Here is a 72089-nt window from a genome sequence, read left to right as displayed (position 1 = left end):
CCTTCCATAAACACTTCCTGTAAAGAGAGCCCTATTTAGACTTTCTTTATTGCAAGTTCTGTTTAATTAAGATTTTCTTATCCCCTGCTATGTTAATAGCTTGCTAGACCCTGCAAGAGCCTCCCGTATGTGATTAAAGTTAAATTTAGAGATTGAGATACAATTATTTAAGGTAAATTACATCTGTTTGAAAGTGAAACCAGTTTTTTTTGCATGCAGGCTCTGTCAATCATAGCCATCTAGCCCCCCTGTGCCCCTCATGCCTCCATAAATATAATAAAAAAGCTTACTGTATTCAAGCCAGAAGCTGTAAATCTGCCTGCTGTTAGACTTCAGAAAAACAAGCAGTATGCGGACATGTGGTAGCCTGATCCAATCACAGTGCTTCCCCATAGGATTGGCTGAGACTGACAAAGAGGCAGCCAAGAGCCAGCATGATTCAAACACTGCCCTGGCCAATCAGCATCTCCTCATAGAGATGAATTGAATCAATTAATCTCTATGAGGAAAGTTCAGTGTCTGCATGCAGAGGGAGGAGATACTGAATCACAGGATTCTGTACACAGTGCTGCCCTGTGCTCTGCTGACAGCAGATCTGAGTGGATAGAGGCATTTTATGCCTCAATCAACTCGGAAGTCCCTCTGGTGGCAGTCTAAGTGACTGCAACTGCAGGTTTTCCTAGCTTTCAATGTAAACACTGTATTTTCTCAGAAAATGAAAGGCTGCAGGGAGCTATAGTTCTCACTTGAACAACCTCATTAAGCTGAAGTTGTTCAGGTGACTATAGTGTCCCTTTAATAAAATCAGCTTGTGGATTAAAAACTTCACCATCACTGCCGTTTCTAAAGATACGAACAAACTGTCCGCTAGGGACATTTCCAAGTACAGGTTTAAAATGACACCTGGTGGTGTCAATAAAACGATTCACATCCACTTTGTTTTAAACAACGTTTTAGTTTTGATAGTAGAATTTAATATATATATATATATATATTAAATATATATTATCAATAAAATCTCAAGGTCTAAAAATTGGACACTACATTTACTAAAATTAGTAGTGAGGACAATATTGTTCTTATTATTTTAAAACTTTTTACAATTAGGGTAGGTCTATCTGATAACTATGCTAAGGGATGGAGAGAGATCGATAAGGAGAAATAATCTGATGGATACCTGCAGCTGTTCAGGAAATCCCTTGCATATATCTGCACCTTAACCACGTCCATACTGTTTCTATTCTAATTAGGCTAGGGGAAATCTATTTACAACAATATAAATGAAAAGTTTTTTAAACAAAGAAAGAAATGAAAATAAATATAAGGGTAAAAATAGACCTCTGTGTGTGAATTGTCCAACAGATCTAATAGCATCAAATTGCAATGGACAAATCTCACCAAGTGTCTCTACCCTATGAATCTAAGATCACACACACAGAGTGTAGTGGACTGGGCCCTGTACCAGAGTCTGCCCCAGTTTCCTGGAGGGGACTGCTTGCTCGCCTCCTGCCCAGTGATTATGGTCCCGGGAAGATGGGACCCTTTAACCCCTTAAGGACACATGACATGTCTGACATGTCATGATTCCCTTTTATTCCAGAGGTTTGGTCCTTAAGGGGTTAAAGAACTGCATTTGGACATATTGTACTTCACGCACACACACACAAGTCTAAACATAGAATATTACCTTTTAAATTTTTTATAATTATATTTATTATTTCTATTTAGATTAAATTTATTTATATCGTAATGTATATGTATTCATCAATGTAATATATGGCTAAATGAGATTATATGTGTGTGTATATATTAGTTTTTTCATTTGATATATATATATTATACATATTACATCAATCTCTACTCTTTTTCCTCTTTTCTTTCAAAAGGTATCTATTATTTCACATTACATCACAAGATGGATTGATTACCCAGCACTATGTACCAAACCTGGTCCTCTGCCACTTCGGTTGCACGTACCCCCCTTGTTCATTTCTCAAATAAATGTTTACCCCCACCCTTTTATATTGGAAGATGCAGCCCACCCCCTGGCTCATTAACTTCAAAGAAGTCAAATAAACTCAAGTGCTCTCTGGCTAGTCACCATTTGTATAACCAAACTCACATGTTCTGTTAAATGGTGGCCATCTTGTCTCCCGAACATAGACAGCAATACTTGGTCATCGAAGGCATGGAACCATTTTCTGAACCTCCACGATATTGTTTTTGTGGAAACTGTTCACCCTTTTTGCCCCTGTTAAGACCTGCAGTGGTTATGGTACTGCAGTCTTCTATTCCTTTCCCAACAGCTGAGCATAAGTGATTATAGCTGCAGCAGGGAGTAGAGGAATAGTGTAGATGAATGCAGTTTCCAAGACGATTCTCCCCAGCAAATAGAATATTCCCCAAACATGAGCCTATACTTCATGAAGGGTGTAACAGGCAGGGCCGGACTGGGGATACAAAGCAGCCCTGGGAAAAAAAATCTATGCCAGCCCCATAAGTCATTGCGCCATATATTGTCGCATGTAATATGTAAGGCTATGTCTTGCCACCCCAGATAATAGAGTTATGTTATATATATATATATATTGCTTTTTCTAATATAATATATTGGTCCTTTCAGAGTAAAACATTTAATTATACAGTAAGCATACTCACATGCAGACACAGACAATCTCACTGACACACACAAGCTCATTGATACACAGCCTCATAGACAAACAATTTCACTAATATACATAAGCTCATTGACATAAAAACACAAGCTCACTCACTAGCAGACACACACACACATGCAAGCAAGCAAACTCACTAGCAGGCGCACACACACACAGCTTAATGTAGTGGTTCTGGTGTCTATAGCCAGTCCCTGCAGGCTTTTGAATGTAAACACTGACTTTTCAGAGAAAAGGCAGTGTTTACATTGCTTTCTAGTGACAGACACTCAGACGGTCACTAGAGGCGCTTCCTGTGTCAGTGCGGATTGGCTGAGATCATCAAGCTTGATGATCTCAGTCATAGAGGCAGAGACCAGCATGACGTTGGAAAAAAAAGTGAGTAAAACACTATTTTTACAAAACACACACAGACACTACGACTGACACACACACACACACCATGACAGACATACACACACCATGATACAGACACACAGTGACACAGAGACACACACACACACCATGACACAGACAGACACACACACACACACAGCATGACACAGACACACACACAGCATGACACACACACACACACACACAGCATGACACAGAAACATACACAGCGTGACACAGACAGACACACACAGCATGACACAGACAGACACACTCCCACTGACATACATACTTGTTGCTACCTGTGTGGGTGGGTGGGCAGACTGATAGGTGCCCCTCCCCTTCTGTGCCCTCTTTTGCCCCCTGTCCTCCTGTGTGCTTTTTAGCCCCTTCCCCTCCTGTGCCCTTATGTAGCACCCTCCCTTCCTGTGCCCTCTTTAGCCCCCTCCCGTGCCCTCTTTAGCCACCTCCCTTCCTGTGCCCTCTTTAGCCCATCCTGTGCCCTCTTTAGCACCCCTTCCGACTTGTACCCCCTTCAGCCCCTTTTGTGCTCATCTTTTGGCCCCTCTCCCCTTCCTGTGACCTCTTAGCCCCCTCCCCTCCTGTGCCCTTTGTTACCCCCCCTCCCCTCCTCTCCTGTGCCCTTTGTTACCCCCCTCCCCTTCCTGTGACCTCTTAGCCCCCTTTTTTTTTTTACCGACCACACTAGAGGCTCCTGCCCAAAACAGTTCCACGAATTCAGCGTGTGAGGTCGGTCAATTCAGAAAAAGTAAAAAACAAATAAAGTACCAAATGGATCCTCCTGGCTCATAGGAACAATGGCTCCCCTTGTCCGTACGCACAAAACTACCGAATGGCGCTCTCCTGGCTGTTCAGCAACTAAAGGAAGCAGGCGTTCGGTAGTTTCAACGGTGGTTCGTGAGGTTGAGTGTCCGATTTTAGTTCCAGACACTCGACGACCAAGTCCCGCTGACTACCCTCGTGCGAACAAGATGGTCGCTGTTTTCTATTCCACATGGCATTCGGCTATACGAACAGCGGCCGCCCAGAGAGCACTTAATAGACAGTTCCTTTGAAGTTAATGAGCCAGGAGGGTGGTCGGTGTTCGGTAGTTTCAAACTACCGAACCAATAGATTCAATATACATGCAATACTTGTAGGAAAAAGCCTGAATAAAGAAGGAAATATTAAACAAAAGTCTATTTTCTTCACAATACTCCCCCTTAGTTCCATGGGTCGGCATACCCGCCTAGACCCTGCCGGGTTGGCTAGGGGATGTCCGGGTAGCATAATTAAACATCCAAGTCGGTTTGGGACTCCGCATTGCCATTCTGCTTGCCCGGGCGGTATTGCCGTTCTGCTTGCCCGGGCGGTATTGCCGTGTAAAATTGGAGGGCTGCAACACTAAACTCCAGCGCAGCAACCGGGGATTGTCTCCAGAGACTCGGTTGAGCCAAATAACTATATTTAAAAGAAGAAAAACTACCACAACAAGAGGACATAATCTTAAATTAGAGGGACAAAGGTTTAAAAATATCAGGAATTATTACTTTACTGAGAGGGTAGTGGATGCATGGAATAGCCTTCCAGCTGAAGTGGTAGAGGTTAACACAGTAAAGGAGTTTAAGCATGCGTGGGATAGGCATAAGGCTATCCTAACTATAAGATAAGTACAGAGATTAATGAAAGTATTTAGAAAATTGGGCAGACTAGATGGGCCGATTGGTTCTTATCTGCCGTCACATTCTATGTTTCTATGTTTCTATGAGGGGATTGTGGTCAGTAAGTAGGGTAAAAGCACGGCCATAAAGGTACGGTTGGAGTTTCTTTAACCCCTTAAGGACCAAACTTCTGGAATAAAAGGGAATCATGACATGTCACACATGTCATGTGTCCTTAAGGGGTTAAGGCCCATACTAGAGCCAGGCATTCTTTTTCCACGGTGGCATAGCTGACCTTCCGAGGTAGTAACTTACGGCTGAGATATGCCACCGGGTGCTCCATGCCATCTTCCTCCACTTGGCTCAGCACAGCTCCCAGCCCAAACATGGAGGCATCTGTATGAACGAGAAATGTTATATTAGGGTCTGGGGCCGCCAATACTGGAGCTTCACTCAAAGCCGTTTTAAGTCTCTGGAACACCGTTGCACACTCCGGGGACCACGCTACCTGCTTGGGGAGGGACTTTTTGGTCAGATCAGTGAGGGGTTTTGCTAGGGTGCTATGCTCAGGGAAGAACTTTCTATAATACCCTGCTGTGCCTAGAAAGGCCAATACCTGCGTCTTGGTGCGGGCCTGGGGCCAATTGGCTATGGCCTCTACTTGGGCTGGTTCGGGGCGCTGTTTCCCAGACCCTACTCTGTGCCCTAAGTATTGAACCTCTGCCATACCCACATGGCATTTCTCGGGTTTCAGGGTGAGGCTGGCTTCTTGTAACTTCCCAAATACCGTAGCCAAGTGTGACAGGTGTGCCTCCCATGTGCCGCTATAGATGGCAATATCATCTAGATTGGCACATGCGAAGTCCTGAATTCCCTCCAGAAGTCGGTCCGCCATCCTTTGAAAAGTAGCTGGGGCATTCTTCATCCCAAACGGCATAACCCGAAATTGGTATAGCCTGAATGGGGTGACGAATGCCAACTTAGGGATGGCGGCCGGGTCTAGCGGAATTTGCCAATAGCCTTTGCACAGGTCCAGGGTAGTTAGGTGGTGCAGATGTTTCTGGAGCTGGTTAGGTGTGCTTAAAAGCATGCCTGCTCACCCCCTGTTCTCGCCTCCTGTTGTCCTGGTGCTCATCTGCTAGTCTGGCGGTTTCCTCCACAGTTTTAGGCTTTCTGTCTTTTACCCAGTATTTGAAAAACTGCTCTAACAGTATGAGCTGTAAGGCATCCTCCAGGGTAGTTGCTTGGCAGCCCTGCATCCAATTCCGGGCTGCCCTGTGTAGCTGGAAAGCCCATTCAGTATGGGAATCTCTCCCTGTTTTCCGAAGTCTCTAAACTTCTTCCTGTATGCCTCTGGGGTTACAGCATATCTGGCCAACAAAATGTATTTTACCGTGTCATAATTATGTATGTCCCCATCAGGTACTGCTCGCAATGCCTCTGCTGCTCTTCCTGACAACTTGCTGCTAAATACTGCAGCCCATTTTGTGGAGTCTAATCCCTCCAGTGCACATTGACGTTCAAAGTCTTGCAAATAACAAATAATTTCCATGTCATTGCCATTAAAAGTTTTAAACGCTGCATAGTTTACCTTCATTGGTAGGTCATTTGTACTTCCCGGGGAGTGTAGCAAATCCCCCTGTAAAGATCTGTCTCGGTCCTCTCGCTCTTTTTGTGATTGCCTGGCTTGTGCCATGACCTGCAGAACCGCCTCTGTTGATGGATTGGGTCCCAATACACTGAGCATCCATCTGATATCTTTCTGCATTGCGGTTTCTTCCTCATGTTCCATCTCTGTATTACTGGTTCCGTCGCTCTGTATTAAATCAGCAATTAACGTGGCTTTTGTCTTGTTACTTGCTACTATGCCTCGAGCTTCCAGTAAATCTTTTAGCGTGGATCTTTTAAGTAGCTGGTATTGCTGAGCCATTCATTCCCTTGCTTGGTTCAGGACGTCCATTCGGGATTTGAATCCCTCCACTTGCCACCAGTTGTAAGGAAACCAAGTATATTTAAACCTCCTTCGGTAGTTGTGACGAGACCAATCTCGACACTGTGCATTGGAGGAGCCTGGTTGCCTGCCTGCTGCCTTTTGACTATGAACCGGCATTTAAATACTTTATTTTCCTATGCAGAAAGGTCCATTCATGTATTTCTGCTCTGGCGTTCGGTAGATTCTTGGATTTACTGAATGAACTAATTTAACCCAGATAGCTATGCCATGGAGCCTATTCGTGTAATAAAATACATTGGCTCAATGGCAATAGAACTGTATGTGTGTGGTCTGAGAGCCATTCAGTAATAATGTGTGCTCAGACCTAAGCTATCTGGGGATATGTTGCATGTCTGTATTTTATGTAATAAATGTAACCTTGTGTATTTTATTGTATTTTACTGTCTTTTTACTGCCATGTTCTTAATGGAGTTTTGCCTCTGTCCTTGGAGATAATTGGATAACTCCCCAATTATCTTCAGGATAGAAGACTCTGTGGAACTGGTTTTGGGCAGAAAAGCCATGCTTCATTTGGTCACAAAGGACTTCAATCTATCTTTTGAACCAATGGACCAATATGGATGATTTTGTATTTGGAGTATGCTGATTCTGAAAATGTAAGTTTTATGTGAATGTGATGCATACTTTTAAAGTTATGAATAATGTGGAAAAACTGTATTTCTCTGCTTGTGATAATTACATTACCCATTGTGTAAGGTAATTGTATCACAGGCAGAGGGGAGGATTTTGTGTGGGAGTGTATTGTAAGTGTTTATTGGTAGAGATGTCCCGAACTGTTCGCCGGGAATTATTCGCCAGCGAACATAGCTTGTTCGCCACCGCGGGCGAACATATGCAATGTTCGGTCCGCCCCCTATTCGTCATCATTGAGTAAACTTTGACCCTGTACCTCACAGTCAGCAGACACATTCTGGGAGGGAGGGTCTGCTGCTGATTGGCTGGAATGTGTCTGCTGACTGTGAGGTACAGGGTCAAAGTTTACTCAATGATGACGAATAGGGGGCGGACCGAACATTGCATATGTTCACCCGCCACGGCAAACGCGAACAAGCTATGAAGCTTCTTCACTACACCGCCGACCCGGTTTTTCACCTGGTCCTCCATGATTGCAATCGGGACTAAAAACTTCTTCACTACACCGCCGACCCGGTTTTTCACCTGGTCCTCCATTTACGGTCCTCCATTTACGGTCCGGTATTGATTTTTGGCTGCTGGCCTGGCGGGAACGGCATCGTCTGCACCTCCCATCGTTTGGATTTGGCGTGCTCCCTCTACCTTATCCGAAGGTTGGACGAACAGGCTAAGTTGCTACGGTTGACCCCCAGATTGTTTAATATCTTGCACATATTGCTTTACTCTTGGGGATATCCCGATTGCAACCCCCTTAGTCCCGACCCGGTATTTTGGTTGGTTTACGAGCTCCCTCCACCTGAGACGGTGCATACATCTGGGTATTATTTACAACATTACTTTCTCTGAAATTTTTTTTATATTTGAATCTACTATTTTCATATTTTTTATGTGCACATCCCCAGTTCCAGACATCATCTTATCTGTGTAAAGGGGCCCCACACCATCTACTTTACAGATATTTGATCTGGGCATTTGAGGTGTTTTCTGATATGATCTATTTTACTGTATCAATTATGGATTCTTTTTATATATAATAAATGATGTTTTGTATATACGTTGTATATGTTTATAATATATCTATTGAGGTGGATTAACCCAGTATTTATGCCAGTTCCTATGCTGATTCCTAACTTGGCGGTTATTGAGGTGTTAATGCTATAGTGGTCACTATTTTACCACTATTTGTTTATTATTAATTGGAGCGCTCACATACCAGATATATGATACAAATACAGTATATTACTTTAAAATATACAGTAGGCAGTGGCGTACATACCAGGGTCGCAGGGGTCGCGGCTGCGACCGGGCCCGGCCCACCAGGGGGCCCGGCCGCCCCTGCGACCCGGTATGTACCCACAGGGCCAGCCTCTTCTGCTGGGGGGGCCCAGGAGCCGGCCACCTCCGGGCCCCCCGAGGCTGGCCCTGCTGTCACCCGGCTGGCGGGCGCGCGAGGGAGCACTGTCCCCTGGGTGCTCCCTCTTCAGCTCCCTCGCGCACCGCACTGAAACCGGAGCCGGAAGATGACGTCATCTTCCGGCTCCGGCATCAGTACGCGGCGCGCGAGGGTGCTGAAGAGGGAGCACCCAGGGGACAGTGCTCCCTCGCGCGCCCGCCAGCCGGGTGACCAGCAACACCACTGGACCCCAGGGAATCCCCCCAGCTCTCACACAGGTAAGGAGGCTGGGGGGATTAAATAAAAAAAAAAAAAAACAGAAAAAACGTGTGTGTGTGTTTAGTGAGTGTGTTAGTGTGTTAGTGTTAGTGAGTGTGTTAGTGTTAGTGAGTGTGTTAGTGAGTGAGTGTGTTAGTGTTAGTGAGTGTGTTAGTGAGTGTGTGTGTTAGTGAGTGAGTGTGTTAGTGTCAGGGTACCTGAGGTCTCTACCTCTAAAAGAGGTAGAGACTTAGTAGTTTATCCGTCCAAACGAGCTGTTTCCTTCGTTCCTCGCGGTTCATCCAGTCACTTAAACACCGACCGCGAGGAATCCACATCCTTTTCTAGCGGGACGCTCAATACGTGACGTCATGACGCTATCACGAGCGACCTGTCACTCAAGTGTCCGATATCCAATCGGTACTTGTCAGAGGCGTGATTACCATCCAGAGCCAGGGTATTTAAGCTTACTTCTCACTTCAGCTCATTGCCCTGTCGTGGTTCTAGCTTGTCTAGTCACTCAGTGCTCTGGTATTCTAGTTTGCTCTATTGGTTTTGACTCGGCTTGTTGTACTACCCTGCTTATCTCTGTTATCCCTTGACCCGGCTTGTCTCTCGCTTATCTGTCTTCTCGTTCCCTCGACCTCGGCTTGTCTCTGACTATTCTCTATTACTCTCGGTACGTTAGTCCGGCCATTCTAAGGCCCGGTATACGTACCTTTCCACTCTTTGTACTCTGCGTGTTGGATCCCTGTCCCGATCCTGACAGTTAGTGAGTGTGTTAGTGAGTGTGTTAGTGAGTGTGTTAGTGAGTGTGTTAGTGAGTGTGTTAGTGAGTGTGTTAGTGAGTGTGTTAGTGAGTGTGTTAGTGAGTGTGTTAGTTAGTGAGTGTGTTAGTGTGTGTTAGTGAGAGAGTGTGTTAGTGTGAGTGTTAGTGGTAGTGCGTTAGTGTTAGTGTGAGTGTGTTAGTGTGAGTGTGTTTGTGTGAGTGATTGTGTGAGTGAGTGTGTTAGTGAGTGTGTTAGTGAGTGTGTTAGTGAGTGTGTTAGTGTGTGTTAGTGAGTGTGTTAGTGTGTGTTAGTGTTACTTTGTGTTAGTGAGTGAGTGTGAGTGAGTGTGTGTTAGTGAGTGTGTGTTAGTGAGTGTGTTAGTGTGAGTGATTGTGTTAGTGAGTGTGTTAGTTTTAGAGTGTGTTAGTGTTAGTGTGTGTTAGTGTTAGTGTGTGTGTCTGTTACTGAGTATGTTTGTGTGCGTCTGTCACTGAGTGTGTGTCTGTCAGTAAATGTGTGCGTCTGTTCATGAGAGTGTGTGTGTGTGTGTGTGTCTAAAGCACTTACCTTTCTCCAGCGCCGGGCTCCCTTGGCGCTGGGGATCTCTCCGTCCCGATCCGCCTCTCAGCTCCGAATGCACATGCGTGGCAAGAGCCACGCGCGCATTCAAACCGCCCATATAGGAAAGCATTACTCAATGCTTTCCTATGGACGTTCAGCGTCTTCTCACTGTGATTTTCACAGTGAGAATCGCAGAAAATCCTCTAGCGGCTGTCAATGAGACAGCCACTAGAGGTGGATTAACCCTCAGTGAAACATAGCAGTTTCTCTGAAACTGCTGTTTTCAGCTGCAGGGTTAAAACTAGAGAGACCTGGCACCCAGACCACTTCATTGAGCTGATTTGATCTGGGTGTCTGTAGTGGTCCTTTAAGTGTATGTGTTTATGCATGCACTGGCGTACATACCGCGGTCGCACGGGTCGCAGCCCTGCGACCAGGTGCCCGCCCGCCATGTTTTGCGGCCCCAGCCCGCGCAGAGTAAGCGGGGGGGGGGCCACAGATCAGTTTTCGCACCGGGGCCCCATGGGTTGTGTGTACGCCACTGACAGTAGGATGAATGGCACAGAAAATACACACATGTAACATATCCTCAGATAGCTCAGGTCTGAGTGCACATTATTAGGTGAATGGCACTCAGACCACACGAATACAGTTTAATTGCCATGGAGCTAAAGTCTTTAATTATACGAACAGGCTCCATGGCTGTGCTATCTGGGTTAAAGCATTCACATAAAACAAACTACCAAATTTCCATGCATTCGCCCAATCCATACGAATAGAACCAGGGGTTGGAAGTTCAGCGGTGCCTGCACGCAAAAGTGTCCGGGTTTGGTGCATGAAAGCCAGGCAGACAAGCGCTGGCTGCCCGGGGAGCTCCAGAACACCGCCATCGTGTGGCGGCTGAATGTAACCGCGACCACCCAGTCACAATCAATTAGGCTGCGGTTAACCGCAGCTACTGGGTGGTCAATTGCCGGCACACGCTTATTAAGCTGCGGTTAACCGCGGCTTCAGGGAGGTCAATAGGAGACACACTCCAGCTTCTGGGTGGCCCATTAACAACACCGGCCGGCTTCCCACGGCTCTGGGGAGGTTGGTAAACGGCTGTTTGTTAGATAGATGGAATCTACCGAACTGCTGTGCAGAAAGGGAGAAATAAATCCTTCTGCCCAGCAAAATTAACCCTTTAGCTGACGGTCCATAATCTAAAGGCAGCAGGCGAGCAACCAGCCTTCTCCAGTTCACAGTGGCAAAGTTGGTTTCGCCACAGCTTCTATCTTAGCCGGCTCCGGTCGCTGTTTCCCACATCCCACTCTGTGACCCAGGTACTGTACCTCAGCCATCCCAAAGTGGCATTTTTCTGGCTTCAGAGTCAGGCCGGCGGCCCGAATCTGATCCATAACCATTCCTACATGAGCTAAGTGTGCCTCCCAGGACTCACTGTGAATCGCTATGTCATCCAGGTATGCGCAAGCAAAACTCTGGAATCCATCCAGGAGCCTATCCACCAAGCGCTGGAATGTGGCTGGGGCATTCTTCATACCAAACGGCATTACCTTAAAATGGTATAAACCGAACGGGGTGACGAATGCTGACTTGGGGATAGCCTCCTGGGCCAGGGGGATCTGCCAGTAACCCTTGCAGAGGTCAATGGTGGTTAAATAATTTCCCCTGGCTATTCAATCAAGTAGCTCATCTACCCTGGGCATAGGGTAAGCGTCCGTCACGGTCTTTTCATTGAGCCTCCGATAGTCCACACAAAACCGGGTAGTCCCATCTTTCTTGGGTACCAGGACCACTGGGGAAGCCCATGGGATATCGGAGGGCTCAATGACCCTGAGTTGGAGCATCTCATCGATCTCCTTCTTCATTTCTGTCCAAACTGCCTCTGGGATTCGGTAGGGGGCCTGTCGTAGGGGTGCTTGCCCCGGAGTATCCACCTGGTGGGGTTAGGGTAGTGTACCCCAGCTTCTGGGAAAAAGTGGGGCTTTTGGACTGCAGAAGCTTGTTAAGCTGCTCCCTTTCAGTATGGCTAAGTCGGTCCCCTATCTTGACCTGAGTTATTATGTCTGAGTGGGTACTCTTTGCTAACAAATCTGGGATGGGTAGGCTGTCTGGGTCCTCTTGGGGGGGACAGCATATTGATGTCACATTCTCCGGTCGCTCAAAGTATTCTTTGAGCATATTTACATGGAACGTTTTTCTAATATTGTTGTCATGGCAGCTAGCTATCACGTAAGTGGTGTCTCCTCTCTTCTCCACTACTTGGTAAGGGCCCTGCCAGGATGCTTGTAGTTTGTCGGTCTTAACTGGCTTAAGTACTAACACTTTTTGACCTATGGTAAAAATTCTCTTCCGTGCCCCCCGATCGTACCATACCTTCTGTCTTCTCTGGGCTGACTGGAGGTTAGCCTGTACGGATTTGGCTAATTGCTCCATTCAGTCCCGGAGCTCCAGCACATATGGCACAATGGGGACCCCATCAGTCTCCATCTCTCCCTCCCAGTGCTCTCGGATCAGGTTTAGAGGTCCCCGTACCTTGCGTCCATAGAGCAACCCTTTCGTTTCCTGAGGCACCTCCCGATATGCAAATAGGAGGTGTGGTAGAAAACATTCCCAGTCTCTGTACTCCTGGGTGAACGTTTTGAGCATTTGTTTAAGGGTCCCGTTGAACCTCTCACAAAGCACATTCGTCTGTGGGTGATAGGGAGAGCTCAGGAGGGACTTAATCTTGCAGACTTGCCAGAGCTGCTGGGTCTATTTGGCTGTAAACTGGGTGCCTCGGTCGGATCGGATTTCTTTTGGAAATCCTACCCGAGAGAACACCTAAACCAGCGCATTGGCTACCGTGTCCGCTTGGATGTTAGATAGGGCTACGGCTTCTGGGTACCTGGTAGCGTAGTCCACTACGGTAAGCATGTAGCGCTTACCGGATGGACTAGGGGTAGCCAGTGGCCCTACTAAGTCTATGGCAACCCTGCTGAATGGCTCCTCTACAATGGGCATTCACCAGGTGTGCCTTAGGGTGGTCGCCTCTCCTCCCTACTCGCTGACACACATCGCATGTATTACAATAGGTTCGTACATCAGTGTGTACCCCTGACCAAAAGAACGTGTGGGTGATGCGGTGTAGTGTGCGGGTCACAGCTAGGTGACCTGCTAACGGGATGTCGTGCCCTACCTTTAGTATTTATTGGCGGTATTTGTGGGGCACTACCAGCTGTCGTCTATGCTGCCCCCTTTTTTCCGTCAAGCGATAGTTTCCCTTTTTCCCATAAGAAGGTTTCATTATCTAGCCCACCCGCTCCGGTCTCTGCCCGTTCCCGGTATTTTTGTAAGGTCAGGTCGGTCTTAGACTCTGTCTCAAAAGTAGCTGGGGTGTCCCAGGGTATGGGACCTAAAGGGTCAGTCCAGGTCGGGGTACATCTTACCTGTGTCTCCCACACTGGTGAGGGTTCTCTCTGCATCTGGGCTTGTGCTCGAGTTGTCACTGGATTCACTTCGGGGTTGGATGCTGGAGCATAGGCAGAAGTCATGGGGCCCAAATCGCTGCCCAGTACTTCTGCAGGCAAATTATCCATTATGCCTACGTTCACGGCCCCTTTACCGCTCCCCAATCAAGATGTACTTTAGCGGTAGGAATTTTATACACATCCCCCCCGCCACTCTAACGGCCACAGTCTGTCCTGATAACTTGTGGTCCGGCACTAAATGACTCTGGACCAGCACCAGTAGCACCAGTGTACCTTAGTCCCTCGGTAGAGCAACCCTCGAGCCATACCTTCTGCCGGTGGTGTTGGCGGTTATCCGAAGCGGCATATACAGGATCCGCTTCGTGTAGTGGTCCAAAATATTCCTCCATATGGGCCTCTTGATTGACACAGAGTGCCCTGGCAGGACGAGGTGGCCTGTAAGGATAATTATAATTTCGAGGGGTCTGATGGGTGTTAAGAGGGCAGCTTGCTATGAGATGCCCTAGCTGTTTGCATTTAAAGCCGGTTGGTCGGGGACGGTCAGAGGGGTTGCTACTGGTTGGTCCTGAGTACCGTGCGGGCACAGTGGGTACCGGAGCTCGGAAATCGGTGCGGGTAGCCGTACGGTAATTGTCCTTGTGTTCGACTCGCGCCGGGGTTCGGTAGTTTGCAGGTTCGTGTAGACGGGAGTCATAATGTTCGTCGGCCAATTTGGCTGCTTCCTCTAATGTAGCAGGTCTTCTGTCTCGCAGCCATTCCTTTCCCTGCTGCTCTATGCCATTATAAAAATGTTCTAGCAGGAATAATTGCAAAATTTCCTCAGCAGTCACGGCTTTACTCCCATTTATCCAGTGGTTTGCCGCCCTTCGCATTCTGTGCTCCCACTCCATATGGGTATCTGTTACGGTTGCCTCCAGGCTGGCTGGAAGTTGGACCATAGAAAGGATGCTCCTAGCACTCACCAAAGGACCATCAGCACCGTAGACACCATAACTACTGCATAGACACCATAAGTACTGCAGACTCCACGAACTGCCGCTGCTGGGCTGGCATCTCGACGTCTGCTCTGCGCCCTGGACCTACGACCAGGCTCCAGGTTCATTACATATTTGAACTCATACTTTAAACATAAACACTCTAAAAAATCAGACAATTCCCTCCAGTGGTTTAAAAGTTAGGTCGAAATCCTTTGTGGCCAACTGAAGCATGGCTTTCCAGCCCAAACCAGTTCCACAGAGTCCTCTATCCTGGAGATAATTGGCTTAACTGTGTGTGGTAATCCAGCTATCTCCAGGTACAGAAAATATCCCCATTCACTCCATATCCAAACAGCGCTCAGAACCCACAAATACAGCCAAATCGCCATACACACTAGGTCCATAGTCATGGGGCAGAAGGCTGGCAATTAGGCTTCTCCATAACACAGGGAAGCAAGGCAATTTTTCAAATAAAATAACAGTTACAAATGGTATCATTGGGCTTCTTTTTCGTGCCACGAAATTGTCGGCGATACGTGTCAGGAGTTACAGCATATCGCCGCAACAGCGTGTCCTTGACCAGCGTATACTGGGTTACTTCCTCAGTACTCAGAGTCCGAAACAGGTAACTTGTTTTTTTCTTTGGTTTTTACTATATATTGGGGCTGATGTGTACTGTAGTCATTGCAGCCGCCCAGTAGTGATGGGAGTGAGCGCAGGACTTTTCTTTCTGCATTTGTATTCATTTTTTGTATTACTCAGCCTTGTTACAATGCAGCCGCCCATCCCATGTGTTCCCTATTAAGGGTTAATAATGTATAGGGGTGTATATAAAAAATGCCCCTGTCTGTCTCATTAGAGATGTTTGCAAGAGGCTCAAGGAAGCAAGGTGAATGGTTAGAGTTAGGATCCACCTAGGGGGGTCTGCCTTGACGTTGGCAGGTGGGTGTAGCGGAGTAGAGGTATGATCCAAGGTATCTCCGCTGGTAGACAGGAACAGCAATCCAAGACAGGTACAAGACAGGTAGCGTAGTTTGCAATCCCTTCCCTCCAAGAACTAGACGACACATAGCTTGGAGGTCAACTGACTTTTATTCACACAAATGCAGTATTTATGGGAATTCCCATGCAAGGGGTTTCCCTACAGACAATCCAGGGGTGAAGGAACAGGGGACTACGTGGGGGACTGGAACAGAGAGACATTTCCCCCATAATACACTGCTGCACGAGAGGGACCCTCCCACCTGAATATACCACTAAGTGCATTATCCCCTCTGTTGGGGTCAATTCAGCTATACACGAAACTCTCTTAGTTAGATGGATATTTTGCTAGAGCCACACCCTCTGTGATAGACAGGATCCCGGGAATCAGTCAAGAAGACAAGAGATGTGTTCTATAACCAATTCAAAGTTTATTATACAGTCATATGCATTTATACCCCATTTTCATGTCGGTGGGGGCCTTGAGCATTAGTGACATCATTTGTTTTTCACAAGTTATAAACAGCTGTTTCTAGTTATAATCTTTCGCAATATAACGCAATACATATTTGATTAAAACCAGATATTTACAAAATACCGATATCTTGGACAATTAACAAGAACATTTCAAAATCAGTATTTTTCCAGCAAAAAGGATTTTATACAAATCCTTTTTCCGAGAAATAAAGATGAAATGCCAAATTCATTCTTTGTTCAAATTAACTCTTATATGGACAGCTAGGATAGATATCAAAATGGATATTTGCATCTACAGTTCCCCTCTTAGATCATATCATGATCTATCTTACGGTAAATATCCATGGGAGGCCTGCGGCAGAGAAACAAGAGGAGGTATTGTGGCAAACCTAGCCACTTCTGAACTATATTCATTACAGGTTGTCCGTAGGCTGACTGCATAATGTGTACCGTTAAATGTATATGTGTTGTATTATGGCCGTTCGCATGCTGGCAGCCGTACGCTGCCAGCATACAAAGCATTAGTACGACGAAACACGGCTATCCTGGCCGTTCGCCGTACGAATGCGGGCTCCCCAGGTCGACCACACATTCACAGGTCGTGTGGCACCAATTAACCGGTTGCAACATTGTTGCAATCGGTAATTAAGGGCTCTCCTAGGTGGCCGTCGTTCGGCTACCGACCATGCGGCGGTCGGCCATCTTGGATCCTTTGTCTCTGCAGCGGTGTTCGGTCGTCGAGAGCCTGGAACTGAAAACGGCTACTCAATGATCCGAACACCGCTGGACTTCCAGAGCGCTCGGGAGTTCCGCGTTCGGTACATTATGTTCCCCATACTTATTCGGTACTTTTAAACTATCTTCAATGTTTAAATGTATTCTGTGCGGCGTTCGGTTAATTCAGCTGGGATCAGAGCGGTATTCTCACGAAGTATGCGCTTCGACCCCAGCTACCTACCGAACGTTCGGTTATTCCAAAGTACCGAATATTGTGTGAAAAATGTATTTTAAAGTAAATTGTCGGTTTTGCTGCACGAGGGGATAATCCACTTAATCGTCCATTTTAGTGGGAGTATCCTTCTCGTGCAGCAATGCCTGCTGGGAAAGTCACATTGCATGATGGGAGAAATCCCCTGGATTTACTGTATGGAAACCCCTTGCATGGGGAACTGTATAAATATGCCAGCTGTGAATAAAGCCAGTTAGTTGACTCCCAAACTGTGTTTCGTCCGGTTATTGGGAGGATTGGGGATATTGCCGTGCTTTCTACTCTGACTGTGGATTTCCTGAAGATACCAACGGATATCGTGTACTATTATACTGCATTCCGTTACAATTGGTGGCAAGCGACGGGATCCGAACCTTACAGCCGAAAAGCAGCGTTCGTGTAAACTGGAACTACCGAACAAGGAAAGCAAGGGCAATTCGTATGGAGATTGATTATACCATACTGAAACGACAGACTTTAAAAGAGCTACTGGAAGCCAGGGGTAAGATAGCCAGCAACAAATCTAAGGCTGTGCTGATCGCTGAACTGATGGAGGGAGACGGAGCCCGCAGCGCTACACCTCCACCAGCCATGGAAGAGACCCCATTCCAGAAAGAGCTACGAACCAGGTTGGCGTTTCTGCCGCAACCAGTACCTTTGGAAATATTGACCGTGCTGGTATCAGATGTACATGATTATGTGATGACGACCCGCACCCCAGAGACACCGCCTAGGGCAGAGTCTGTTACTGCCTCCACCTACGGACAGGTAAAGCCCAAAGTCCCACATCACGCATTTAAAGCGTTTTGTGAAGAAAAGGACGAAATCGATGGGTATTTACAGGATTTTGAGCGGCTGTGCGATTTGCACGATTTGGAACCCGCAGTATGGGTGCCGCTGCTGGCAGGCAAATTATCGGGTAGGGCAGCTGAAGCCTACCGTGCTGTGCCTCGAGAGGACAGCAAGGATTACCCTAAAGTAAAGAGGGCGATCTTGGAGAGGTATGCTATTACCCCAGAGGCGTACCGGCGCAAGTTCAGGGGCTTGCGCAAACCTGAGAAAGATTCTCACGCAGAGTGGGCGCACAAGCTGGATCAAGCATCGCAAGGCTGGATACAGGCCAGCAACGCTACTAACATGGAAGAGTTGCGACAGTTAATGCTGCTGGAACAGTTCTTTAATGGTTTGTCCCCAGAAGCACAAGAATGGGTGAGAGACCGTAAACCACTCACCCTACCCGAAGCCGCTAGATTGGCGGCTCAGCATTTTGATGCCAGGAGGCATCACGGACCCCAGAATAAGACTCTCCCTCGGATTACCGGGCCACCCAATACTTTTACTCCTACCGGCCCCACCGTACCCCTGCACAGGCCAGCACTGAATACTCCACCACCCCCCTCCCGATACAACGGCCGGGCTAACATTCAGTGTCACACCTGCAAGCAGTGGGGACACATTTCTCGGGAGTGCACCCAAAACCGGAGCCGACAAGCGTCGAATCAGGTGCGACAAAATTTAGCACCAAGGGCTGCTGCGCACCACTACCAGGTAGCACCCGCCACCCAGGAATTGCTGAGCGCTCAAATCGAGGAGCCTCTAGGGGTGCTCCACGAAGTAATTTCGGTCCGAGCCACCGACAACCGGCAACATCACCGACAGCTAGTAACCCTGGAGGGGAAGGAGGTACAAGGGCTCCGGGATTCGGGAGCCACTCTAACTTTGGTTGCACCACATTTGGTACCAGGCGCAACCCACACTGGCGGCTCAGTGGCAGTACGGGTGGCCGGGGGAGCAGTATACCGGCTACCCACCGCCAGGGTACATTTGGATTGGGGTGTGGGAGAGGGCACTGTGGAAGTAGGGCTTATGCAGAATTTACCTGCAGATGTTGTGCTGGGGAATGACTTGGGCCAGATGACTTCCGCTTTTATCCCCCAGGCTCCATACCAAGAGGCCCACCCCGTAACCACCCGGCAGCAGGCTCGAACCACGGCTACACCGATACACTCTGAGGCTCAGGTAAGAGACCATGACCCCCAACCGACCCCCATGTCCTGGGATACCCCGACTACCTTTGCGACCGAAGTCCAGACAGACCCCACCCTCCAAATATATAGGGACCGGGCACAAGCGGACCAAGCAGGGCTAGAGGGGGAGCGGTACACGTGGGAAAAAGAGTTATTATACCGGGTCACGGCTAAAGATGTGGGGGGATCTGTCACCCTGACTAACAAACAGCTAGTGGTACCGCAGAAGTATAGGCAGGAGCTGCTTAGAATCGCTCATGATATCCCCTTGTCAGGACACCTAGGGATGACCCGTACCCGATACCGATTAACGCATGCCTTTTTCTGGCCCGGGATCTCTCAGGATGTGCGCCAGTATTGCACCTCCTGCGACGTCTGCCAGCGAGTAGGTAAACGAGGGGATCGCCACAAGGCCAAGCTATGTCCCCTACCCATTATCGCAGAACCCTTCAGCAGGGTAGCGGTGGATATCATAGGGCCCCTGCCAAAACCCAGTCCATCTGGCAAAAGGTACATTTTAACTGTGGTGGACTACGCCACCAGGTACCCCAAAGCTGTGGCCCTCACTAATATCCATGCGGAGACCGTAGCTGAAGCTTTAATGAAAGTGTTTTCCCGGGTAGGGTTCCCCCAAGAGATAATATCGGACCGAGGCACCCAATTTACGGCCGAAGTTACCCAACATATGTGGAAGGTATGTGGCATTAAGCCAATAGTTAATTCCGCCTACCACCCCCAGTCCAATGGACTATGTGAGAGGTTCAACGGGACGCTGAAGCAGATGCTTCGGACGTTCGGGGAGACCCACAAAGACTGGGAGAGGTTCCTACCGCACCTACTCTTTGCGTATAGAGAGGTACCCCAGGAGTCGACAGTGTTCTCACCGTTTCAGTTACTATTTGGGAGGAGGGTGCGGGGACCCTTAAACTTGATTAGGGAACACTGGGAGGGAGAGAGTACTACTAACGAAACCCCTATCGTATCATACGTACTGGAGTTCAGGGACCGTCTGGAGGCGCTAACTCAGGCTGTGCACACCAACCTCCAGGCGGCCCAGAAACGCCAGCGACGCTGGTACGATAGGGGAGCCCGAGACCGCAGCTTTCAGGTGGGACAGAAGGTTTTAATTTTAAAACCCGTCCGCACAGATAAGCTGCAGGCCGTCTGGCAAGGCCCATACCAGGTAGTGGAGCAGCGATGCGACACTACCTATGTGATTGGCCCCTGCTCAGGGGTAGGGAAGAGACGCATGCTCCACGTGAACATGCTCAAACCCTACCATGAGAGGATCGAGGATGTGACGGCAATCTGTGCCTCCTCCTTAGAGGATCAGGAGAACCTACCCTTACCTGACCTACTAGAACCAGAGGAACCGATAGAGCTCTCCCGGGGAGTTCAGCTGGGGGAGCGGCTAAGCCCCCAAGAGCATGCCCAAGTACAAGTGCTGATTGTAGCCAAAGGGGCTACCTTCTCCAATTTACCTGGGTACACTCCGCTAGCCACCCACCGAGTGGAAACCCCGGGGACAGCTACCTATGCGGCAGGCTCCATATAGGGTTCCGGAATCAGTCCGTACCCATATGAAAGCCGAACTAGATGAAATGTTACAGCTAGGGGTTATCGAACCCTCCGATAGCCCCTGGGCATCGCCGGTAGTCCTGGTACCTAAAAAGGATGGCACCACCCGATTCTGTGTCGACTACCGGAGGCTAAATGACAAAACGGTGTCTGATGCCTACCCGATGCCCCGGATAGACGAGCTGTTAGATAAGATGGCACGGGGCCAGTATCTCACTACCATTGACTTGTGTAAGGGATACTGGCAAATTCCTCTAGCCGATGACGCCATCCCCAAGTCGGCGTTTGTCACTCCGTTTGGCCTGTACCAGTTCAAGGTCATGCCTTTCGGAATGAAAAACGCTCCGGCTACCTTTCAGCGGATGGTAGATCGGCTACTGGACGGTTTTCAGGAATATGCCTGTGCCTATCTAGATGACATAGCCATCTTTAGCCAGACCTGGGAAGACCACCTACACCATATAGGGGCGATCCTAGATCGTATTGGGGAGGCTGGGTTAACGTTAAAGCCTAGCAAGTGTCACATAGGTATGGCCGAGGTGCAGTATCTGGGACACCGAGTAGGGTGTGGGCAGCAGAGACCCGAGCCAGCCAAGATTGAGGCCGTAGCAAAGTGGCCTACCCCCAGGACTAAGACTCAAGTGCTGGCGTTCTTAGGGACGGCCGGCTATTACAGGAAGTTTGTTTCCGACTATAGCACACTGGCCAAACCCCTAACGGACCTGACTAAAAAGAACCTTCCCCGACTGGTTGTCTGGGCCCCAGAGTGTGAGCAGGCATTCCAACAACTCAAGACAGCTCTAACTAATGCTCCTGTGTTAACTGCTCCTGATCCAACTAAAAGATTTCTTGTTCACACAGACGCTTCAATGTTTGGATTGGGGGCAGTACTGAGCCAAGTGGGAGCCGATGGCGGAGAACACCCCGTAGCTTACTTAAGCCGCAAGTTGCTGCCTCGTGAAGTGAGCTACGCCGCCATTGAGAAAGAATGCCTGGCCGTGGTGTGGGCCCTTAAAAAGTTACAGCCATATTTGTACGGACAACCTTTTTCCTTACTCACAGATCATAACCCGTTGGTGTGGATAAACCGTGTATCTGGAGACAATGCCAGGCTGCTGCGCTGGAGTTTGGCGCTGCAGCCCTTTGACTTTACCATCCATTATCGGCCAGGAAAACAAAACGGTAACGCTGACGGGTTATCCAGACAGACTGAACTCGAGAAATGATCTGTGAGTACTCTCCCGGACATCCCCAAGCCGATCCGTTGGGATCAGACTGTGTATGCCGGCTTGGTTCTGGGGGAGCATTGTGGCAAACCTAGCCACTTCTGAACTATATTCATTACAGGTTGTCCGTAGGCTGACTGCATAATGTGTACCGTTAAATGTATATGTGTTGTATTATGGCCGTTCGCATGCTGGCAGCCGTACGCTGCCAGCATACAAAGCATTAGTACGACGAAACACGGCTATCCTGGCCGTTCGCCGTACGAATGCGGGCTCCCCAGGTCGACCACACATTCACAGGTCGTGTGGCACCAATTAACCGGTTGCAACATTGTTGCAATCGGTAATTAAGGGCTCTCCTAGGTGGCCGTCGTTCGGCTACCGACCATGCGGCGGTCGGCCATCTTGGATCCTTTGTCTCTGCAGCGGTGTTCGGTCGTCGAGAGCCTGGAACTGAAAACAGCTACTCAATGATCTGAACACCGCTGGACTTCCAGAGCGCTCGGGAGTTCCGCGTTCGGTACATTATGTTCCCCATACTTATTCGGTACTTTTAAACTATCTTCAATGTTTAAATGTATTCTGTGCGGCGTTCGGTTAATTCAGCTGGGATCAGAGCGGTATTCTCACGAAGTATGCGCTTCGACCCCAGCTACCTACCGAACGTTCGGTTATTCCAAAGTACCGAATATTGTGTGAAAAATGTATTTTAAAGTAAATTGTCGGTTTTGCTGCACGAGGGGATAATCCACTTAATCGTCCATTTTAGTGGGAGTATCCTTCTCGTGCAGCAATGCCTGCTGGGAAAGTCACATTGCATGATGGGAGAAATCCCCTGGATTTACTGTATGGAAACCCCTTGCATGGGGAACTGTATAAATATGCCAGCTGTGAATAAAGCCAGTTAGTTGACTCCCAAACTGTGTTTCGTCCGGTTATTGGGAGGATTGGGGATATTGCCGTGCTTTCTACTCTGACTGTGGATTTCCTGAAGATACCAACGGATATCGTGTACTATTATACTGCATTCCGTTACAGGTATATTCAGACGTGCTAATCATGTCTGCGGGACTTTTATTATTTCTTCACCTCGATTTCCCCCATTTGCTCTGTGCCATAGGTTTTCCCTTAAAGAGGAGTTCGAGCTGTTGATTTCAGCTTTTTCAATTATCTGTTGAACACATCTTTTAAGTACATCATGTTATCTGTATCTTGAGTCTTGGGTCAATATAGGCAAAGTGTATTTGTGAAGGCAAAGTGTTATTCCCAACAACGGGAATATTATTATTATTATTATTACAATTCAAAATGTAAGCTCGTATAGTCAAAACGGGAATAAGATCCATCCCCTCTTTGGACCAGGGTCTTGGATTACCATTCCACCCGGTGATCTGGGGCCAGGTCAAAAAAACCCAGTGGCAAAAACTCATATTTGAGGAAAAAAGCACATCTGGGGAAACTCTGAGTGAGGGCCATCCCCTCACGTTGACAGCATTAGTGACTTATAAAACCCTGCATTTGTAAGTAAATAGCTGGGTATCGGGATTGGGAAACATTTCTTGATTAGTTTCAAAAGGCCCATTTACATATTAAATCATGAGATAACTTATAATCAGCTTGTAATTCTAACAATAATCCCAATCATGACCTTGCATCCTATGTCTCCTAATTACATCCCTATTTCGATGGTCCAGTCATATCCACACTTAATAAATGGGAATCCATCCTTGGTACACTCAACATACATCAATGACACACATAATACATCCATGCCTGAGTAAGTTAACACTTCCTCTCTCTCCGGCTAACTCTACAAAAATAAAAATAACAAAATAGTTCAATAGTCCAGCATAGTCCAGCATAGTCCTAAAAAATAGAATAAGTCTTTCAAGGAGAATAAAGAATGTTAGACACCATAAACTTTGTTCCATAATCTTAGACACCATAACATAGCTAAGGGTAGCAATATGGCTGACAACAAGACAATGTCAGCTTCCACATAGTTCTTAATTCTTCCGTTTGCTGGATGTTCACCACAATGCTCTGTGCAACACCCCAATTGTCGAAAGGGTAATACAGACATAGCGGCATTAGACAGCACTGCACCTTCAGGACTTTCCAAGTTAGTTTATGTACTCATAAGTAAGCATCTTAGTTTCTTCGGCCAGCATGGATTTTGACCAAACAGATTTAATTGCAAAAAAGGTAGGTAGGTAGGCAGGTAGGTCAGCCAGAGAGATTGGTGTGTAGTCCCAAGTATCAGGCGGCACAAATACTCCAGTACGGTCTCTATAATCATACAAACACAAGGATCAGTACGACATCAATAAATTCATTATCTAGGCTAAACTCAAATTAGAGACTAAAGTTAAACCCTTAACTTGCGTAACATGTACTTCTCTCAGTGTTGCTTATATTTCATTGCATCCTTTATACAATTTTAATACATAATTTCCCTTTAGAATGCCTTTGCATGGATGAGAGAAGCACTCATTCTATATAAATGCTTGTTGAGTACTAAAACACTAACATATACATATTGGATTCCTAATAATTCCTAATAAAATACTGTTCTTAACCCCTTAACGCCGTTACGGCGTTCTATGCCGTCGCGGCTTTAAAGGGCTTTAAAGCCGTTGCGGCGGCATAGAACGCCGTAACGGCTTGCAGCCCCAGGAGCAGAGGTGTACTCACCTCCGCCGCGATCCTCTTCTGGGGGGCTGTCTGAGAGCCCAGGCAGCCCCCCTCCGGCAAATGAGGCCCCCGGGGGCCATGTGATCGCTCTCAAAGAGCGATCACATGGCCTCCTATAGCTGGCTATGGATCTGCCAGCAGGGGGACTGTTTAAAATATTAGACAGTCCCCCTGCTGGTAGGTAGTGTAAAAAAATAAATATTAAAATGTTATAAAATAAATTAAATGCCTTTTTATATATATATAATATGTATATATATTATATATATAATATATATACATATTATATATATGTAACGTCATACGTAATGTATTTTAATATTAATATTAGTATATATATTAATATTAAAATACACTTAGAATGACGTTACATATATATAATATGTATATATATTATATATATAATAGATCTACATATATATATTATATATATATATATACGCATAATTACAATAATAAATAAATAAAATAATTAAATAAATAAATAAAATATTGAAACAAAATATAAAATAAATTATATATTCATATGTAATTTCATTCTAACTGTATTTTGTTATTAATATATATATATTGGAAACAGAATACACTTAGAATGACATTCTATATATATCTATCTATATATAAAATACAAATAACCGCAAATATATATAGAGAGATAAATACATATAATTACATAAAAGATTACATTAGTATACACGTAGAATTTATATACCTATAAATGCATATATATTAAAATTCTACGTGTATATTTAAGTAATTTTTTAACATAATTATGTCATTTGATTAATTAAAATTTGATTGACATGCCTGACAACACAGGGAGAAAGTGCAGAGAATTTAATTCGCAAGCACTATATTAGACCCTGTAACTCTCCAAGACACCATAAAACCTGTACATAGGGGGTACTGTTTTACTCGGGAGACTTCGCTGAACTCAAATATTAGTGTTTAAAACTGGTAAATTGTATTACAACGATGATATTTTAAGTAAAAGTGACGTTTTTTGCATTTTTTACAAACAAATGGCACTTTTATGGACTATATTATTGTTGTAATATGTTTTACTGTTTTAAAACACTAATATTTGTGTTTAGTGAAATCTCCCGAGAATAACAGTACCCCACATGTACAGGTTTTATGGTGTTTTGGAAAGTTAGAGAGTCACATATAAGGCTTGCATTTCATTTTTTTGACATTGAAATTTGCCAGATTAGTTATGTTGCCTTTGAGACCGTATGGTAGCCCAGGAATAAGAATTACCCCCATGATGGCATACCATTTGCAAAAGTAGACAACCCAAGGTATTGCAAATGGGGTATGTCCAGTAATTTTTAGTAGCCACTTAGTCACAAACACTGGCCAAATATTAGTTTTTTGCTTTTTTCACACAAAAACAAATATGAACGCTAACTTTGGCCAGTGTTTGTGACTAAGTGGCTACTAAAAAAAACTAAACATACCCCACGTTCAATACCTTGGGTTGTCTACTTTTTCAAATGGTATGCCATTATGGGGGTAATTCTCATTCCTGGGCTACCACGCCGTCTCAAAGGTAACATTACTAATCTGGCAAATTTCAATTTGAAAATGGAACGTTCTATATTTGACCCTGTAACTTTCCAAAACACCATAAAACCTGTTAATGGGGGGTACTGTTGTACTCGTGAGACATCGCTGATTACAAATATGTGCATTTTGTTGCCGTAAAACCTAACAGTATTATGACATTTACAGCTAAAATGTGAGGCGGAACTACAAATTTAAAAAAAAAATTCAAATTTCTCAGTTTTTTTAATTTTATTCATAATAAATTGTTTCAAATACAAATATTTTATATGAAATGAAAGCCCTGTTTCTCCTGAACAAAATGATATATAATAAGTGTGGGTGCATTTAATATGAAAGAGGGGAACTACGGGTGAACAGACATATAGCGCAAATTCCAGTTTTTGTTTACGTTTTGTTTTGATCAGAACGTGTACTATTGACTCCGTCCTGAAGGGGTTAAACTTAAACCGTAATTTGATAATCCCAATTAATTACTTTAATAGAATTGGAATGCTGAATTCTGTCAAAAATGTTGTGGACCCAGGTAACATTTCTTTAAACCAAAACCTTTTATAGATCCCGATGTCCAAAAAGCCACCAGTTCTGTATGTGTGTGATCATGTTTAATACATGGTGGAACCTCCATACAGTTATCCCACTTAAACAATATTTTTTTTCAGAACAACTAGGAATGAAATAGGAGAAACAAAATGAATTACTGTTGTTGCAAAGTGCTTTGTTTAAGACAGAGTTGTCTTGCTTTGCTAAAATTGCAAGTGGCCTCTGATAAGGAAGGGGCAGCAAACTGTAGACATATGTTATATTAAACTCACTTATTTCATTGCAGATGCCTCTATAATACCACGTTACAAATTGACTAAGCATACTTATTATTATCTTATTTTATTTTAGTTATTTCACATTGTGCAGCCTATGCAAACAATGTCTACATCTCAACTTCAGCTTGTACATCCTCTAAGAGCCAGCATTAATACTGTTTTATCTATATATAAAACATTAAGAACATGAACCATCTGTGTATTAGGCTGAAGTTATTGGGTGTGGGTATAGGTTGGAAGCTGTGGTTGGTATTGAGGAACCTGCCAGGGTGGGTCCAGGAGCACCACAGGCACCAGGGAAGCCAGGGGCACCAGCAATACCAGGAGTACCAGTGGGGCCAGCTTGACCGGGTTCGCCACGAGCACCTTGGGGTGAACCCCTGCTCTCCACAATTAAAACAATTAAAACAGTGCTGAAGTTGCCACCTCTACAAAAGTTAGACCCTTTGATCAAATTCTCTACCTCTGTCTCTAAAACTTGTCTGATTCAATCTCCTATCACCTCACAAATGTCCTTGTCTCCCCTGCTTAAAATCACAATCCTTTGTGACCGATACAACATACTTTTCCCTCTTTCTTTATATCAAAACAACCTGCTGTATCTTTCTCATGAAGCATATTCCATATGCAGGTCGAGATTACCTAACTCACACCCCCTCTTTGTGTACACTTCTTAGTGTACCACACAGATATAATATTAATAAGCTTTTGAAGAATTCGTACATAAACAGTGAAAGCAGAGTCTTCCTACAGGGTTTGCAATACTGACAGTCTGGGTCATAGGTGTAATGCAGTTAGTTACTTTTCCATTGTCAGAATACATTGAAAACACAAATATATTGCAAATATTAAAATCATATTGCAGCCGTTTCCTACACCTATAAAATATGGTTGTAATACTTCAATTGAGTTCAAATTGAGTATCAAAAGTCTAACCACAAAAACTAAACGTTATATACTTATCAAAAATGAGTTTAACCCCTTAGCGAGTTAATAGGGTGACCTCTTCCCATAGTATGGTTCCTTTTAGAATTATTATATTATTTATTCTCTTCTGGGTCTGCAAAATGCTTTCAATATACCAATACAAATATAATACAGTAGTTTAGAATTGCCTCAAAATAAATTGTCTGATCTCTATTAAAAATACCATTTCATCATTTTGCTATAATCAATGAAGCATATTAGATTAATCTTAATCTGGGAAAAAACTTATCCTATATATCCATTAATTTTTTTTTCTTGTTAAGTAACCATATAACATAACAATTGTTTATGTTAAAGATAACGCTAAATACTCCCCTAATAATATGAAGAATGAGAGATCCACGATTTTGAGAAGCAGATTTTTTTCCAGGGGCCCCTTTTTCGTGAGCTGATCAGCATTTAATCTGTTGTAAAAAGACACTAAAAGCTTGCGTTAATGACATGCAAATATTCTTTAAATAGTCTTCATATTCATTGTAATATCACACATGTCCTCTTATAACACAGAACACAACGAATGTAACAGATATCCAGCAGACATGCCAATACAAAAACCCATTAATGGACATGCAATTAACTCAATCCAAAATAAATTATCAAATGTCACACCCAAAAGAAACACATAATGTAGGTTTCCCTTGTTTGTGCATTATGCATTTCTGCGAACTATACAAGCAGTACTGCTTTAAGATTAGACCAGAAAACCTGGCAGCTGGACAGGAAAGTCGAATTTTGGCAAGAAGTCCATTATTACAACAGAATTTTGGAAAACGGCTAAAACTTAGCGTGTTTTTTTCTTTTGCTTTAAGGATTACAACTCATATTGCTCTTGGACTAGTATTCAATAATAAATCAGTTATTTAATAGATTATTACGCTGCCATTTCCATCTGTGTCAATACTGAGACAAACGTATTTAAATATAATTTAAAATAGCACAGCAAAATACCCATTAACATACATGACAATCAAACTGCATACTTTAAAATGAGTAACCAAAACACATTTATCACAATCACCATTTACACAGAATAAACTTTTAACAGCTGTATTCAGAACATATTATTGTATATTTTCTTTATTTTTATTTGATTTTATTATTTAGGAGTTCTGGTACCAATGGTTTTCTTATTAAAGAAGGGATCCCGTACGGCCATATAACGCGTTTGACTTAAACATTTGTATAACACTTGCATTAACCAGTTGCAACATATGTACCCTGTCAATAGAATTTCTCTCCTATACGCTTATAGAACATTTGGACCAGATTACACAGACATGGTATCACCTGCATTTGTCAGAACTCTCAAAAACTCAAAATATTTATACTACTCCATGTTAAAAGCATGGCAAAATTTTGACCGGTCAATTTGAGTTCCCAAAAGTCATAAAAACACAGGTGGTAACCTTTGTCCATGGTTTCTGATCCTACATTCTATGACCAAAATTTCAAACCCACTTCTGCACAGGGGGTCCACCATTTGGGTCACAATCAATAAAATCTCTGCATCCCCAGACAACAATTTACAGATTTTCACAATTCTACAGAATACATACAATTTAAAGCATTTACAACATGTCAGGTACCTGTAGCAAGCAAGTTAGTTTACAGCACGAAATGAAGCATGTGCTGAAAATATAAATTTCATATTAATTTATAATCATCTACATTTACAACATGAATTTGTAGCTCCCCTTAATTAACCTCTATTTTTTCTTTTATTTATCATCACCTTCTCATGTACCTTTGACATTCCTTCAATTACTTTATTAATACACGAAACTCTCTTAGTTAGATGGACATTTTGCTAGAGCCGCACCCTCTGTGATAGACAGACAGGATCCCGGGAATCAGTCAAGAAGACAAGAGATGTGTTCTATAACCAATTCAAATTTTATTATACAGTCATATGCATTTATACCCCATTTCCATGTTGGTGGGGGTCATGAGCGTTTATTACATAATATGTTGGTCACAAGTTATAAACAGCTGTTTCTAATTATAATCTTTCGTCATATAACGCAATACATATTTGATTAAAACCAGATATTTACAAAATACCGATATATTGGACAATTAACAAGAACATTTCGAAATCAGTATTTTTCCAGCAAAAAGGATTTTATACAAATCCTTTTTCCGAGAAATAAAGATGAAATGCCAAATTCATTCTTTGTTCAAATTAACTCTTATATGGACAGCTAGGATAGATATCAAAATGGATATTTGCATCTACACCCTCGTGCAGCAGAAACATACTTTTACATTAAAATACATATTGGGAGTATGGTTCAACAGATTTCGGCGAACAGGCGTTCGGCTGATAGCTGGGGTCGGGGCGCACATTCCCTGAAAGTGCCGCTCCGATCCCAGCTTAAATGACCGAACGCCGCACATATTATATTTATTTCCAAAGTTCTCCCCAAACTACCGAAGGATCCCACAGACCCTGATACCGAAAGGCCGGGGCTCCCGAACGGCTTGGAAGTCCAGCGGTATTCGTGCCGCCGAGCATCCGATTTTAGTTCCAGACACTCGACGACCGAATACCGCTGGGCTAACAAAGGATCCAAGATGGCCGACCGCCGCGTGGTCGGTAGCCGAACGACGGACACCCGGAATCCTCTTCATTTACCGTTTGCAACAATGTTGCAACCTTTAATGAGAGCCACACGACCGTCTGAGGGTGGTCTCCATTCGGCAGTTTGTTTGTTTCACGAACAGGGTTGGAAATCTCTGTTCGTGGAACAATTACCTGCATGCCGACGGGTTTTATACCGCCGACATGCGAACACGTTAAACACATATTACATTACTCTTGCGTACCCTTGGTTCTTAAAGGGATACGTACAGGCTTTAATAAAAAATACAGGTTAAATAAGGCTGCTGCCACCACAGTGGGCTCATCCTCTCATGGCCATTGGAGTTAACTAAAAAAACCTCCATTTGTTTAAAAATACATAGGGATAAAAGAGAGAGCGCAGGTAACTTGTTTTTGTACTGTAGACATTGCAGCCGCCCAGTAGGGATGGGAGTGAGCACAGGACTTTTCTTTCTGCATTTTATCCGTTTTTTGTATTATTCAGCCTTGTTACGATGCAGCCGCCCATCCCATGTGTTCCCTATTAAGGGTTAATAATGTATAGGGGTGTATATAAAAAATACCCCTTTCTGTCTCATTAGAGATTTTTGCCAGAGGCTCAAGGAAGCAAGGTGAATGGTTAGAGTTAGGACCCACCTAGGGGGGTCTGTCTTGATGTTGGCAGGTGGGCTCATCCTCTCATGGCCATTGGAGGTAACTAAAAAACCTCCATATGTTTAAAAATACATAGGGATAAAGGAGAGAGCGCAGGTAACTTGATTTTCTGTGTATTGTATGGCAGTCTCTGTATTGTACCCAGCTCTGTGTATTGTATGGCAGTCTCTGTAATGTACCCAGCTCTGTGTATTGTATGGCAGTCTCTGTAATGTACCCAGCTCTGTGTATTGTATGGCAGTCTCTGTAATGTATCCAGCTCTGTGTATTGTATGGCAGTCTCTGTATTGTACCCAGCTCGGTGTATTGTATGGCAGTCTCTGTATTGTACCCAGCTCTGTGTATTGTATGGCAGTCTCTGTATTGTATCCAGCTCTGTGTATTGTATGACAGTCTCTGTATTGTATCCAGCTCTGTGTATTGTATGGCACTCTATGTATTGTATCCAGCTCTGTGTATTGTACCCAGCTCTGTGTATTGTACCCAGCTCTGTGTATTGTATGGCACTCTCTGTATTGTATCCAGCTCTGTGTATTGTATGGCACTCTCTGTATTGTATCCAGCTCTGTATATTGTATGGCAGTCTCTGTATTGTACCCAGCTCGGTGTATTGTATGGCAGTCTCTGTATTGTACCCAGCTCTGTGTATTGTATGGCAGTGTCTGTATTGCACCCAGCTCTGTGTATTGTATGGCACTCTCTGTATTGTACCCAGCTCTGTGTATTGTATGGCACTCTCTGTATTGTACCCAGATCTGTGTATTGTATGGCAGTCTCTGTATTGTACCCAGCTCTGTGTATTGTATGGCAGTCTCTGTATTGTACCCAGCTCTGTGTATTGTATGACAGTCTCTGTATTGTACCCAGCCCTGTGATAGTGGTGATTGGCTGTGACAGCGATCACATGGTCATAGAGTCAGCCAGGTACGTCATTAACCCCATGATTGCTGTTATGTGTCTTTAAGGGTAGGTCTTCCATAATGGAGAATGTAATTTAATGAAGGGGTTAATAGACTGCATGTTATTGTCAGTCAGTGTATTATAACGGATCATTTTATAGATTCACAGCATTCTACTGATCTTCACTTCCTGCCTCAACCCCCTCCGCCCCCCCCATCCAGCTCTTTTTGTGAAATTCCCTCCTGCAGTTTCAAGACCCCCTCCCCCTCCTTTTTCTAGTGCGTGTCTCTTCCCTAATCTAATACTCCTCCAGCTGTGGTTCTATAGGAGAGTGCCGAGTATCTGTATACGGTGTGCGGGGGGAATCTCAGCCATATATCATCAAACATAACAGGTACTCGTTATCATTATACGGAGCTACATGTTTATTATCAGCAGGGCCGTTTGAAGGAATTTGGGGGCCCCAAGCAAAATAGACATGGAGGGCCCCCCCCCCCTCCACGCCCTCCCCACCTTACGCACGCAAAGCCTACAGGAACCACAATAATTAACATACACCACCCCATAATTAATACACCCCCATAATATACACCCCCCATAATTAATCCACCCCCCATAATTAATCCACCCCCCATAATTAATCCACTCCCCCATAATTAATCCACTCCCCCATAATATACACCCCCCCATAATTAATACACTTCCCCATAATTAATACACTCCCCCATAATTAATCCACCCCCCCGTAATTAATATACACCACCCCATTATTAATACACCCCCCATAATTAATACACCCCCCCATAATTAATATACACCCCCATAATTAATACACCCCCTAATTAATACACCCCCCATAATTAATCCACACCATAATTAATCCACCCCCCATAATTAACATACACCACCCCATAATTAATACACCCCTATAATTAATATACACCCCCCATAATGAATCCACCCCCATAATTAATCCACCCCCCATAATTAATCCACCCCCCATAATTAATATACGCCACCCCATTATTAATACACCCCCATAATTAATATACACCCCCCATACTTAATACACCCCCCATAATTAATATACACCCCCATAATTAATATACCCCCCATAATTAATATACGCCCCCATAATTAATATACAACCCCCCATAATTAATACACCCCCCCATAATTAATATACACCCCCATAATGAATCCACCCCATAATTAATACACCCCCATAATTAATCCACCCCCCATAATTAACATACACCACCCCATAATTAATACATCAACATAATTAATATACACCCCCCATAATTAATCTACCCCCCATAATTAATCCACCCCCATAATTAATATACACCCCCCATAATTAATACACCCCCCCATAATTAATATACACCCCCCCATAATTAATATACACCCCCCCATAATTAATACACCCGATTAATTAATTAAATAACATTACATAAATTACAAAAACACATAAATTACTACTCACGTTTTGATGATGCCTTCCCTCCGAGACCGACCACTGGATCCTTGCGCTGAAGATCCATGAAGGCGGATTGACGGCGGCGCTGCCTACGGCGTCATCACGCCGCGTCCCACAGACTCCTCCCCCTTCTCAAAGGTGCGGCTGAGCGCAGCGTGATCATTGGGGCCGGGGGGGCGACACATGACACGTGAAGTCATGGCACCCCCCTGGACAGTGGCATCCAGGGCGGGCCGCCCCGCCTGCCCCCCCCGTCCTCCTTAGTACGCCACTGACGAGAAAGGAGTGCTGCAGCCGCCTGAGGCTCTCTATAGAGCACTCAGGCGGCTGCAGCCTTATAGGAAGCACCGGCTCTGCTTGGGGCCCCAGGCCAGCTCGGGGCCCCAAGCAGTTGCTTGGTTTGCCTGTCGGGTAGCGACGGGCCTGATTATCAGCGTATAGATACTCGATATCATTATACAGAGCGACATGTTTATTATTAATGTATAGATACACGTTATCATTATACAGAGCTACATGTTTATTATCAGCGTATAGATACTCAGTATTATTATACAGAGCGACATGTTTATTATCAGCGTATAGATACTCAGGATTATTATACAGAGCGACATGTTTATTATCAGCGTATAGATACTCAGTATTATACAGAGCGACATGTTTATTATCAGCGTATAGATACTTAGTATTATTATACAGAGCAACATGTTTATTATCAGCGTATAGATACTCAGTATTATTATACAGAGCGACATGTTTATTATCAGCGTATAGATACTCAGGATTATTATACAGAGCGACATGTTTATTATCAGTGTATATATACTCAGCATTATTATACAGAGCGACATGTTTATTATCAGCGTATAGATACTCAGTATTATTATACAGAGTGACATGTTTATTATCAGCGTATAGATACTCAGTATTATTATACAGAGCTACATGTTTATTATCAGCGTATAGATACTCAGTTTTATTATACAGAGCGACATGCTTATTATCAGCGTATAGATACTCAGTATTATTATACAGAGCGACATGTTTATTATCAGCGTATAGATACTCGGTATCATTATACAGAGCGACATGTTTATTATCAGTGTATAGATACTCAGTATTATTATACAGAGCGACATGTTTATTATCAGAGTATAGATACTCAGTATTATTATACAGAGCGACATGTTTATTATCAGTGTATAGATACTCAGTATTATTATACAGAGCGACATGTTTATTATCAGCGTATAGATACTCAGTATTATACAGAGCGACATGTTTATTATCAGCGTATAGATACTTAGTATTATTATACAGAGCAACATGTTTATTATCAGCGTATAGATACTCAGTATTATTATACAGAGCAACATGTTTATTATCAGCGTATAGATACTCAGTATTATTATACAGAGCGACATGTTTATTATCAGCGTATAGATACTCAGTATTATTATACAGCGACATGTTTATTATCAGTGTATAGATACTCAGTATTATTATACAGAGCGACATGTTTATTATCAGTGTATAGATACTCAGTATTATTATACAGAGCGACATGTTTATTATCAGCGTATAGATACTCAGTATTATTATACAGAGCGACATGTTTATTATCAGTGTATAGATACTGCTTTTAAATCTGTTTCTTTCATATCTTGGCTTTATACAAAGTAGAAGAGAATATGTAACCGTTTTAACGCAAACTTGGGCCGAACGAGTTCAGCAGGATGTTCGTTCCCACAATATCATTCATTGTTTGTTTTTTGCCAGTGATTATTTCAAGTAGTACTGTATGCTGGCAGTACCAACGAGTAAATACTAAACAAAAAAAATTAAAAAACCTCCGGAGAGCAAGGCCATGTTATTGCTGGACCGCTCTTTCCAATAATATTAAGACCTGATAACGTGTAAAACCTCTCTTGTGCCCCCACCTATGCTGCCGATGGGGAGCATCCTGTACCCCCCAAGTAAAGTAATAGGGTGACCTGGTCCTCCCATACCACAATCTATCGCAGAATAGTGAGGATATAATCAAACTGAAAAGTAAATCAAATATCTTTATTTATTTTATTTGTTTTTGTTTTTGTTTTTTAGAAAACCTTTTCCCTAAAAAGCAGACTCTTAAAAGCCGCTTTCAATCTCTATTTGGTAAGTTGAATAACTTTTTCATTTTGTTTATATGTGTGTGTATATTTTAAGGAAAAACTTTTATGGGGGGGGCTGGGGGGGTTAAGTGAGCCGATATGACCAAATCCTCCTGTATGTGGGGTAACTTCTTAGATGACGGAGGATGAAGGTTGGCATTGTGACGGTATGTATATCTATCATCGTCTTGCATACCCTTTTCCGATAAAATAATACGCCAATAATCCACAATATCGCTTGTCGCATAATAACCCACACATGTGCCAAAGCTTAATGCTGGGACAAGACTGGTTAAATGGGAACACAGGCATTCAATTTATACAGGGCATAACTCCTCGTCTGAGCCAGCGAGATAATTGAGTTTAAAGAACCTACTAAACGCAATATATCTTCTGGTCAGAAAAAGTTAAATTTCTCACAATTTCTGGAAATTCCCCCAAATCACATAAAAGCCCCACAAAAATCACATCCCTGGGTAGTTTGTCTCTGTGGGAGCAACATATTCAAAATTCAGCCAAATCTGTTTGGCAGTTATCATACGGCACCGCAGAGAGTGTTGACCGGTCTGCCACGAGGTTAAAGCCGGAAAACCATTCCAGAAGAAAGGTAGCAAGATCTGGCCTCTATTCGTGAGGTTTTATACGAAAACCGCAATAGGTAAAATATATCTGGTTCATGAAGAATGCTCCTTGTGTTCGGTAGTTTGAAACTCCCGAACGCCATTCGTCTGAGTTGCTGGGAAAGAGAATGTGGCAGAGTTCCATAGAGACCGGGGTCTGTGCGAGTGCGTTGCTGAAAACCGTTCCAGGCACTCGACGACCAGGTCCCGCAGGCAGCATTTGGGAGACAAGATGGCCGCCACCCATTGTTCTCACCACGTGTATTCGTACGAACGAAATTGTGGCCACCTAGGAGCATTTGTCGCTTTTTCGTGAGGTCAGCGGAGCTGCCGATATTTAATGGGCCTCTGGAAGGTGAGGCTGTCTTATATGTTGACAAGTGTAGGAACCTTATTTGGGTGTGCTTAACTCGTGGGTTGGCAAAACAATAGTTATGTACATGCAAGAGAATTACTAAAGGACAAAAGAACAAGAAAAAAAGAAATAAGAGTCAACGTTATTCTAGGCATCGCTGTCCTTCTACAAGATCCACGTGGACTTTTGGTAGGTTCTCTTGCGCGGTGGCCAGTCAGGTGACTCGGTTTACTGGTTCCTTTGATCGCGGAGTAAACGGTATTATGGTGTCTGGGTCCCATGTCTGTGTAGGGGCTCGTGCAGTGTGGCCACTGTCTGGCAGTCCCAACTTGGCGAGCACAGCAGGAGCTTCTTTGTCCGAGGAGATCTTGTGAGTAGTCCCGTTGTGGGTGATCAGGAGGACTCTGGGTGTGCCCCATCTGTACTGCACCTCAGCGGTGCGCAATTGGCTTGTGAGGTGGTTCAATGTACGGCGCCACTGGAGCGTGGCTCTAGTTAGGTCCTGAAAAAATAGTAATTGTGCACTTTCAAAGTCCAGGGGAATTTTACCCCGTATTGCCGACATGATGTTGATTTTGTCCCGTGAGGTGGCACAGCGCAGGATGACGTCTCTGGAGTTTATGTTGGACATATTGGGTGAAGGTGGGAGCCTGTACATCCCATCAAGGGTGGTTTTCCTGGCTGTTGCGGGCGGTAGGATGGTGGAGGCAAGTCGTCAGGTGTGACGTCGGCGAGTATCCCGCGTATTTTTATATGATTGTGACGGGCACGGTCCTCATGAGTCGACATTTGTAGGGAGAGACCCTGTTGGTTAATCTGCATTTGTTGAAGCTCTTTTTTCATTTGCGTCATGTCTGTTAGCAGGTTTGTGATGGTCTCTTCCGTCCCCCTTACTTGTTCTGTCACAGTTTGTAAGTCCCCTTTAAGTATGCCCACATCCGTGGCCAGCGTTTGTTTTATGTCTTGTACCCAGTTGTGTAGGTCCTGTTTAGTGGCCAGGGTGTTATCTGGTGGCGCTTGGGTTGGTGCCCAGGTGTGCTCTTCCTCCCCCTCTGCATGTGCAGGTGTTTGGGGTTGAGAGCGGGATGGTGTCGGGGCCCGTGAGGCCTCCGCGGCCATTTTGGATTGCGCCTGCCACTGCAGCAGAGTTCCGATGTCGGCTTGCTCCGCCGGCGGACCCTGCTGCGGTTTTTGAGTGCGCCTCCCCATGTTCGTTGGGGCAGTGTTGGGGGTCGGCTGGAGGCTGTCTGCTGGGTCAGGCTCACCTCGGGTGAAGATCCAGTTGAGGAAATACTCCAGTCCGGTGATATTGGGCGTGGGATAGGCCTTAAGCCTTCGTTTCACCTTGCCAGATCGTGGGGTTTGAAAAAAAGGCATGAAAGTGGGCGTAAGGACAGAAACCAGCTTTTATTGCCCTGATTGCCCCTCTCAGCCTGGCCTTTGTATTGGCAACTGTTTTAAAGTTTTTCACACCCAGGGAGAATATATATAGAAGGCTTGGCCTGTAATTGTGGGAGGCACTTAAATTCCCTATTTAAACCCAGTGAGCCCCTGCTTACCTGTCTTCGACGATCTCGGAAGTGCTTCAGTGTACTTCCGGCTTACAGATCCGTGACGTCAGTTTCCCGCCCGCCGGCAGCCCGGTTCAAACGCTCTGCGGCTGTATTCGTGAGTATAACGCTTTTTGCCTTACACGGACGGCATCGAAATCGTAAGTTTAGCCCTGTCGCTCACGGGCTCGGCTTCACTCCGCTCCTGCAATCTCGGTCAGTGTAACACGTTCAGTTACACTTACACCTCGTAGTCTCGTTTAGCCGGACCGGGTTGCCATACGTTTTTCATTCAGTTTGGTGCAATACCTTCATTCTGTTTCGTTTTCTGGATATTGTTCACATTTTTAGCAATAAATTTAGTAGTTACGTTTACAAGAGGGGTTTAGGCGGTTGTTGTGTTGCCCAGTATTCTAAACTTCTGTATTTAAAGTGGTTTATATGGTCCCCTTAAAGTCATAAATAGCAAAGTAGAATAATAGGGGGTATGTTGTTTCCATTGATTTAATGGCTGTTCATGTCCTATTTTCTGTTGTAGTCCTTACTAGTACTGACACTTCTCGCAAGTGGCCCTTCGCGGGTATACGTGTTCGCAGCTGTGTTAAAGAGGTAGGCCTCTGTGTCACCCAGTTCATTTGTGTGTATATTGTAATTAAATAGTACGTTTCATAAATAGGTCACCTTTCTTTCCCTTTAGTTCCGTTGGTTCCCTTCAGGATAATAGTCCATTATTAGGTCAAGTAAAGTATTCCTTCCTCTGCAGGTATGTTATTGGTGTGTCCCGGGGGGGGGGGGGGATTTTGAGGACTAGTTGTAATTCTCCCGCCAACTTAGGTATGTTCCCATAGGCCTCTTTGCCTATAAGTTTAGAGGTCCCGCAAGGCATAAGGTCAGCCCTTACGTTCGGAGGTTCAGGCCAATCGTCCCAACGCATAGCTATAGCCTTGCTTCAAAACTTAGTTAGGGCCTCACCAGTCACGGCCAAACGTTTTACTTCTTTTACGTGTCACCGAGAGGCCAACACCCCGCCACCCACCTCAGTGGCACCAAGGCCCCACGAGCCAAATCATAGATAGTGCCTCTCATAGCCACTTGGCAAGTAGTTAGGGCCTCATCTGCCACCAACCGAAGCTAAGTTAATACAATTTCGCCCATGGGCACTAACCTAGTAAGCGGGGTCCCTCCAGCTGTTTACATTTCAGTACTAAACTCACCCTCTCTGCCCCCCTTAGAATGTCCAACGCTTCGGTATTAGAAGACAATCTGTCGGTTACCAGCACCCCTCTCAGGTCGGGCACACAGAGAAGGCAACCAACCCCTCCAAGTCCAGCTTCCAGCTATCGCTCCTGGACTATCCCTAAGATTACCGCTGAACTAAAAAAGAGGAATATCCCTTATCCGGCTTCAGCCAGGAAGAATGAACTTTTTCGTTTATTGAACTCTACTGAGGATAACGAAAGGCCTGGCCCTAGTTCACAGGTTAATGTACTTAATAGCCTGGCTGAGTTACACGCCATGATGGCCTCCCTAGTGTCCTCAGTTGCCACTATCAATAATAGATTGGATAACCTGGAAGCTAATAATGTTCCTACAGTCCCCGAGATTCCCGGGCCGGTTGCCCAACCCACGCCCGCCCTAGGAGGTAATAGTAACCCTCTACCGGCTAGGAAAGTTACTAACGTTATTAATCCTATTCACCTAATACCGCAGTCTCTCAGACGTGACATCATAGAGGGAAAGGATGTTAACTTGGCCTCGCTACTGATAGCGGCTCAAGACGTGGTAGAAAACAGGGCGTACACGTTTGAGGATCTATCAGTAGTAATGAGGGCCAGAGACCCTAGGTTGAATAGGAAACTTAACATTCCCGAGTTTGTCTTGGCATTTGGCCTATACAGAGACGTTATCTGTACTGCTTTTCCCCTCCGCAGAGAGGAGCTAGACTTATACCTACACAAGGTGATAGAGCTAGCTTATAAGTACGGGGGCTTTGCCTTTTACGACTATCATAAGTCATTCTCCTCTAGGTCAGCCGCTTCATTGTCTCAGTATAATACAGTCACGGACTGGGGTCAGCTGGACACGGAGTTGTTTCTTATGCATTTTGCAGGTCTCAAAACCCCTTCCTGTGCCATATGCTCGTCTGCAGCTCACTCGATTAATTTCTGTCCTGAAAATGTAGCTATCCCCTCTACCAGTAACGCCAACTCCGATTTTCAGTCAACTTCCAACCTGGTGTCCCGTCCATGTATTGGATAAGCTAGTAGCAGCCCAAGCTAATTCCGTTCCTGATAGCCCACTTCTAGCTATACTAGGGAAACCCCTGACCACAAAAATCTTCATGCTTTACATACGCACCCTTTTACTCCGCTTGGGACAAAACCCACGTTCATTCTCGGGCCATTCTTTTCGTATTGGAGCAGCCACAGCTGCCTCAGGTAATCATGTACCGACACACATAATTAAAAATATGGGGAGGTGGAAATCATCCGCATACAACAGATACATTCCCAATCCAGAGAAGGAGATAAGGCTGGCTTTCTGTGATATGACTAAATGATGTACCGCTTAATAAACGCATTTTGTTTCAATGGTTATTATTTTTGCCCTCTTTTACAGGCCTAACCTTACGTCAGTTTCGGCACACCTCAACTGACTTGCTATTAAGGAACTACTTATTTTTAACCCTGTTTTCCTTACGTCCTCGGAATGTGCCGTACACAAATATATATATATATGAACATTTTCTTTTCCTGGCCATATGCCATGGCAGCACAACATTGGGTAGCTCCTCCCTATCCCCATTGGACAGGAATAATAATCAAGCCGTATAAGTACCACCTCCTTCCCCAGTCTTTTTTTTTTTTTCCTGTCCTATCCCTAGGACATGTTGGTCTTAGGACCATTGAAATTTTCTTTTATGGCTTACCTGAGGATTAGTTCCTCTAGCCCCTGGGGTGTTCACCCTCTCTCCCTTGGGAAGTCTCCAGTATATGGCCCTGCGCAAAGGTGTCCCCCTGGAGAAAACCCCTTTAGTGACCGGGGGTTTTCCCTTCCTATTATCTTGCAATGACCCCATGGGTAGCAAGTAAAGGATCATTGATGTTGGGATCAAGCTGGTTATATGATGAAATCTTCCCACCAGTTGGCATGACGTCACTCGCTCTTTTTTAAAGCGCCAAAACCTCATTTTAGTAAAGGCTGTATTTTCAACCTAAAAAAGAAATCCTCAGTGCTGGAAAGCATTTCTGTTCCATAGCTTCCACCGAATTGTCAGTCCTTTTCTGGACAAAAGTACGTTTATTCTTTATTATTTCTTTTTCTTAATTTTATCTTCTTGGTTTAAGTTCGCTGTTCCATCAATTGTTTCCAGATGGACTCTCGTTCTAGATCCAGAGAATCGGATTCTTCTCACCATAATAGGTCACAATCTAAGCAATATAGGTAAGCCATCCTTTTTAAATGTTGAAAATAATGAAATAAATAAAAGAGTGGGAATGTACTAATAAGCACGTTTGGTGTATTGTAGTGCCAAAAGTACAAAGACTTCAGGATCGTCCAAAGGGAAGTCGCCCAAAAGGACGCTATGCATATCCTGTGACAACAGAGCCATAGAAGGGAAACGTCTCTGTTCAGATTGTCTCTCAGTGGCTGCAGGACCTTCTCATCCAACACCGGACATTATGCAAATTATTAAGCAGGCAGTTGCCCAGGGCATCAGAGAGCTTGGTAAGACCCACAAGCGACCTAGATATTCTGAGCCCTCAGATTTTTCTCCTGGAAACTCTGAAGATGAGTTTATGGATTCAGCCTCGCTGAGAGACCCAGATTTTTCCTCGGAGGAGGATGCTATACCTGATCCTGACTTCCTGGTGCCGGTGGAAGTGGATCGTTTAATTGCACGGGTTAGAGAAACTCTCACCTTAAAGGAACCCTCGGAGGAGGAACCCTCTACATCTAACCGCTATTTCTTTGATCTTAGAAGAAAAAGAGCAGTTTTTCCAGTGCATAGCACGATCAGTGATCTTATTAAGGAAGAATGGTCCAGATCTGATAGATCATCTGCCAAAGGAAAATTCTCAAGGTTATACCCGTTTGATCCAAAAGATGCTGAAGCATGGGATCTTGCACCCAAGGTTGATGCTGCAGTTGTCAGATTAGCCAAACATACTACCCTGCCTGTGGACGATGCAGGTTCCTTCAGGGATCCAATGGATCGTAAGATGGAATACTACCTTTCCAAATCCTATATAGCATCAGGTACGAGTCTACACCCTGCTGTTGCTCTCACGTCAGTTACTAGAGCTATGAAGGAACTGGAGGAGGACATCAGGAGTGGCAGAAGCCATTCCTCCATTATAGATAGTTTACGAGATATGCGTCTAGCCATTGAATTTTCATCTGAAGCAGCAGTGGATCTAGTGAGAAATCTGGCTAGAAATATGTCTTTTTCTATTTCCTCCAGACGTGCGCTTTGGCTCAGATCTTGGGCGGCCGATGCTTCATCCAAAACTAGTTTGTGCTCCTTAACATTTCACGGAAATATGCTTTTTGGTAAGAACTTAGATGAATGCATAAAAAGGGCAGCTGAAGGTAATAAAGCCTTTCTACCACAGGAGAGGAAGCATAAAGGATCCTTTTGTAGCCGGAAAGAATACCATTCCTTTCGAGATAGCAGGTCATACAGGCCCGGTAGAGAGTATTCCAGATTTCAATCTGGTAGAGGAGCCCAATCTGGAGGAAGGGTAAACAAGTCACGTGGTGCCTCTTCTTCCAAGAACCCTAGGAATGTATGACTATATAATTCCCAAATTCGAAGGGGTAGGGGCCTGTCTTCTTCAATATCTACCAATCTGGAGCAAATCCACAAACGACAGTTGGGTGCTGTACATTATTCGGAGAGGTTACCTTCTAGAATTCTACATGCATCCTCCCAGCAAGTCCTTTCATCTCACGAAGTGGCCAAAAGACAGGGAAAAGCGCATGGCTCTACGAAACTTCGTTCTATCCTTGCAGAAAGAGAAGGTCATATTAAAGGTACCAGCAGACGAAAGAACACAAGGTTTTTACTCCCACATTTTCTTAACGAAGAAATCCTCAGGGGGATGGAGGCCCATTTTGGACCTACACAGGTTAAACAAACATCTGCACATTCGCAGATTCAAGATGGAATCCCTGCAGTCTATAATAAAGGTAGTGTCGCCCAACCAATGGATGTTGTCTATAAATCTGTTGGACGCCTATTTCCACTTACCTATTGCCCAAAACCAACAAAGATTTCTGAGGTTTGCTGTGGAGGGAGGTCATTTTCAGTTCAGAGCCCTCCCGTTTGGACTGAGCACAGTTTCAAGGACATTCACGAAAGTATTGATTGTTCTAATTGCAGAACTAAGAAAGCAGGACATCGCCATTTACCATTATTTGGACGACATCTTGATCATGCGAAACAACAAGGATTCACTCACATCCCATGCAATTATGAGCATTCAGTTCCTACAAGCCCACGGATGGAAGATCAACACCAAGAAGAGCCACCTCCACCCAACACAATCTATGATTTATTTAGGTGCTCACTTCGACACTGTGATGGGTACTGTCCAGCTTTCACCGACAAGGAGATTGAAGCTCATGAAACAATTAAGAAGCATGTTGAAGTCCAGTGTTGTTCCCGCAAAGACGGTTATGAGCCTTCTCGGATCTATGTCCTCCACAATAGGGCTGACCAGGTGGGCACAGTGGAGAATGAGACCGTTCCAAGCCAATTTTCTGATACAATTCTCCTCAGGGAATCGGTTCCAACCCATCAAGTTACCGTTGGCGGTACGCCATTCTCTAGTCTGGTGGCTAAATAAGAAACACCTATCCAGGGGGTTTCCACTAGGAGACATCGCATGGATAGCAGTGACAACAGATGCCAGCCAATGGGGTTGGGGCGCCCATTGTCTCCACGACTTTGCACAGGAAGAATGGAATTTCATGGCAAGCAAGGTGCATTCCAATTTACTAGAGCTTCTAGCTGTCCTCAAAGCTTTAAAATACTTCTCAGTCCATCTCAAAGGTCAATGGCTGAAGATAAGAACAGACAACACCACCATGGTGTCCTATATCAATCACCAAGGAGGTACCAGGAGCGGCAAGATGATGGAAGTCATGAAACGACTTATGTGGTGGGTTCAGAGGAACCTGGCAGGGCTTACAGCCATCCATCTACCAGGGAAACGGAATCAACTGGCAGATTTCCTCAACAGATCCAGAGTAGATCCAGGGGAATGGTGCCTATCGGACAGAGTATTCCATACAATTGTGGACAAGTGGGGTCTCCCCCAGGTGGACCTTTTAGCTACTCAAGCCAACAGAAAAGTGGACCACTTCTTCGCGATAAAGGAAGACCATCTGGCAATGGGAAGGGATGCCTTAAGTCCCTGGAGATTCAAGACAGGGTATGCATTTCCCCCATTTCCACTGATTCTCCCACTCCTGAGGAGGATGAGAACAGAACGAATAACTCTCATCCTGATAGCGCCTTATTGGCCTCGAAGACCTTGGTTTCCCTTGCTTCAAAGTCTTTCTGTGGAGCCTCCTCTTCCACTCCCCAGAACACCCGATCTACTGTTCCAGGGTCCAGTGTTGCATCCAGATCCTGCCTCACTCAATCTCATGGCATGGAGACTGAAAGGAACAGGCTTATGAACAAGGGATTCTCTCAGGCCGTAATAGACACTATGCTGAAGGCACGTAAGCATTCCACTTCAGCCACCTATTATAGAGTATGGGAAGTTTTTTCCGCCTGGGCTCTTCCCAAAAACATTGATTTACAAAATACCTCTTCCACAGATATTTTGGAGTTCCTGCAATCTGGACTTGCTAAGGGTCTGAGTTATAATACCCTTAAGGTACACATCTCGGCCTTATCCGCTCTAACCAATCATAGATGGGCATTGGACTCTGATGTCATCAGATTCATTAAAGGAGTCCATAAAATTAAGCCTCCAATTAGGCATTTTGTTCCCTCCTGGAATCTCCCTCTGGTTCTGAATGCCTTAAAATTGGAACCCTTTGAACCCTTTGACTCCATTCCTCTACACAGCCTCTCCATTAAGACTGCTTTGCTGATCGCCCTGGCTTCTGGCAGGAGAGTTTCAGAGCTCCACGCTCTATCCATTAAGGAACCCTTTACGGTCTTTCACAAAGACAGTTATCCTCCGTACGGTTCCCGAATTTAGACCTAAAGTCACCTCTTCCTTTCACATCAACGAAGATATTGTTCTTCCATCTCTGAAACCTGATTCACAAGGAATTGATGATTCAACTGGCCTGTCTTCTCTAGACCTAGTGAGATGCCTCCGTATATATATTGAGAGGACTACGGCTTGGTGCACCTCTCCAAGTCTCTTAGTTCTTCATAGTGGTTGTAAAAAAGGCTCACAAGCACCTAAGTCCACTATTAGCAGGTGGATAGTAGCAGCTATTATTCAGGCCTATCAATCTACTGGATCTCCGGTCCCTGTGGGTCTTAAAGCCCATTCCACTAGGGCTCTCTCATCTTCCTGGGCAGCTGCAGCTAATGTTTCTCCTGAACTCATTTGTAAAGCGGCCACATGGTCTTCTACCAACACTTTCATTAAGAGCTACCAAATTGATGTCAGGGCAGGTCTATCTGATCAATTTGCTAAATCTGTTCTGTCTGTATCCAATGCATGATTCTTTGTTTATCACTTGTTAGGGTGTCAATACACTTTGCATTCAAAACTTTGGTGTTTGTGTCTTCTTCCCTCCCTGGTTTATTTCTTGGGTATTATCCAATGTTGTGCTGCCATGGATATGGCCAGGGAAATGGAAAATGTATTCATACTTACCGTAATTTTCTTTTCCTGGCCATATGCCTTGGCAGCACAATGGTCCCACCCGGGGCTATTGCTGAAAACTAGACTGGGGAAGGAGGGGTAGGAGGTGGTACTTATACGGCTTGATTATTATTCCTGTCCAATGGGGATAGGGAGCAGCTACCCAATGTTGTGCTGCCATGGCATATGGCCAGGAAAAGAAAATGTTCATATATATATATATATTCTCCCTGGGTGTGAAAAACTTTAAAACAGTTGCAAATACAAAGGCCAGGCTGAGAGGGGCAATCAGGGCAATAAAAGCTGGTTTCTGTCCTTACGCCCCTCTGGTAGCACAACCTGCACCTTTTCTGGGGTGTCTTCTTTTTGGGGGTTGGTGGTATCTGGAAACCGAAGTGACCTGTCTCAACCCTTCTGCTGCTAGGCCCAGCTGATGGTTCCCCCACTGTGGCACTCAGTGAGCAGCCCAGACATAAGCTGAAACTGGAAATCCAGAAATGTGGATTTAAGGTCAGCATTTGTCTTTTTGTACGGAATAAAGGCATTGTGAGTCGCCATTTACATAAGGTAAATGCCAAGCTTTTTGTACCATGCCCTGGTCTTCCTCAGTATTAAATAGGGTTGCAGCAGTTGGTCGCACAGGTCAACTCCCCCCATATGCTTGTTATACTTCCTAATGCAGACTGGCACCCGTCTAATTTCTTGTCTGCCACAAACTGCGACTCTTCGAGTGTGCTCCTTTATGCATAGATGTTAGCATGAACACCTCCTTCTTATCTTTGAATTTGAGAGCCAGCAGTTCGTCCTGGCAGAGAGCAGCCGTTTCCCCCCCTCTTGATATTTTTTTTGTGCCAGGGCTTTTGGGAAAGCGACACGTGTCTTTCGGATAGTGCCGCAGGCCACAGTTTCAAAGCAATAAAGCATCCTAAGAAGAGGGGTGCTATTATAGTAATTGTCTATAAATAAATGATACCCCTTATTTAGCAATGGGTTAATTAGATCCCATAGGATTTTTCCACTCGTCCCAATGATATCCGGGCAACCTGGGGGATCCAAGTGGCTGTCTTTACCTTCGTAAACACGGAAGGTGTAAACATAACCACTGGCACTTTCACAAAGTTTATACAACTTTATCCCATACCGGGATCTTTTGGCCGGGATATATTGTTTAGACCCCGGGTGGAGCGCTGAATGGCCATTGGACATACTGCAGTTACGGAGGCAGGTATGAAAGCCTGCTTTTATGCCGCGTGAGGTCACCGGCTAAGCAAGGAGGCGGTCCTTTAGGGCAGCGAATCCCTGTCCGTCTGTCAGGGTACCTGAGGTCTCTACCTCTGAGAGAGGTAGAGACTTAGAAGTTTATCCGTCTGGACGGCATCTCTCCTCGGCCCCTCGCGGTTCACTCGGTCTTGCTAACGCCGGCCGCGAGGGAGTCACTTCCTTTTATAACAGGAGGACCGGAGGTAGACGTCATGACGCCAACCCGGAACGTCCTGTCACTCAAATCTCTGGAGACGAATCAGGACTCGCCGGAGGCGTGTCTTCTCTCCCTAGCCAGGATACTTAACAGTGGCTCTCTCATTCACTCATTGCCCTGTCGTGGTTCTAGTCCGCCTAGTCACACAGTGCTTTGTTATTCTCTTGTCTTTTGGTTCCGACCCGGCTTTGGTATTTACTCTCCTGTCTTTCTGTTATCCTTGACCCGCCTTGTCTCTCTCTTACCTGTCTTCTCGTTCCCTCGACCTCGGCTTGTCTCTGACCATTCTATCGTAGTTATACGTTAAGTCCGGCCATTCTAAGGACCAGTATACGTATCAGCTACTCTTTGTACTCTGCGTGTTGGATCCCTGACCCGATCCTGACATTACGACAGGGCCATGGATCCTGCAGGTACAAATTGTCAGCTTGGTTCTCCTGATCCTAGGTTTGACGCCATGGATCATAGGATGGATCAGATGGCTCTAGCACTACAGGCGCTGCTGTCTCGTCCTATTAATCCACCTGAGGAGATGCGTAATATGTCTGCTTCTTCTGTGGGTTCAGGGCTAGAGGTAGCTACTGTAGGTGCTTCTTCCCGAGTTACCCCACCTGTACGTTATGCTGGTTCTCCTGAGAGGTGTTGTGGCTTTTTGAAGCAGATCAGTATTCATTTCGAGTTACAGCCTCGTTCATACCCTACGGATAGGGCAAAAGTGGGATTTATTATTACCTTACTCATTGAGAAAGCTCTGAGATGGGCTAATCCGTTGTGGGAGAATGATAATCCATTAGTCTATAACTATAATGCCTTTGTAGCTGCTTTTAAAAGAACTTTTGATCCTCCTGGCAGGAGAGTCAATGCAGCCAGATTACTGTTGCGCCTTAGACAAGACAACCAAACACTTGTGGATTACGCACTAGAGTTCAGGTCTTTGGCGGCAGAGATAAAATGGAATGAACAGGCCTATATAGACGTATTATTAAATGGATTATCTGATGTAATACTTGATGAGGTAGCAACAAGAGAGCTTCCCGAGAATCTGGAGGACTTAATTTCCTTTATCTCTCGTATTGACGAACGTCTAAGGGAGAGACAGAATACTCGAGATAGAACCGGTAAATCTTCCTTTAGACTAGCACCATCATTTCAAATTTCTGAAACCAAAAATCCACAGGTTTCAGAACCTATGCAGTTAGGCCTTACTCGTCTCTCAGAGGAGGAGAGACAGTACAGGAGAAGGGAGGGACTGTGTATGTATTGTGGGGCCAGAGGTCATGTACGTTTGAGCTGTCCCAGTCGTCCGGGAAACGCTCGCACCTAAGTTTCTCTAGAGGACAGACCTTGGGTGTTTCGATTTTGTCCTCTACTCATAACTACAAGGAACATAGACTCCTATTACCGGTCTCTTTAACTTGGGAGAAGGGAACTTTAGAGACTATGGCATTGATAGACTCCGGCGCTGCTGAGAGTTTTATCGACCAAAAGTTTCTCACCAAACACACTATCCCATCCCAGTTAAGGAAGACACCCTTGGCTGTTGAAGCCATTGATGGTAGACCTTTAGTTGAGCCTGTGATTTTCCGGGAGACCACACCTCTTTACTTAACTACTGGTATTCTACACAAGGAGGAAATATCCCTACTACTCATTTCATCTCCTTCTGTTCCCATAGTCCTGGGATACTCCTGGCTTAAGAGACACAACCCCGTTATAGATTGGAAATCAGGGGAAATAGTTTCGTGGGGTCAGGATTGTCAAGAGAATTGTTTAAAGAAAGTGTCACCTCTTTGTAGTGTCAACTCACTTAATAACGCTACCGACTCTACCAAAGTACAGATACCGTCTTTGTATCAAGATTTAAAGGCAGTATTTGACAAAGGAAAGGCTGATACCTTGCCACCACATAGGCCTTTTGATTGCAAAATTAATTTACTTTCTGGTACCATGCCCCCCAGGGGTCATGTATACCCTTTGTCTACGAATGAAAACTTAGTTCTAGAGGAGTACATTCGTGAAAACCTAGACAAGGGGTTCATTAGAAGATCCTCCTCGCCTGCTGGGGCTGGATTTTTTTTTGTTAAAAAGAAGGATGGTTCTTTAAGACCCTGCATTGACTACCGAGGTCTTAACAAGATAACCATCAGAAATGTATATCCGATCCCCTTGATCACCGAGCTTTTTGATCGATTAAAAAGTTCTAAAATTTTCACTAAGTTAGACCTTAGAGGTGCTTATAATTTGGTGAGAATCCACGACGGTGACGAGTGGAAAACTGCATTCAATACTCGTTATGGGCACTATGAGTATACTGTAATGCCTTTTGGTCTCTGCAATGCCCCGGCGGTATTTCAGGACCTTATTAATGAGGTTCTTAGGGAGTTTCAAGATGACTGTGTGATTGTATACCTTGATGATATACTTATACATTCCAGGGATATTGAAACTCACCACGGACAAGTCAGAAGGGTTTTACACAAACTTCTTCAGCATGGCTTATACTGCAAACTAGAGAAATGCAGCTTTGACCAATCCCAAACTACCTTTCTTGGTTATGTGATTTCTGGGGAGGGGTTTGAAATGGATCCAGAGAAGCTCCAATCCATATTAGATTGGCCTTTACCTAAGGGTCTCAAGGCTATCCAGAGATTTATTGGTTTCTCCAATTACTACAGACGTTTCATTAAGGGTTACTCCTCTATCATTGCTCCCATCACCAATATGACCAAACAAGGGGCTGATACTAAGAATTGGTCTACTGAAGCACTTCTGGCTTTTAGGACACTCAAGGAGCTGTTTGCTTCCGCACCAATTTTAGTTCACCCTGATACTACACTACCTTTCCTACTCGAAGTTGACGCTTCTGAGACTGGTATAGGTGCTGTTCTGTCCCAAAGGTTGGGTGTAGATAAGCCTTTACATCCTTGTGGATACTTTTCCAAAAAATTGTCAGGTACTGAAAGCAGATATGGCATTGGTGACAGGGAACTACTAGCGGTTATAATGGCCTTGAAGGAGTGGAGACATTTATTGGAGGGTACTTTGCATCCTGTTACTATTTTGACAGATCATAAAAACTTATCCTATATTGGAGAGGCTAAACATCTATCATCTAGACAGGCTCGTTGGTCCATATTTCTCACTCACTTCAACTACGTACTCACATATAGGCCAGGTTCTAAGAATTCTAAAGCCGATGCCTTATCTCGCCAATATGAACCAGCTGCCGTATCTGAGCCGGTTTTGTCCGCTATAGTACCCAAGTGTAACATTATCGCTAACACTACTCTCAAAGTCCATTCTCCGCTACTTGATCAGATAAGGAGCTTGCAGCATCTGGCACCCAGACTGACTCCAGCTTCCAGACTTTTCGTTCCTCCTGAACTCCAATTGGAGCTCTTACAGTGTCTTCACGAGAGTAAGGTGGCTGGTCATCCGGGTGTTCGCAAGACGTATTCTTTGATTTCCAAGGATTTCTGGTGGCCTTCGTTACGGAGGGATATTAAGGATTTTATCGGAGTTTGTGTGGTCTGTACTAAAACTAAACTACCGCATTCACTTCCGTGTGGCCTTCTACAACCTCTGGAAATTCCTGACAAACCTTGGTCCTGTGTGGCAATGGACTTTATTGTGGATTTGCCTGTTTCGAAAAAGCACACGGTTATCCTAACCGTAGTCGATAGATTTACCAAGATGGCACATTTCGTACCTTTGCCTAAACTCCCGACTTCTCCTGAATTGGCGGAAATCTTTGCTAAAGAGATTTTTCGTTTGCATGGGATTCCCTCGGAGATCACTTCTGAAAGGGGCTCCCAATTTGTTTCACGTTTTTGGAGGTCGTTCTGTTCTCAATTAGGCATCAAATTGAATTTTTCGTCCGCCTATCATCCTCAGTCTAACGGAGCTGCCGAACGAACCAACCAGAAGATTGAGCAATACTTACGTTGTTTCCGAACACCAGGACGATTGGGTCGGTTTGATTCCTTGGGCGGAGTTTGCGCACAACAATCTCGTTTGTGACTCTACGCATTCAAGCCCCTTCTTCATGAACTATGGCTTTCATCCATCTATTCTTCCCTCGGTTTCTCCTTCCCAAGGAGTGCCGTCGGTTGATGTCCATGTGGCCAATTTGAGGAGGTTGTGGGATCAGACTCGACAGATTCTTCTACACAATTCTGTACTGGTTAAGAAACATGCTGACAAACGTAGAAGGGCGGCTCCGAATTTTGTTCCAGGCGATAGAGTTTGGTTGAGTACTAGGAATATTCGTCTTAAAGTTCCTTCCATGAAATTCGCCCCTCGTTATATTGGTCCCTACAGGATCTTGACTCGAATTAACCCAGTGGCGTATCGTCTAGCTCTCCCAGCTACTTTACGCATCCCGAACTCCTTTCACGTGTCATTGCTGAAACCTCTAATCTGTAACAGATTCTCCTCCACAATCGCCCCTCCGCGCCCTGTTCAGGTGGAGGGTCAGGAGGAGTATGAGGTTAACTCCATTATTGATTCTCGTGTCTCCCGGGGGAGAGTACAATATTTAGTTGACTGGAAGGGATATGGTCCTGAGGAGAGGAGTTGGGTACCACAAGAGGATGTTCATGCTCCTCGCCTTCGCAGGGCATTTCACTCCCGCTTTCCATCTCGCCCCGGCTCCTTCCGCCCGGTGGGCGTATCTGAGAGGGGGGGTACTGTCAGGGTACCTGAGGTCTCTACCTCTGAGAGAGGTAGAGACTTAGAAGTTTATCCGTCCGGACGGCATCTCTCCTCGGCCCCTCGCGGTTCACTCGGTCTTGCTAACGCCGGCCGCGAGGGAGTCACTTCCTTTTATAACAGGAGGACCGGAGGTAGACGTCATGACGCCAACCCGGAACGTCCTGTCACTCAAATCTCGGGAGACGAATCAGGACTCGCCGGAGGCGTGTCTTCTCTCCCTAGCCAGGATACTTAACAGTGGCTCTCTCATTCACTCATTGCCCTGTCGTGGTTCTAGTCCGCCTAGTCACACAGTGCTTTGTTATTCTCTTGTCTTTTGGTTCCGACCCGGCTTTGGTATTTACTCTCCTGTCTTTCTGTTATCCTTGACCCGGCTTGTCTCTCGCTTACCTGTCTTCTCGTTCCCTCGACCTCGGCTTGTCTCTGACCATTCTATCGTAGTTATACGTTAAGTCCGGCCATTCTAAGGACCGGTATACGTATCAGCTACTCTTTGTACTCTGCGTGTTGGATCCCTGACCCGATCCTGACACCGTCGGAGGAGCATGCGCACAGCGGTGGAACGCACACCCGGGTGGTTTTGCGTTCCACCGGAGTTCCAACCGCGCTATCCCGCCTGCGCGGTCTGAACTCCCAAAAAATGGCGCCAAATTTGAAATGATCTGCCTATAATGCTGTGCAGATCTGTCTGTCAACATGAATCCTTGGCATTGAAGATCTCCCGTGTCACCAGCCCCCCCCCCCCCCCCCCACACGGGTCAGAGGTTTTAGAGGTAGGATCCTGATGGTTTCTATTCTATAAAACTCTCTAGATATTTTTATTAAATTCAAATATTATTTAAATTTTGTGTATTACAGATATGTCTAGCCCTGTTTCTACTGACAATATGGATAAAGACAAGGTTCCTACTCCTGTTTCTAAAAAAGCCAGTTCCACGTCTAAACATCTCTGTTGTAGTGAATGCTCCACTCCTTTGCCAGATGGGTTCAAGAGGAAAATCTGTAATAATTGCTCCTCATTATCGCTAGAAAAATCCAAGCAACAAGAAATGAAGTCTTTTTTGTCTTGGTTTCAGGATAATCTAGCCCAGACCTTTGAGTCTTTTTTAAAGAAACCGCTCAGACTTCTCCAGTTAAAACTAATAAGCAGAGAGCTAAAAGGAAGAGTACACCATCTGGTTCAGAACTCTCTTCTGGGGAATGTTCCTTTTCAGATTCAGAATCCTCTAGAGAATCTTCTGATAATGAAGTGGGGTTTCCTTGTGACTAGCTGAGGAAATTTATTAAAGAGGTTACTATGGTCCTTGCTGATGAGACAGCAGATAAAACCAGGAGTAATTTTTTTTCCAATCCAACAAAAGATGCTGGATTTAATTTTCAGGGAATGGAAGAACCCAGAGAAAAGGGCCTTTTATCTCCAGTCATTTTAAAAGTATTGTTAAAATACAGGAGGAAGATAAATGGGAGGATTTACTGGTAGTTGATGTACAAGTTGCGCAATTGTCTAAAAAAACTACTTTGCCTATTGGGGAGATTTCGGGTCTGAAAGACCCTATGGATAAGCGAGCTGAAACTTCCAGCAGACGGGCTTATCAGGCAGCAGGTTTTCAGGCCAAAGCTGCATTAGCTGGGGCTTCAGTGGCAAGAGCTCAGAATCTTTGGTTGAATACCTTGGAAGAAGACCTGGGTGATACCCAGGACAAAGGCCTGTCAAAAAGGTTGTCAAATGAGTATCTTATGGATATTGTTGCATAGGCGATTAAAATATCCGCTCGTATCATGGGTTTGTCATCTGTAACCCGAAGGGCACTGTGGCTTAAGGCCTGGGCAGCAGACACTGCTTCAAAAGCTGCATTATGTGAACTTCCCTTGGAGAAGAAAAAGTTATTTGGGTCTCCCCTAGAAGAATTAGTCCGACAGATGTCAGAAACTAAAAAAGCCTTGCCCCAAGACAGAAAGTATTCCTGGAAGCCCAGGTACAGAAAGTTCCAATTCAGGCACCGGAGGGGTTTTCAAGATAAACCCAGGGGTTTTCGTCAACAAAGGAGATATCAGAAGTTTGACACACAAAGACAAAACTGACAGAAACAAACGTTTCTGACGCCATCAGAGTAGGAGGAAGGTTAGAGTTTTGTTCACAAATGGAGAGAAACAACTACAAATCCATGGGTTTTGAATCTAATCCAAAATGGTTACCGAATAGATTTCTTGGATTCTCCAAGGTCGAATTTCCTTGTCTCCTCCTACCGGTCAAAATTCAAAAACCAAGCCCTTTTTACCGCCACTGTTTCCCTTTTAAGAAAAGGTGTTATAGAAAGGGTTCCAAATTCTCAAGTTTATCAAGGGGTATACTCCCGCTTGTTCCTTGTTCCAAAACCAGACCTGTATTTTCGCCCAATCTTAGATCTAAAATCCCTAAACAAACTCGTTTCTTATCAACATTTCCGAATGGAAACAATAGTCTGTCACTCATATCCTTCAAAGAGGAGATTTTATGGCCACCTTGGATCTGAAGGATGCCTATATGCATGTTCCTATGGATGTGAGCTCAAGAAGATACCTCAGGTTTGCTATAAAGAAAGGGAAAAGTATCCATCATTTCCAGTTCAGGGCTCTCCCTTTCGGGCTAGCCTCAGCACCCAGGATTTTTACAAAGATCCTCACGCCAATCACAGCCCTTTTAAGGCTACAAGGTATCACAATCGTACCCTATTTGGATGACTGGTGGATAAAAGCAGATACAAGAACCACGCTGAATTCAGATGTGGCCTACACTCTAAAAATCCTGGAAGAACATGGTTGGATTATAAATCTAGAAAAGTCACATCTTACCCCTTCAAAGTCCATCCTATTTTTAGGGTTTTTTTATCAAGTCAGATACCCTGTCAATTCATCTTTCAAGCAAGAAGAAGACAAAGATAAAGAGGTTGATAACGAAACTTCTTCAGGTATCAGAATGTTCCGTAAGAAAAGCAATGCAGGTTTTGGGTCATCTGAACTCTACGATTCCAGCAGTAAAATGGGCCAGAGCGGAATCAAGGCCCTTGCAATGGGAAATACTTATGCAGTGGTCAAAAAGGAAGAAGACTTAGAAGCAATCATGTGTATATCAAATCATACAGAATCTCATGGTGGCTGCAGGAAAAATTCCTTACAAAAGGCTGGTCCTTTCACCTAAGATCCTGGGTAGTTATTTCAACAGACGTGTGACAGATCCATCTGTACAGACTAGTAATGCTGGTTCATCTGTTTGCCTTTATTTAGTTGGATTTCCTGTCCGTATGCCCCTGTTCGTGTGGTTCCGGAATACCGATTGAAACTACCGAACAGACGGCCACCCAGGAGAGGAGTGTACTGCTGGTTAACCTCTTGGCCCCAATTAGAACATTGTGGTTAACCGCAGACACCTCTCCATTCCATCCGTACGGGTGGTCGTCGTTCGTATGCCGACCATGAGGCGGCGGCCATTTTGGGACACGAGGAAGATCAGCGGTGTTTGGTGTCGATCCTATGGAACTAAAAACGGACACTTTATCTACCGAACACCGCTGGAAGCTGCCGCCCACCTTCTATTTTGTCGAGGCATACGAACACCGGTCAGTTCGGGAGTTTGTAACGTACATGTGGACTTCACCCAGATAGCCGTCCCATGGAGTCAATCATATACCGAAGGACTTGTGAGAGACTTTGACTCCATGGCGATCGAACTATGTACATCGGATCTGAGTGCTATTCGGTAGAAATATGCCCTCAGATCCAGGCTATCTGGGGATACGTTATACGAACCATATTTATTCGGTATTTCCTCATTTATGTATTTTAATGTATTTTTCCTATTGTATTTAAAATGGCGATTTGCCTCTATCCTTGGAGATAATTAGGTTTCTTCCCAATTATCTCCGGGATAGAGAAGAAGGGTTTATGGGTAAGATGGGGGGGGCTTATACTGAAGCCACTGCGATTGGCTACTGTTCAATATGTGTTACTGTCTTCCACAAGGTCCCCTAGGGGAGTGTCCACCTTGTGGGAGACCTGCATAAATACCGGGCAGGTAGCCCCCATTAAACACATTCCTGTTTGACCCTCAAGACGGAGCTTGGTCTCGTTTTTGGGGGGAATTATTACTGGGACAGCGCTTTCGTTATTTCTAGCTGTGAAAGGAGTTCAGCTGATTTGATGGTCTGGAGTTGCCGCGTTCACGTATCCTCCGTTCGGGAGTTTGACGGTCGGCTGTACAGAACCTGCATTTCTGGAAAAGGGGATTATTGACTAAACGGTGGCTTCATCTATCTGGCGGTGAGTGTCGTAACAAGACGAATCAAAAACAGGTTGGGGTGCTCACCTAGGTTATCACTTAAGACAGGGTGTTTGGTTAAAAGAAGAAACAAAGGAATCGTCAAATTTCTGAGAAATGCTAGCAGTCTTCTACGCCCTTCAACAGTTCGAAGTTTTCATTTTCAGGAAAGCTGTAAAGATCCAGTCGGACAATCAGACTACTGTGTCCTACCTGAACAAGCAAGGCGGTACAAAAGTAAAAAAAATTGTATCTTCTTTGCTCACGGATTATGTCTTGGGCTCAGTGCCATCTGGACGACATTTCAGCCATTCACATTCGTGGGGTAGACAACATTGTTGCAGACGATTTGAGCAGATCAAAATGGTCCCAGAACGAGTGGTCTCTCAATCAAGTAGTCTTTGCTCAGCTGGTGGGGAGATTCGGCCTTATGGCAAGAAGATCCAATTCAAAAGTAAGATCATTACCTCTTCAGGGTAGACAGGCCTCTGGTAATAGACGGTCTTTCAATCCGGTGGGAATTTCCCCTTGCTTACATTTTTCCCCCGGTTAGCTTAATACCGAGAATTATACAAAAAGTGTCATCGGAGCAGGCATGTCTCCTGGCCATACTGCCATGCTGGCCAAATCGAAGCTGGTTCTCGGTTTTGAGGAATATGACTTTAAAGTACTGGACTCTTCCGGTTACGCCGGATCTTCTGGAAAACGCGGATGTCCCAGTGGAAGTATTGAAGATGTTCAAATTGACAGCTTGACTGCTGCAAGGCTGATTCTGCATCATAAGGGTATTAAGAAAGAGAGGTTTCAAATGCTTTTAAATTCCACTAGGAGCTCTACCTCTTCTATATACTTGAAGATTTGGACAAGATTTCTTCACTGATGCATTGCTAAAGATTGCATTAGATCCCATCCATCTGCTGACACAATCCTTCATTTTTTGCAAGATGGTCTTGAACAGGGTTTTAGTCGGTCTACCCTCAAGGTCCAAGTTTCTGCTCTGAGTCATTTTTGGTGAAGAACTGGGCTTCTAATCCTCTCATTAGGAGATTTTTTTAAAGCAGTGAGGCTTTCAAGGCCTCCTATAAAAGTCCAGTTTCCCTCTTGGGACTTGTCCTTAGTTTTAAAATTTCTTTGTTCTCAACCTTTTGAGCCGCTAGAAAATGCCTCTTTGAAGAATGTGTCCCTAAAATCTGTGTTTCTAGTGGCAATTACTTCAGCTAAGAGAATTGGGAAACTGCAGGCCCTGTCCTCTTCGCCTGACTTTACTAAGTTTTATCCAGATAAAGTGGTTATTTTCCCTAAGTCTTCATTTCTTCCGAAAGTCATCTCCTCCAAAGTTATTGTCAGGATCGGGTCAGGGATCCAACACGCAGAGTACAAAGAGTAGCAGATACGTATACCGGTCCTTAGAATGGCCGGACTTAACGTATAACTATGATAGAATGGTCAGAGACAAGCCGAGGTCGAGGGAACAAGAAGACAGGTAAGCGAGAGACAAGCCGGGTCAAGGATAACAGAAAGACAGGAGAGTAAATACCAAAGCCGGATCAGAACCAAAAGGCAAGAGAATAACAAAGCACTGTGTGACTAGGCGGACTAGAACCACGACAGGGCAATGAGTAAATGAGAGAGCCACTGTTAAGTATCCTGGCTAGGGAGAGAAGACACGCCTCCGGCGAGTCCTGATTTGTCTCCCGAGATTTGAGTGACAGGACGTTCCGAGTTGGCGTCATGACGTCGACCTCCGGTCCTCCTGCTATAAAAGGAAGTGACTCCCTCGCGGCCGGCGTTAGCAAGACCGAGTGAACCGCGAGGGGCCGAGGAGACATGCCGTCCGGACGGATAAACTTCTAAGTCTCTACCTCTCTCAGAGGTAGAGACCTCAGGTACCCTGACAGTACCCCCCCTCTCAGATACGCCCACCGGGCGGAAGGAGCCGGGGCGAGATGGAAAGCGGGAGTGAAATGCCCTGCGAAGGCGAGGAGCATGAACATCCTCTTGTGGTACCCAACTCCTCTCCTCAGGACCATAACCCTTCCAGTCAACCAAATATTGTACTCTCCCCCGGGAGACACGAGAATCAATAATGGAGTTAACCTCATACTCCTCCTGACCCTCCACCTGAACAGGGCGCGGAGGGGCGATTGTGGAGGAGAATCTGTTACAGATTAGAGGTTTCAGCAATGACACGTGAAAGGAGTTCGGGATGCGTAAAGTAGCTGGGAGAGCTAGACGATACGCCACTGGGTTAATTCGAGTCAAGATCCTGTAGGGACCAATATAACGAGGAGCGAATTTCATGGAAGGAACTTTAAGGCGAATATTCCTAGTACTCAACCAAACTCTATCGCCTGGAACAAAATTCGGAGCCGCCCTTCTACGTTTGTCAGCATGTTTCTTAACCAGTATAGAATTGTGTAGAAGAATCTGTCGAGTCTGGTCCCACAACTTCCTCAAATTGGCCACATGGACATCAACCGACGGCACTCCTTGGGAAGGAGAAACCGAGGGAAGAATAGATGGATGAAAGCCATAGTTCATGAAGAAGGGGCTTGAATGCGTAGAGTCACAAACGAGATTGTTGTGTGCAAACTCCGCCCAAGGAATCAAACCGACCCAATCGTCCTGGTGTTCGGAAACAAAACAACGTAAGTATTGCTCAATCTTCTGGTTGGTTCGTTCGGCAGCTCCGTTAGACTGAGGATGATAGGCGGACGAAAAATTCAATTTGATGCCTAATTGAGAACAGAAGGCTCTCCAAAAACGTGAAACAAATTGGGAGCCTCTATCAGAAGTGATCTCCGAAGGAATCCCATGCAAGCGAAAAATTTCTTTAGCAAAGATCTCCGCCAATTCAGGAGAAGTCGGGAGTTTAGGCAAAGGTACGAAATGTGCCATCTTGGTAAACCTATCGACTACGGTGAGGATAACAGTGTGCTTTTTAGAAATAGGCAAATCCACAATAAAGTCCATTGCCACACAGGACCAAGGTTTGTCAGGAATTTCCAGAGGTTGTAGAAGGCCACAAGGAAGCGAATGCGGTAGTTTAGTCTTAGTACAGACCTCACAAACTCCGATAAAATCCTTAATATCCTTCCGTAACGAAGGCCACCAGAAATCCTTGGAGATCAAAGAATACGTCTTGCGAACACCCGGATGACCAGCCACCTTACTCTCGTGAAGACACTGTAAGAGCTCCAATTGGAGTTCAGGAGGAACGAAAAGTCTGGAAGCCGGAGTCAGTCTAGGTGCCAGATGCTGCAAGCTCCTTATCTGATCAAGTAGCGGAGAATGAACTTTGAGAGTAGTGTTAGCGATAATGTTACACTTGGGTACTATAGAGGACAAAACCGGCTCAGATACGGCAGCAGGTTCATATTGGCGAGATAAGGCATCGGCTTTAGAATTCTTAGAACCTGGCCTATATGTGAGTACGTAGTTGAAGTGAGTGAGAAATATGGACCAACGAGCCTGTCTAGATGATAGTCGTTTAGCCTCTCCAATATAGGATAAGTTTTTATGATCTGTCAAAATCGTAACAGGATGCAAAGTACCCTCCAACAAATGTCTCCACTCCTTCAAGGCCATTATAACCGCTAGTAGTTCCCTGTCACCAATGTCATATCTGCTTTCAGTACCTGACAATTTTTTGGAAAAGTATCCACAAGGATGTAATGGTTTATCAACACCCAACCTTTGGGACAGAACAGCACCTATACCTGTCTCAGAAGCGTCAACTTCGAGTAGGAAAGGTAGTGTAGTATCAGGGTGAACTAAAATTGGTGCGGAAGCAAACAGCTCCTTGAGTGTCTTAAAAGCCAGAAGTGCTTCAGTAGACCAATTCTTAGTATCAGCCCCTTGTTTGGTCATATTGGTGATGGGAGCAATGATAGAGGAGTATCCCTTAATGAAACGTCTGTAGTAATTGGAGAAACCAATAAATCTCTGGATAGCCTTGAGACCCTTAGGTAAAGGCCAATCTAATATGGATTGGAGCTTCTCCGGATCCATTTCAAACCCCTCCCCAGAAATCACATAACCAAGAAAGGTAGTTTGGGATTGGTCAAAGCTGCATTTCTCTAGTTTGCAGTATAAGCCATGCTGAAGAAGTTTGTGTAAAACCCTTCTGACTTGTCCGTGGTGAGTTTCAATATCCCTGGAATGTATAAGTATATCATCAAGGTATACAATCACACAGTCATCTTGAAACTCCCTAAGAACCTCATTAATAAGGTCCTGAAATACCGCCGGGGCATTGCAGAGACCAAAAGGCATTACAGTATACTCATAGTGCCCATATCGAGTATTGAATGCAGTTTTCCACTCGTCTCCGTCGTGAATTCTCACCAAATTATAAGCACCTCTAAGGTCTAACTTAGTGAAAATCTTAGAACTTTTTAATCGATCAAAAAGCTCGGTGATCAAGGGAATCGGATATACATTTCTGATGGTTATCTTGTTAAGACCTCGGTAGTCAATGCAGGGTCTTAAAGAGCCATCCTTCTTTTTAACAAAAAAAAATCCAGCCCCAGCAGGAGAGGAGGATCTTCTAATGAACCCCTTGTCTAGGTTTTCACGAATATACTCCTCTAGAACTAAGTTTTCATTCGTAGACAAAGGGTATACATGACCCCTGGGGGGCATGGTACCAGAAAGTAAATTAATTTTGCAATCAAAAGGCCTATGTGGTGGTAAGGTATCAGCCTTTCCTTTGTCAAATACTGCCTTTAAATCTTGATACAAGGACGGTATCTGTACTTTGGTAGAGTCGGTAGCGTTATTAAGTGAGTTGACACTACAAAGAGGTGACACTTTCTTTAAACAATTCTCTTGACAATCCTGACCCCACGACACTATTTCCCCTGATCTCCAATCTATAACGGGGTTATGTCTCTTAAGCCAGGAGTATCCCAGGACTATGGGAACAGAAGGAGATGAAATGAGTAGTAGGGATATTTCCTCCTTGTGTAGAATACCAGTAGTTAAGTAAAGAGGTGTGGTCTCCCGGAAAATCACAGGCTCAACTAAAGGTCTACCATCAATGGCTTCAACAGCCAAGGGTGTCTTCCTTAACTGGGATGGGATAGTGTGTTTGGTGAGAAACTTTTGGTCGATAAAACTCTCAGCAGCGCCGGAGTCTATCAATGCCATAGTCTCTAAAGTTCCCTTCTCCCAAGTTAAAGAGACCGGTAATAGGAGTCTATGTTCTTTGTAGTTATGAGTAGAGGACAAAATCGAAACACCCAAGGTCTGTCCTCTAGAGAAACTTAGGTGCGAGCGTTTCCCGGACGACTGGGACAGCTCAAACGTACATGACCTCTGGCCCCACAATACATACACAGTCCCTCCCTTCTCCTGTACTGTCTCTCCTCCTCTGAGAGACGAGTAAGGCCTAACTGCATAGGTTCTGGAACCTGTGGATTTTTGGTTTCAGAAATTTGAAATGATGGTGCTAGTCTAAAGGAAGATTTACCGGTTCTATCTCGAGTATTCTGTCTCTCCCTTAGACGTTCGTCAATACGAGAGATAAAGGAAATTAAGTCCTCCAGATTCTCGGGAAGCTCTCTTGTCGCTACCTCATCAAGTATTACATCAGATAATCCATTTAAGAATACGTCTATATAAGCCTGTTCATTCCATTTTACCTCTGCCGCCAAAGACCTGAACTCTAGTGCGTAATCCACAAGTGTTTGGTTGTCTTGTCTAAGGCGCAACAGTAATCTGGCTGCATTGACCCTCCTGCCAGGAGGATCAAAAGTTCTTTTAAAAGCAGCTACAAAGGCATTATAGTTATAGACTAATGGATTATCATTCTCCCACAACGGATTAGCCCATCTCAGAGCTTTCTCAATGAGTAAGGTAATAATAAATCCCACTTTTGCCCTATCAGTAGGGTATGAACGAGGCTGTAGCTCGAAATGAATACTGATCTGGTTCAAAAAGCCACGACACCTCTCAGGAGAACCAGCATAACGTACAGGTGGGGTAACTCGGGAAGAAGCACCTACAGTAGCTACCTCTAGCCCTGAACCCACAGAAGAAGCAGACATATTACGCATCTCCTCAGGTGGATTAATAGGACGAGACAGCAGCGCCTGTAGTGCTAGAGCCATCTGATCCATCCTATGATCCATGGCGTCAAACCTAGGATCAGGAGAACCAAGCTGACAATTTGTACCTGCAGGATCCATGGCCCTGTCGTAATGTCAGGATCGGGTCAGGGATCCAACACGCAGAGTACAAAGAGTAGCAGATACGTATACCGGTCCTTAGAATGGCCGGACTTAACGTATAACTACGATAGAATGGTCAGAGACAAGCCGAGGTCGAGGGAACAAGAAGACAGGTAAGCGAGAGACAAGCCGGGTCAAGGATAACAGAAAGACAGGAGAGTAAATACCAAAGCCGGATCAGAACCAAAAGGCAAGAGAATAACAAAGCACTGTGTGACTAGGCGGACTAGAACCACGACAGGGCAATGAGTAAATGAGAGAGCCACTGTTAAGTATCCTGGCTAGGGAGAGAAGACACGCCTCCGGCGAGTCCTGATTCGTCTCCCGAGATTTGAGTGACAGGACGTTCCGGGTTGGCGTCATGACGTCGACCTCCGGTCCTCCTGCTATAAAAGGAAGTGACTCCCTCGCGGCCGGCGTTAGCAAGACCGAGTGAACCGCGAGGGGCCGAGGAGACATGCCGTCCGGACGGATAAACTTCTAAGTCTCTACCTCTCTCAGAGGTAGAGACCTCAGGTACCCTGACAGTTATCAACCAACCTATTTGTCTGCCTTCCTTCATTGGTCCGGCTAAGCCGGATTGGGAATTTGATTGGAACCTACTGGATGTAGGGAGGTTGCTTAAAATCTACTTAGAACGCTCCTCTACATATAGAAAAACTGATAATTTTTTCGTGAATTTCTTTGGAAAATTCAAAGGTCAAGTGGCATCCAAAGCCACTTTGGCAAGATGGCTGGTAGAGGTTATAAAGTTGGCTTATTCTTCATCGAACCTGCCTATACCTACTTCCTTGAAAGCACATTCCACTAGAGCCAGGGCTACGTCTTGGGCCGAAAAAGCATGTGCATCTCCGGAAGAACTATGTAAAGCAGCTATCTGGTCTTCTTTCAACACCTTTGTGAAGCATTACAGGCTAGACGTATTCTCTGCCTCTGACGCTGATTTCGGGCACAAGGTGTTACAAGCTGTTTTGGCCTAATTCCCTCCCTTACTTGGGATTTCGATATACCCCTATTGTACTGCCACCATATGCCAGGAAAAACTGCAATTTTACTCACCGTAAATTCCTTTTTCCTTAATATGGTGGCAGTACAGCACACCCTCCCTTTATCTAATTCATAAGTTTATTTTGAGGTTTTTGTGGTTCCACTGTGGTTTTCTTCATACGTACTGGGGTCCTAAGACTGCAGGGTCTCTTATACCTGGTAGGGGGAGGAACTTTTTATGTTAATTGATTATTTCTTTCAGATGCTTGCCTATGGGAAGAGTACATCCCTATTGTACTTCCACCATATTAAGGAAAAAGGAATTTACGTTGAGTAAAATTGTAGTTTTCCAGTACTACCTGAGGAAAAGCCGGCACGGACTTGAGGTTCTGTACGGAGAGCAGCGGAGGGCGCTCAGAGAAAGGGATCCAAAACCCCTGCTCAAACCCATCCACCAGGATCGGCGCCGCAGCCCAATTCCTATAAAGGTCGAGCCACGGGCACATCGCGTTTACGAGGACCGGCGTCGTCGCCCTTAGCCCCTATCTCCCCCGTTTTTTGCCCCGCTTGAAACAGCGGGAGGCAGGATGGGCCCCACTGCAGCCGGAGCACTCGTGCTTAAACTGGCATGAGGACACCCACTTACAGAGACTGTCGTTACATTTCCAACAACAGCCGGACCTCTGACCGGAGGCCGATGAGGAGGAGGAGGATGTGCCCCCACCGCCCCCGCCAAGAAAGGATGAAAACGTGCCCTGTTGAGGGGGTAGGACGAGTCATGATGGAAAGCCAGAGGCCGATATCATCTGATCCCACGACAGTGAGGGACGCACTGCCAGCCGCTGTCGAAACTGCTCATCGTACCTCCACCAACCCAGCCCCCCATAGGTGCGACAAGCGTTCCAGATTGTGTCCTGATAACAGAACAGCGCGGAACACTTCTGGGGAGACTTCTCCCCCACCACGCTGGCCAAAATAGAGAATGCCCGAATCCAGTTCCCAAAGCTCTTGAGAATTTTGCGAAAACGGTACTTCTCCCTATCCTTTTCTGACTCCTTACTGTCCTTGTCCACCACGGGAGGAGCTTCCTCCAGCGGTAGGAGAGACAATATCTCCACAAATTCCCCTCCTGCTTCAAGTGCAAGCCCAGAGGGCCAGACCAGCACATGTAAGTAGCACCCCGTGCTACGTCCGAGACCCCCCCTTCAAGACAAGCATCGCCTGAGGCGGAACCAACACTGGCCACCGCAGGCGCCGGGGAATTCAGAGGCACCGTACTGCCACCAGTCCCGGGCAGTGGCCCAGGAGGGGCAGAAGACTGAACATGAGGAGGGAGCAAGGCAGGGGACAAAGCTGACCGGAGTTGACCATCAATAGAATTGACCCCACTAACTGCCATCCCCCGCTCCCACTGATCCAAAAACCCCAAAGACCTGAGGGGAACCTTCCAAGCCCGGGACCCGCAGTGCCAGAAGTGGAGGGAACAAAGTACTCACCGGTCGCAGCCTGGTGATCCAAGCCTGGCACTGCACTCCCAGAAAGCTGAGGCAAAGAAACAGCAGTTCCAGCATTCACAGAAGACATCAGCTGTGTTCCAAGCGCCACCTGCTGGCCAGATCCATGAACTGCAGCAGTGTCCTGAGAAGAGAGCAGCAGAGGAGAGCCCACGCCACAGAGGAAATGGCCAAGGTAAGTGACCTGTGGGGGGGGGGGGGGGGGGGGGGGGGGGGGTCCAGGCAATGCAGAGGGGGGAGAACAGAAGGGAGGCGGACAGGGAGGGATAGAGACTAGAAGTGGGGTAAGGGGGGGGAAAGGAGGGGAGTGGGGGGCAGGCCCATCAGAGCATTGGCGGATCCAGGGGGGGGGCAACGGGGCAATTGCCCCCCCCGAGATTCCCCCAGGCCGGCTAGTGCAGGGCTGGCATTGCCCAAGTGCCAGCCCTGCAATGTGCCTGCGGACCGGGAAGAGAGATCAGTGATCTCCCTCCCCGGTCCGCAAGCACTGTGCTGGCAGCCGGCAGGAGAGTGAGAGAGGACCCGGCGGGAGCTCAGCCTGCAGCTCCTCCGGGTCCTCCTCTCACTAGCATGGAGCGTTGCCGCGGTAACCACGGCAACGCTCCAAATCTCGCGAGAGTGAACTCTAGCCCTGGAGCGCGGGCTAGAGTTCACTCTCCCCACCTGACCACCAGGGAATCACACTGGGACCACCAGGGACGGAGAAATGTCCCCCCTCCTCCTCCTCAATAAAGGTAAGAAGGGAGGGGGGACATAAATATATTAATTTTATTAAATACATTTTTTTTTTATTAAAAAAACCTCCCTTCCCTCCTCCCCCCGTACACACACTGCCCCACAAACACACACTGTCCCCATACACACACTGTCCCCATACACACACTGACCCCTTAAAAACACTGACCCCATAAACACACTGACCCCATAAACACACTGACCCCTTACACACACTGACCCCATAATCACACACTGACCCCATAAACACACTGACCCCATACACACACTGACCCCATACACACACTGACCCCATAATCACACTGACCCCATACACACACTGACCCCATAATCACACTGACCCCATACACACACTGACCCCATACACACACTGACCCCATACACACACTGACCTCATACACACACTGACCCCATACACACACTGACCCCATACACACACTGACCCCATACACACACTGACCCCATAATCACACACTGACCCCATAATCACACTGACCCCATAATCACACTGACCCCATAATCACACTGACCCCATAATCACACTGACCCCATACACACACTGACCCCATACACACACACTGACCCCATAAACACACTGACCCCATACACACACGTCCCCATAATCACACTGACCCCATACACACACTGACCCCATACACACACGTCCCCATACACACACTGCCCCCATACACACACTGTCCCCATACACACACTGCCCCACAAACACTGTCCCCATACACACACTGCACACCCATATACACACTGCACACCCATACACACACTCCACACACACATACAGTGCCGTACACACACTGCTGCCCCCCCATACACGCATTGCCCCACACACACGACCCCCCCCATACACACACTGCCCCACACATACATACAGTGCCTCCCCATACATACAGTGCTCCCCATACACACACTGCCCCACAGACATACAGTGCCCCCCATACACACACTGCCACCCTCACACACACACACTGCCCCACACATACACTGCCCCCTAACACACACACTGCAACCCTGAAATACACTGCCGCCCTTACGCACTCACACACACTTTACCGCTCACACACACACTGCACCTTTCACACACACCACTTCTCCTATGCCCTATATCCCAGCAGACCCCAGGTAAGTTGTCAAACTGTTCTTAAACGGTATGACTACTTACTCTGGGGTGGGATCCTGGCACTACTGGCACCATAACTACTACACTGAGCTGTAGTGGTTATTGTGCCATGATTATTTATTTAAATAATCTACAAGTGCCCCTCCCGAGATCAGGCTCTGGATCCGCCACTGCATCAGAGGGGGGGAAAGCAGAAACCAGGCAAGAGGAGGGGGGACCAGGGGGGCCCAGGAAAGGGTAAACTGGGCCCTCTGGAAGAAGAAACAGAATGGACAGGGGAAAGAGGGGGGGCAGGGGAGACAGAGCCCTGGGAGCCTTCCTCACTGGCAGAGGAGGCTCCCGACGGACAAGGGGAGCCCCCCCGGACCCCCAATGGCGGTACTAAGGTACCCTGCGCGACCCGCAAGGGCCTACACACCGCCCTACCTGGACAGTTGCCGAGGCGGATGGTGTGGAAGGAGGAACACGTGTAGGCCGCGCAGCAGCCGCACTAGGAGGCTGCCCGGCGGTAGTAGGCCGCATCCCCGGCCTGGGAGTACCAGGCCGTGCGGCAATGGAGGCGGCAGGCCGCGTGGCAGTAGGTCATGCCACGCGTGCAGCCGCAGAAGGCCGCAAATCACGGCCACTAGTGGTAAGCCACGTGTCTGGAGCCCCAGACACGCTGTCCCGGTGGTGCCTCGGGCCCGTGCTCCCAGTCCTCAACTGAGCCTGAGGAGTATTATCAGGGGAGAGCCTGGCAGGCGGGCTGGAATGCCTGCCAGTGCTGGTGCGGCCACCAGGGGCAGGGACCGCTTGTATTATAGGCTTCCTCAGTTGCTAATATGTCCCTGAGAGCAAGGAAAAAGACACACTGAAGTCCGGCAGTGGGTACCTCATGATTTTATTCTAAAATAAGGGTGTGTAACCTGAGAGTCTCTATATTCGGGTTGTCCAATAGTCACCCCATTTAGCAATGGCAGAGAAGAGATTCATGTTCAAGCAGACTGTGCCACTAATATAGTTCTGTTCCTGACATGATTGTGATAAAGTAAGCTCTAATGCTTATGGAGACTGTAGTACGACTGTCTGACGTAGAAGCATTTTGGTAATCGAGACAGTTGTCGAAATGGATCCTCCTCAGGTCTGTATATGTAAGTTTACTGTTTAACTGTGAGGCAGGTAGGTTACCTGTAAAGCTCATTATTGCTGCGAAGACTGAAGTGTAGTAGTGGTGTGGCCTGGATTTTGAGTGCCTCTTATGGCTTGGGGGCCCCCGTGTCTAAGTAAACCCTGGGCAGTAGTTGGAAGTAAGCTCTGATGCTGTTCAAACCTAAAAATAATAATTGTTCAGATTTGCACATTTTTCTATTGCTTCATTCATTCATTAGAGATGTTGGAAGTTGAAAGCTTTCTTTAGACCATATACAGTATCCCTTCTCTTACCCTTATTGTATTTGACTATTTTTAGTATCTAATTGTAAGGACACTGAATGCATTTCTAGCAGTATAGTTTACTAAATAGCAAATGAGTGTGAAAATCCTGCATTTTAAGAACAATTCCCATATATGGCAAGTACAATTAAACCACAAGTTTAACAAAATATTAAAATATGTTTTATATCAACATCCGCAATGCTAAAGTAATCCAAGAAAGCATATGAGAGAAACCGATTTGCCTCTCCTTTCCTGACTGTAGGAATATGATCATCTTTGATGTTTTATTTACTGTGTGTGTGAGGGGAGGGGGCGGTACTGTTTGCAGACCTTAAAATGGTGGAATACGTTATACAAGCTGTGATCCCGTGAACCATTCCTGAAGTATGAATTATTATTTATATAGCGCTATCAAATTTTGCAGAGCTTTACAATGAGTGGAATAACAAACATGAAAATGTAACCAGACAAGTGGTCGTACAGGAACAGAGGGGTTGAGGGCCCTGCTCAACGAGCTTACCTGCTAGAGAGAATGTAGGTAAATTAGGCTTTATGAACTAAAATGCATTGTGCAAAGCAAATAATAAATGTATGTACACATTTCTTATAATAAAGGGAATTAAAACGCACAATATATTATTAAGGTGCTGATCAATCACCATGATGTTTAATAGTCATATTTCTGATGTTTCATGTAATGTTTCTAATTTGGTAAACAAATCATTTAGAGACAGATTTTTATATATATTTTTTTTTAACTCCCAGTACATTTCTTTCAGGTGTTTCCGTCAGCAGAGGTTATTCTGAAGAACGTGACCAGAACAGAAATACTCTAAGCAGGAATATGAAGAAATCTTTTAATAGAAGGACCAATGATACCAACTCTGACAAATCAAGGAATCTGTCAGAATCCTATAAAACTACAAAGGAGATAGTAAACGGAAAAGCAAAACATTACCCATGTTCTGAATGTGGAAAATGTTTTGCCAGCAAAACATGTCTTGTTACACATCTGAGAATTCACACAGGAGAGAAACCTTTCTCATGTTCTGAGTGTGGGAAATGTTTTGCCAGCAAAACATGTCTTGTTACACATCTGAGAATTCACACAGGAGAGAAACCTTTCTCATGTTCTGAGTGTGGGAAATGTTTTGCCAGCAAAACATGTCTTGTTACACATCTGAGAATTCACACAGGAGAGAAACCTTTCTCATGTTCTGAATGTGGAAAATGTTTTAACCAGTTTCCAAATCTTGTTACACACCAGAGAATTCACACAGGAGAGAAACCTTTCTTATGTTCTGAATGTGGAAAATGTTTTATCACTAAACTGTCTCTTGTTACACATCAGAAAACTCAAAAAGGAGAGAAACCTTTCTCTTGTTTTAAATGTGGGAAAAGTTTTTGCAATCAGAAAGATCTTGTTATACACCAAAGGACTTACACAGTTGAAAAACCTTACTCATGTACTGAATGTGGGAAATGTTTTCATTTTAAACTAGATCATATTAGACATCAGAGAACTCACAACGAAAATAAACCTTTTTCATGTTCTGAATGTGGAAAATGTTTTGGCAGTAAATCGGGTCTTATTGCACATCAGAAATATCATAGAGGAGAGAAGCCATTCTCATGTTCTGAATGTGGAAAATGTTTTAGTTGGCACACACATCTTCTTAAACATCAGAGGACTCATACAGGAGCGAAGTCGTTCTCATGTTCTGAATGTGGAAAATGCTTTGTCTGTAAATCACTTCTTGTTGCACATCAGAAAACTCACACAGGAGAGAAAATCTTCTAATGTTCAGAAAGTGGAAAATGTTTTGCCAGTAAACCTAATCTTGATGCACACCAGAGAACTAAAACAGGGGAGAAACATTCCTCTTGTTTTTAATGTCAGAGAAATATCGTAGATGTTCTAATTCATTTATGGATTAAAATGGGACTAAAACATCCTGTATTGTGAAGGTGAACCATTCTAAAATCGTAATTCAAATTTTGTTTACCATCCAGTGTCTCACTTTGAAGCATAGCCTTTCTCATCCTGACACAATAAATAACTGACAGTGCCAGTCAATTTACAAATGATGCATTGGTGTTGTGATAACTCTACCGAGCCCCTCTTTACACCCCTATAGTTTTACTGTTTAATTTAAAAACTATTACACATTTCGTGCTCAACTCTTGCTTTGTTTAGTGTTTACTTTTGTTAGTGTTAGTGTTGGAGTTATTCCACACATTGCCTGGATAATTGATGTTCTCCATTTATGAATTCCATCTATCTTATCTCTCCCATTGATATATTTTGTTCACCTCAATATCTGCCTGCCTGCAGTCATAACTGGTGTTTTATCTGCCCCAGACTCACTCCTAAAGCATAAGCCCTAAGTAACAGCAATCATAAGTTTCACTAAGGACTCCATTAAGAAGTCCTGCAGCCAAAGCCATCTGGAAGCATTTCTGGAAGATCAAGATCCTCAAAACCCATTCCTTCAGACCAAAGAGTGCTCAGATCTCGACTGTCTAGGGGAAACGCCATAAAGGTAAAGCTGACACTGGCCGTCCAGGTTGATGATGCCTAAAATAGTTTCTGGAGAAAAAGGGGTATTGGCTCGTCAACTTTTGTGAGTTCCACTATGAGAATAACTGTTGGCTCCCCCTGGCTCTTAGGCAGCAATTGCTCCCCCCCCCCCCCCACCTGTTCTGTAGTATATTTCCCCCCAACAGTACTCTGCTGGCTTGTCTGTGAGAGGGGCAAACAGTGTTACAGTTTCCTCGGGAACCGTATTGTGGAGGTTCTGAAACCGGTTCCATGCCTTTGATGACCAAGTATTGCTATCTGTTTATGGGAGACAAGATGGCCACCATTTAACAGAGCATGCGAGTTTGGATATACAAATGGTGGCTAGCCAGAGAGAGCACTTGAGTTTATTTTACTTTTTTGAAGTTAATGAGCCAGGGGGTGGTCTGCATTCTCCAATATAAAAGAGGGGGGGTGGGAAACATTTATTTGAGAAGTGAACAAGGGGGGTACGTGCAACCGAAGGACCAGAGGACCAGGTTTGCTACATAGTGCTGGGTAATCAATCCATCTTGTGATGTAATGTGAAATAATAGATACCGTTTGAAAAGAAAAGAGGAAAAAGAGTAGCAATTAATGTAATATGTATAATATATATATATATATATATATATATATATACACACACACACACACACACACACATATAATCTCATATAGCCATATATTACATTGATAAATTACATTACGATATAAATAAATTGACTCTAA

General features: G+C 45.2%; 1 protein-coding gene across 1 annotated transcript; it reads left to right on the top strand.

The window, feature by feature from the left end:
- The first annotated feature begins 35881 nt into the window (after positions 1 to 35881).
- LOC134568483 (gastrula zinc finger protein XlCGF17.1-like) lies at positions 35882 to 70885 on the top strand. The gene is made up of 2 exons (XM_063427102.1): positions 35882 to 35931; positions 69577 to 70885. Exon 2 carries the CDS (start codon positions 69642 to 69644, stop codon positions 70596 to 70598), a length of 957 nt encoding a protein of 318 aa, XP_063283172.1. The 5' UTR covers positions 35882 to 35931; positions 69577 to 69641; the 3' UTR covers positions 70599 to 70885.
- Positions 70886 to 72089: the final 1204 nt, after the last annotated feature.

This window comes from Pelobates fuscus, chromosome 7 (genome assembly GCF_036172605.1).
Source record: "Pelobates fuscus isolate aPelFus1 chromosome 7, aPelFus1.pri, whole genome shotgun sequence".
Classification (NCBI taxonomy): Eukaryota; Metazoa; Chordata; class Amphibia; order Anura; family Pelobatidae; genus Pelobates; species Pelobates fuscus.
The sequence above is the reverse complement of the archived record's forward strand: the minus strand, read 5'-3'. Positions and strand labels throughout refer to the sequence as shown.

Excerpts from the sequence above, each read along its gene's own strand:
- LOC134568483 (XM_063427102.1), top strand. The coding sequence starts at position 69,642 with ATGAAGAAATCTTTTAATAGAAGGACCAATGATACCAACTCTGACAAA.